The sequence below is a fragment of the Arvicola amphibius genome, chromosome 1 (assembly GCF_903992535.2).
Source record: "Arvicola amphibius chromosome 1, mArvAmp1.2, whole genome shotgun sequence".
Lineage (NCBI taxonomy): Eukaryota > Metazoa > Chordata > Mammalia > Rodentia > Cricetidae > Arvicola > Arvicola amphibius.
In genome coordinates this window covers 154,678,259-154,736,983 of record NC_052047.1, presented here as the reverse complement: position 1 = coordinate 154,736,983, position 58,725 = coordinate 154,678,259, and the positions used below count along the sequence as shown (strand labels likewise).

Below are 58,725 nucleotides of genomic sequence, written 5' to 3'. Positions count from 1 at the left end.
CCCTCAGACAAGCCCAGGCTCCTGGAAGATGCAGAGACCAGCTGAGCTGCCTGGAAGAGACTTAGAACAACTCTGCCACCTGGGAAGGACACCTACCAACTGTGTGAGCTGTGTGCAGTCTGGGCAGTGTGCTCCAGGTGCCCAGATTTGGTTATCTGTCATCCATGCCAGGATGGGTTTTAGTGATACATCTCTCTTTGAGTCATTTCTGCTTCTGTAAGTAACCCCTCCCCTATATTCTTATTAGTAACCCCAATACAACTCATTGGTTCACCAAGTTGAACTTTGGTATCAGTACTTCAGTCTGTCATTGGTTCCCTATTTGAGGTGAGTAGACATTGTTCAGGTCTCCCTAATAATGATGGCACACAACATAGTTCCAGATGTGATACCAATGACAGAAACAAAGACATGGTCCACCCAAGTGTAGTGTATTATCAATAAAATCCATTCCTTCATTCATTTGCAGGCTATTTATGTATGGTTCTGAAAATAAAAGCCTAGAAAACAAGTTCTAGAACAAACCATTACATATTTCCTTGGCAGATAATTTAGGTCAAAGTTTAGAATGACACTTTCCCCACATTCTCATCTTAATCTATTGGAACTCTCCTTATCACCTTGTCTTAGGGTTTCTATTATAATAAAACACCCTGACCACAAGTGACTTGGGGTGGAAAGGGTGTTGGACAACATGATTTTAAGATGTATTACATTTGTTTATGCCCTAGAATATTTGTTCAATGATGCAAAGATGTGTTCCATTCTTTTATGTTGCATTTGTTTAACTCTGTGAAGGTGTGTTACCTTTGCCTGTCTAAAATACCTGACTGTTTTAATAAGGAGCTAGGTGGCTAATAGCTAGGCAAGAAAAAAAAATAGGTGGGGCTTCATACAGACAGAATAAATAGGAGGAGAATTCTGGGAAGAGAAAATGGAGGAGCAAGAAAAGAAGGGGCCGGCCACCCAGTCACACAGCCAGACATGAAATAAGAAAAAAAAAGATATATGGAAATAGAGAAAGGTAAAAGTCCAGAGGCAAAAGGTAGATGGGATTATTTAAGTTAAGAAAACCATGCTAGACACAAGCTAAGCTAAGGTGGAGTATTCCTAAAAAAGACTAAGCCTCCATGTGTATTTATTTGGTAGCCGATGGAAGCCCCCCACAAAGAGTCAAAGAGTAAAAAAACAACCAACAACAAAGGGGTTTATTTCAATTTACTTCTTGTAGTCTAGCACAAAGGGAAATCAGGAAATGATCTCAAGGAATGAACCTAAAGTCAGGAACTGAAGCAGAGGTCATGGTGGAGACTCTGCTTACTGTCTTATTCCCTACCACTCATTCTCCCTTTTTCATAGAACATAAGCCCACCAACTAAGGAGTTACCATGCCTCCATGAGCTGGGCCTGCCCACACCAACCCTTAATGGAGAAAATGCCCTAAAAACTTGCCTACAGGCAATCTGATGGGTGTGTTTTCTCATTTACAGTTCCTTTCCCTGATTCACACTAGCTTGTGTTAAATTGATTAAAAAATCAATCAGGACACATCTCAGGAGTCTGAAATCTCAGACAAAGCAGTCATTGTACTACTGGAGATGTGTTGATTGAGAAGGACCATTGAACTTGTATTTGATTCTGTTTTCTTTGGTTGAGTATCTGAAGTTCTGAAAGAAAGTACAAGAGTTGAGATCTTAAGAACAAAAGACTTACCACAAAAAAGGAAGAAATGTATTAACTGCTCTGCGAGGCCATGCTGGTACAGGAGAGGAACCTCAAGGCTAAGAGGAGGCAGGACACAGGGTTCACATAGCATGTGCCAGCCTTGGAATTCAATGGAGTGACTCACTTGAAATTCCACCAGAGCATCAGGATAATATAGTCATGTTAAATATCCCTGCAGAATATAAAGGACTTTCAGTCAACAGAGTCACTAGCCTGACAGACCTTTAGCCATGACAGTGGGAAAAGCACCTCTTTTTACATCGCTTAAGAGCATCTTTGATATCCTTGTTCCTGAGACTGTAAATCAGAGGATTCAACATGGGAATCACCAGTGTATAGAAGATGGATGCCATCTTGTCATAACCCTGAGAATGGTCAGAGCTGGGTTGCATATAAACAAAGAGTCCTGATCCAAAAAAGAGACTGACTGCTGTCAGGTGAGAGGCACAGGTATTGAAAGCCTTGACCCTGCTAGCTACTGAGCTGATTTTCTGAATTGTGGTAACAATATAAGCATAGGATATCAGGATGACCAAGACAGAAGCCACCCCAAAAATCACTGCAATTACAAACTTCAGAACTTGCAGGGGAAAAGTTTCAGAGCAGGAGAGGGCCAACAACTGAGGCAGGTCACAAAAGAAGTGGTTGATAACATTTGGCCCGCAGAAATGGAGCTGAAGTATAGCACACAGTTGTATCAATGAACCAAAGAGACCAGTGATATAGGCTCCAACCACCATCTGCACGCAGAGGGAAGGGGACATGATTACCGTGTAGAGCAGAGGATTACAAATGGCAGCATAGCGGTCGTAAGCCATGGCTGCCAGAAGACAGCACTCAGCCAGACCCAGGCTTGAGAAGAAGAAGTACTGCATGGCACACCCCATAAATGAGATGGATTTAGGCTTCTGGAAGAATCCTGAGAGCATTTTAGGTGTTGTAGAGGAAATGTACCAGAAGTCTAAAAATGACAAATTGCTGAGGAAGAAGTACATAGGTGTGTGCAGGTGAGGGTCAATCCTAATCAAGACGATGAGGCCCAGGTTCCATACTACAGTGGAGAGATAAATTCCCAGAAAGACAACAAAGAGAACCAGCTTGAGCTTGGGAAAGTCTGAAAATCCCACCAGAATGAACTTGGCGATGGCTGTGTTATTCCTCCCTCCTGTCATTGTCTCAGAGCATCTTAAACCAGATGGATAGGTTTAAACCTTAGACCTGCAGATAGATACTTGGATTAAAAATGGTTGTTTAACATTACGGATCTTCCTTGTTTTGAGTACAGTACTGAATGAAAAATTATCCACAATCAAGATATAAGTATTATTCTAAAAATCACTAGAAAATCTTCTTCCTACCATTTCACAGTATGAATTACATTCCTGCAATTCTGCCTATATATACAAACAGATGTTGTCAAATTCTTGTCCAGATGCTGGTACTTATTCACGCAAGTATAAAGATTTCATGACAGTGTTCCTTGTTATTTTCTTATCAGCATTGCCTGTAATTGTTTAGAGTCCATCTTTCACAATCTTACATGGAAAACTGACTTCATTGTTTTAAATTTCTATTTACTGCCACCTTTTCTACTAGACTTTTGTATGGAGCTTTGTATAAAATAAATAGTTTTACTTCACCATCCCCCAAACTTGACAGTTATTTCCCAAGTTTACCATTCATTGTCAATATTAAGCGTATTCAGTCTTTTAGCATATCAATTAACTTTATTTTTACCTATTCAACTCCATGTGGTAATTATGGTCCTTGCTTTGGTGGTACACTGAGAAAGTATTCATTTATATAATTCAGTAAGATTCTTCTCTATGTTTTTTTTTAGTTTTAGCTTTCGTATTTACATTAATTTCTGGAAAAATAATACACTCTATGAAGTATAAGTATGAGGTTATTTTGTTTTTTTTTCTAAATTTATTGACACTCCTCCACTAAAATGAATTAAATGATTTACCTGTTGGTCAAAATTACCTTTATAACAGGATCGATTACAGAATCCCCATTTTGTTCACTTTTTAATCTTAATTTGTGTGCCACCCATACAGTTCCATGCCATTTTACAGTTATTTATGATGATATTTTATTAGTAAGTCATAAAGCACTGCAATAACTGGCAAGCATCCCTTCATTTTTGAGAGGTCACTTTGATGGTGCTCATGTTAATGCCTTCAAAAGATCTGCATAATGAATTCATCAAAGGAAATAAAATTAGGATTCACACTGCATTCCACTTTTCAGTAGTCTAGGGAGGGAAGAGGCGCTATTTAGTCTTAATAAATATTCCTTACTGCTACACCTGATGGGAGAACCTGGGTCTAGTGACACCGGCTCTGGGTTCCAAGGTCTGTCTCTGTGTCACTCTGACACCTCCGGGATTCTGGTTTCTCCGCTTCAAAATAGAATCACTGTAGCTCTTCTCTTTGCATCAAAGAGATGTTTTCTGTATAAAAATAATAATTGTGGTGGGAAATATTGCTGATAGGCTACAGCAATAGTAACATGATTTCATCAACCAAAGAAGAGGATAAATTAGCAACTTACAAAAAGAAAATTACATTGACCCATGGTGTTCATCAGTGCACACAATAAGGACACATCAAGGTTCGGGTTGTCTTCTACTGTAAAATTGACTTATGGGCTGCCTATCTTCAAAACCAAAATAGTTCAAGTGTATTATTAAAGAATTTTTACTTCAGGAAGTTAGGTGGCTCATTGAAAATACTAATTGCTATGGTGTTTCTTGGGTTTGTTTTCTTGTGACTATTCTCGGGACACATATATCCTGGACACCCTGACATTTGAATATTATGTTTAAATTATTAAGAAATACATTCAGTCAAGTTTGTATCGTCCATGTGTTTAAGTGAATAGATCTTCTTAATGAAAACATCAAAACCACAATTTTTAGCCTGTCAAACAAATGTCAAGTTACCTCTACTTCACTGAGGAGCAAGAGAAAGCTACATAAAAGGATTCAGACGGCAATGCTAAGTCTAATACTGTGCAAAAGACGACGTAATTGGAAAAACAGGAAGGCTGTTCCCACACCAATTCCTGCAGTTGCTTTTACTTCATTTCCTCTTGTCCATTTTCCATTCACAATTAAAGCTACATTCTGGAATGCCATAGTCAATGTGGCTCCTTCCCTCTACCATGAGTCAGTAACATGGATCAGCTGACCCAATAGCATGATGGTAACTTAATCACATGTAGTATCAGAGAGATGATGTCAACTGAGGTATAAACAGAGCATATTAAGGTCAGATTTGAGGAACTGGGGAAGACTCAGCAGTTAAGAGGGCTTGGTGCTCTTCTAGTGGATCCAAGTTTGGTTCCTAAGCCACAGCAGGGGGCGCCCAACTGCCTAGAAATCCAGCTTCAGGAGATGACATCTTCTGCCTTGCCTGCATGAACATGCACCTATATTCACATACACACAAGCACACACATGCACACACATACACACACACAAATAAAAATAAAAATAGATCTTTTAAAAATGATCAAATTTATTGTTCTAACTTTTCTTTTTTTGTGGAAATCCACTGCAAACACCATGTTTTCAGAGTACCATAAAAATAAAAATTATGCAAAGCAATTTTTAGGAGTTGGAGAAAGGCACACGGCTAGTTACTCAGTGCAGAAATACCATTCCTATGCTTCTGAAAAAGTAACCAGCAGCAGCAATAAATTATTCATAGAATTATAGCCCAAGGGGTCAGGCCAAGGGACTAAGGGATTTAAAAGTCAGGTGACAAAGAATCAGTCCTTTATTTTTGCTTGAAATCTTTCTCTCTTAATATAATAAAATGTCATAATCTTCTAAACAAAATTTCATATGAGCTAAATGGTTTATTTTTGTTTCTCTTTAATATTAAAACCCAAATTAAATCTTGATGTAGGAGTCACAGAAAATGTTTTCCTGTTGTGCAAATAATATGGTGTTTGTTGAAATCTAGCATATGCAAGGTACCAATAAGGTTATCCTTTGGGAAACAGCAGAAGGAAGATTAAATAAGTTCTTCAAATCACTCCAGGAACAATCCATCATTCACTCTTTAATACGTTTTCAGAAAGGAAGGCACATGAAATAGGCAATTTAATATGAACAAGAAAAAATGCAATGTGTAAACTAAAGTTTATTTTCTCACCGACTTTGGAAGCCTTTTCTATTACAAATTTGGAGTTCCTTCTAAACCCATTGTATTTGGGTCATTTTTTCATGCACTGAAAATCTCAGTACTCATGTTTAAATTTTATGAGATTATTTTTATTATACCACAGACTATTGATATAATTTTAGGTAAGAATAATTTTAAAAATATTTCAACTTGTATAACAACTAATCTGTTATACACTGCTATGTTAAAACAATGACTCAAATATATTTACTTAAAACATCAGTGAAATATTGATCAGACAGTAACAGCACCTGCTGCCAAGCCTTATGACCTGAATTTGATCCCCAAAACCCACATGTGGAGAGAGTTGACTCCTGCGAGTTGTCCTCTGATCCTCACACATGCCCTGAGGCACATGAATACATGCATATGTGCATGCACACACAATAAATACACGAGTTGCAATTTCTCATGGTCCTCCTGGCTGGCTGGATAGTTCACAAACTGGCTGCATTTAGATCTTTTCATGGTCATAGTCTACTGAGATGACTGCACAGTCTATCAAATCAACTGGATGCGTTGATGGAATCTCACTGAGATGTGTTGGCACTCACACGGGATGTGAATGGAGCAGCTGAGATTTCTCTCTGCATAGCCTTTCCATCTAAATTCTTCTAGGAATAAGCTAAGACTTCCAAAGTACAAGACTCAATATCATGTGCTAATTAAGCTATTGACTGTACAATATTCTCTGATGTTTCATTGACCAAATCAATTAAAATGGATGAAAAAGGAATCAGTAAGCAAGGGAACCCCCAAGAACATGCTCGGAAATGTGATTTTCTGATGTCCACTAGTGCATTAATGTAGCAATATGGGTTTAGCCTCAATTCAGTGAGCTCTGGGAAAATTTAAGACACTATCTTAAAAATTAAGATGGACAGTGTCCAATGAATGACAGTCAAAGTTGTCCTGTAGCACCCCCACACAGGTACACCTGAATACACATGTAAACACACACACACACACACACACACACACACACACAATTTAAAAATATTTAAAGTGAAGTCATTTAGAAAAACCCTCAAGAAATTAGTCTATGTGGGGAGAACAAGTCAGGAAAATCATAAATTTGGCATCGAATTTGGGCTAATTTTAATTGGCAAGTAATTTCATTTCTAACTAGGCTTAATAGTATGTTTTAGAGAACTATGATACATGTTGTAATTCATTTGCATACACATACATATATGCCATTATGCATTGCTGAGCTGTACATCACTTCTGTGAAGTGTGTCATTCAACAGTTCCATCCCTCTGTGAATATTGCAGTGTATGCATACAGACCTCAGTGCTAAGGGTTACTATAGAGCTAGGCTCTATGCTCTGCGGGGCCATGCGAGAAGAGCAGCACAAGACTAAGTCAAGCACTGGAGGAGACCATGCAGTGTTGGTGAATTCAAGATGTATGAGGCTGCTGCTTGGGATGCAAACTTAGCAGCAAATTGTTTTCTGTAAGTAGAAAAGTACACACTAAAATGGCAAGACATGGCATGGCGCAATCGGTGCACAATGCAACAGCATAACTGCTTATTATTATGTAGTTTGTACTCCACACATTGGCATTGACTACCCTGCTGGGTCAGTTTGCCGCAGCATCACCACAGACAAGAGTAGTATAATGTGTCTCCCTTATAATGCTCCAATGGCTCAAGGCTCTAAGCCATAAGAATTCTTAAAGTCCATTATAATATTATGGGACCACCCTTGTTAGTTGTTTTTTTTACCATCCTTGTGGGTACTGAACTATATTGTGTTCCTGCAAATTTCTGTAGTGTTCTATACATAGTCATTAAGTGTAAGTCTCTTTCTTGACTTTTTTGGAATTTATATATAAAAATTTTCCCAAGTCAAAGTTCTATCTTAAAGCAGAGATAATGTCATCAAAGCACAATCTCTCTTTCAATTCTAAAGAGTTAGAAATTGCAGATGATGGTGAGGATTGCCTTAAACACAAGAAAACAAGCATCTTGTAGCAGTGGTTGGTCAAAAAGTGTTTGGTTTTCTAAGAATGATCATTGCTTAAAGAGGAATGGCCAGCACCAAATTAAAGCTTAAAGAGATTTTTGTTCTAGTATAACAAGTACATGACTTTGAAGAAGTAAAAACTAAAAGAATGGCTAAAGATGTAAGGAGAGACTTCTTTTGGGGGAAGGGGGGGGCAAGGTCTCACTGTGTAGCCCTGGATAGCCTTGAACTCACAGATGTTTCCTCTAATTCTATCAAGTCTGATATGGAAGACCTCTTTTACATCACCTGTTTCCTCATTCAACTGACACTCTGAGCTCTGTGATGGTGGGAGCACTCAGAACAACAGTCCTGGTAGTCAGTAATAAGAAATGATCTTATACAGGAAAAGAAAAACACACATAACTAAAATGTCAAGCATTCTTTTACTTTTTCTACTACTGAGGGTCAAGCCCAGGGCTTGCACATGCAAGGCAAATGCTTACCACTGAGCTGCATGTGAGAAAGCTGGATGTCTATAAATTTTTGTTTTTAGGTTTTATATTGAAACAAGGTCTCACTAAGATGGCCAGGTTGGTCTTGAGCTTGAGATTTTCCAGAGGGATCAAATCAAAACCCTTTCTCTGAGTTATAATTGTATTCAGCTTGATGGGAAAATTATCTTTTACTAATTTCTAAATTTAGCAAATTTCTGTCTGTTGGGCCCTCATTTTGTGATGGGCATAATTCCCAATAATTTGCATATAGTATCTGACTTGTTTTTGCACAGTTCTATGAGCATTGTTTCCTGTAAGTTGTAGATGGATAAGCTCGGTGTCTAAGACAGTCTCATTGCTGCTAAACAACAGTGGTTATTTCAAAAAACTTCAATATTCTTCCTGCTAGCATTAAATTAAGCAAATAAAATTCCTAAATACTACACTTCTTTCATTCAAGTAAATAATTCTTAATCAGTGCAGCTCTTGATTAACACGGCTTTAAAAATGATACTGAGCAAAGGGGAGAAGATGATAGCAAAGGATATTATATCAAGGTTTACACAAAATAGATTTCTAGTTCCATTTTTACTTAACTAATTACATTTTTTGTTTCTCTAGTGAAGGAATACATTGTTCCCAGTAGAAAAGATTCAGTCTCTTAGTATGTCTCAGGCAGAGGAGCAGGGGATTATTTTAGAAATAAGAGGCTACTGGCAGACAAGGGTGCTATGCAAAGTGATTCTAAAACAGGGCTCAGATCATGAACACTGCCGTGACTGGGCTGCCCACGCTGACCTGTGCTGTCCCTGCTCCTGCTGACCAAAGCTCTCACCCAGATGTTTCTGAAGAAGGTGTGTTGTTGAGGACTGTTTGCTTGCTCTCCTGCAGTGTGGAAAACATAATAGCACCCACTTCTCACCTCTTAATCTGGACTCTGCTCTAATCCTGGTGAAGGTGATTGCACCATCCTGCAAAGGAGAGTTTCTACAGGAGACTCTTTCTCCTCCAAACTCTGCCTTGTCCAGCAAGTTCCTGACCATCCATGGGAAGAGAGTTGCTTCCAATGGAGGTTCACTTAAATACCTCCTTAGACGCAGAGTGTAAAAAATAGCGCTAATTAACAGTCCAAGTAATTGTTCTCCAGTGTGATGGTAATGGAAAAAGCAAGTTTTCCCCCAGTGGTTTTACTTCAACTTGTGGATTCTTCATTCAGAAAATGTTTTTAGATCAAGAGGACACTATATTAAGAACACACCTCATATATCTTTTCCAAGTTTTTAAGTAATAGATTGTCTTTTTATCTTTTCTGTTACCTATGGGGTGCTGCCTTGTGTATATTTTATTCAGAATGTTATCAGGGACATTTAAATCTTCCACAAATGTCATCATAACCATTAGTATTCATGACATAATAACATTCTACTTTTTTCTACTAGAATTTAAAATGGGATAAAAGCTTTTGCTATGAAAACTAATCCTGAAGTCAATATCTAGATATATTGATAAAGGAATATTTGATCTGTTATTACAAATCTGATTTCCTACATCTTTATTTTTACTTAATTTTATAGTTTCAAAATATTGATAAATTTTAACTTTTCACATGAATTTTACTACTTTACTTCATTAACTTTAAGCCAAATTGTTTCATGTTTAGAGGTCAGATAATTACTTAAATATTTTTTTCTTGGCTTGTCATTTTAAACTACTCAATCTACAATTTACTAACTTATGGTATAAAGAGTTTCTTATATACTTTATTATTTAATTGAAATCACAATGCTATTTCTAATGATTCATAACCATGTTAGCATACATTATATGTTGCACAGGAAGATCACCAGTCGAGTTGGATTTAATATGGTATGTTTCTATCTTGAATGTGATAGCCAGGATTCAAGACTATTGTGTAGGTTGGATGTATTTTAAATTTTTGCCTTTATTCATATTATATTGAAATTACTTCTTTCTACATTATATCTCTGTTAAACTATCAAGTTTCTAAGAAGGATAGCTACACTGTTAACCTCCCTCTCTGCCCACCAAAATGTACCCATTAATGTTATTTACTTCTTAATAATGATCTCATGTAGCCCAGGCTGACCAAAGCTTAAAATGTAGTTGAAGATGAACATGGATTTTTGATCTTCTTGCCTCCATATTTCGCATGCTAGGATCACAAACATATAACACCATGCATGCTTTATGTAATGCTGGGAGTTGAATTCAGGTTTTTGCCCATGCTAAGCAAGAACTCTACTGGATTAGCCATATCTCCAGCCCTGAATGTTGTGGTCCTGAGTTGAAAAGTATAGTCTAACATTGCTCTATTAATACTCTGTCACAGAGGCCACTGAAGTGCCTAAACAAATCAATCAAGAGACTGATTTCTGGGATGTTGAAAGTTGTGAGATACTTTTGTTGCCTCTTTTGATAGCCATGTGTAGAAGAGAATCAGTGGAATATATTTTGTGGCTGTGCAGCAACAGAGAGATCAGCACCTAGACTGTCATCAGTCTCAAGACAGTGGTACACAACACCTTCACTAAAATGTCAGCACACATAAGTAGAGATCATCTCTGCCTGGCTTTCTCCCTGCCAAAACGTTGGATGTGTTGAGACCTTTTCTCCACTGAACAAGTACCTCCCTTCACTCCTTTCTCCCCCTCTTCCTTGTCTTCTGTATGGTAACATCTCCAAGTTCAGCCACCCATTCCGCACAGTTCAATCCAGAAAATACACTACCCTAGAAATTATGATCATTCTTACTTCCACTTAACCCATTTTATTCATGGCCTGTGCATATGCTAGAAACTTAGAATTTAATATTGTTACAAATAAATCACTAGGTTTTGGCCCATTTCTGTCAAGTTAAAGTAACATAAACATTTTAAAATCACATACTGAAGAGCAAAAACTACCACTCATTTTTTTTATGTTTTGAGTCTCCATTCTGTCTGATAGTAGAAATATTACATAGTCATTATTATTTGTTAAGATTTAAGGGTAAACCCATTAGGTCAGGATTTTATTGCTTCCCCATTCTTGGATAACTAACTTCATAATTAGGACTTTTTGTTAAGGGCTTTGGTTTTTATTGAGACAGGGTCTCGTTATATAGCCATGGATTGTCTGGAACTCCCTGTAATAATAGCCCAGACTAGCCTCATATTATTGGAAATCATTCTGCCTCAGTATCAAAAGTCCTGGGGTTACAGGTGTGCACCATCACTCTCTCGTTTGCTCCTTGGTAATATTTTTAGGCTTTGGAGTTTGTCTGCAATAGTGTTGGAGAGAAACCCACTGTTCAGCTCTATATTGTCTGACACTCCGGGATGCATAGCTGTTTCAAATATCTCTTGTGCAGTATCTTTCTTTAACCTCTAACCTCAGTCCTTGGGCATCGGCTGAACTGTCCTTGGTTCTGATCATCTCATCAGCTCTCTGATTCTGCATCTTCTTTCTGAGCAGTGGTACTTTGATCTGTTTCCTCTCTCCCACCCTTCATGGTAAACTCTGATCCTCTCCCATAGTACTCCATGACACCGAAGACTCAAGGCGATTTTCTTAGGCTCTTCATTACCTAAGAACTTTTCTTGTTGCTGTGTGTACTCTCTACTGTTGTCATATTCATATGTGGCAAAAGGATAGTAGCAACTATGTGACTTTGCCACAACCCATCAATGAGTCAAGTGAGTGCCTGCTGCACTGGACTTTCTCAAGAACTTCTAAATCTCTTCTGTTGTGAGGAGGGTCTATTTGGAGGCCCAAATTTGACTCAGTTTGACACTTGATGAGACATTTTTGTCTCATACTTAAACCAAAGCATTTCAATAGCAACTACTAAAGGATGCTTCTCCTCTATTTTCTAGCCTTGTTGTGCTGACTTTCTCTATAATATGAATGACAACAAGGTATGAATATTCAGCTATACAAGAAATAAACCCAGCCGGGCGGTGGTGGTGCACACCTTTAATCCCAGCACTCGGGAGGCAGAGGCAGGCGGATCTCTGAGTTCGAGGCCAGCCTGGTCTACAAGAGCTAGTTCTAGGACAGGCTCTAGAAACTACAGGGAAACCCTGTCTCGAAAAACCAAAAAAAAAAAAAAAAGAAAAAAAAGAAATAAACCCAATAAATTAAAGTGGTAAGACATGTTTGTTGCTAGGTACTATCCTGTCACAATACAGGATATGAACATAGAAAGCTCACACAAGCAGAGGTGGAATGCCCAGGTTTGAGTAAATGTATTGGCTAGTAAACATTGACCTACTTACCTATATTCTTTTGTGTCTTACTTTAGTGTAAAAATGAGTGTCTGATAATGTGCTTCTCCAGGGATTGGAAGGTCTGAATAAGCACACACAACAGTGCTGGCATCTCACAAGGCTCTAGACACATTATCTTATTACCAACAAGCAGATCTGGGATGTCATTATTATTCACTGTCATGGCCATATGGGCAGTTTATGGATGCCTTTCTTTCTAACAAGTTAATGTGTACCTGTTGTCAAACATGGAAGCAGATTTTAAACATCTGTGCAGTGGGAGCTTCCAGATTGGCTTATTGAAAACCAATTGGTCTTGGTAATAAGAATGCAGTGAGCTATTGCACCTAGAAGATTAATCAACAGATTCACAGACAGCCCCAACCACACCTATTAGAGGAAAAGATGAGTAGAAAAGGTAAGAACACATGCAACACCACAAAGAACAACACACCACCAGTAAAACCTAAAGACCCTACAACACCAAGACTTGAATTACTAAATACAGATGAAGCAGAAGAAAATGACATAAAAAATAACTTTAGGAGAATGTTTGAAATTCTTTAAGAGGAAATGAGAAATTCCCTCAAAGAAATGCAGGAAAAGACAAACAAAAAATTGGAAGACATCAGCAAATTCCTTTAAAAAAAATCAAGAAAAAGCAATCAAACATATGAAAGAAACTATTCAAGACTTGAAAACTGAAACAGAGACAATAAAGAAAACACAGGCTGAGGGAATTATAGAAACAGAAATCATAAGAAAACAATCAGGAACCACAAACACAAGCATGAACAGCAGAATACAAGAGATGGAAGAGAGAATATCAAGTGCTGAAGATACAAAAGAGGAAATAGTTTCATCAGTCAAAGAAACATTAAATCTAACAAAAGCTTAACCCAAAATATTTAGGAAATATGGGACACCATGAAAAGACCAAACCTAAGAATAGTAGGAATAGAAGAAGGAGAAGAAGTTCAACTCAAAAGCACAGAAAATATATTTAACAAAATCATAGAAGAAAGCTTTCTCAACATAAAGAAAGATATGCCTATGAAGACATAAGAAGATTATAGAACACCAAATAGACAGGATCCAAAAAGAAGTCCCATTGCCACATAATAATCAAAACATTAAAAATACAGAATAAAGAAAGAATATTGAGATGCAAAGGAAAAAGGCCAAGTAACATATAAAGGCAGATCTATGAGAATTACATCTGACTTCTCACTAGAGACAATGAAAGACATGACCACACAACATATCCAAATTTATGGGACACAATAAAAGCGCTATTAAGAGGAAAGTTCATAGCACTAAATGCCTACATAAAGAAGCTGAAAAATCCTACACTAGTAAATTAACAGAACATTTGAAAACTTTAGAACCAAAAGAAGCAAACTCAACTAAGAGAACTAGAGGGCAGGAAATAATCAAATTGAGAGCTGAAATCAACAAAATAGAAATAAAGAAAACAATACAAAGAATCAATGAGACAAAGAGTTGTTCATTGAGAAAATCAACAAAATATACAAACCTTTATCCAAACTAACCAAAATGCAGAGAGAGAATATCCAAATTAACAAAATCAGAAATGAAAAGGGGGACATAACAACAGACATGGAGGAAATACAGAGAATCATCAGGTCATATTTTGAAAATATTTACTCCACAAAATTGGAAAACTTAAAAGAAATGGACAACTTTCTAGATAAATATCAGTTGCCAAAATTAAATCAAGACCAGATAAGCAAATTAAACAAACCTATAACGGCTGAAGAAATAGAAACAATCATCAAAAGTCTCCCAACTAAAACCAGCCCAGGACCAGATGGTTTCAGCTCAGAATTCTACACTATTTTCAAAGAACTAATACCAATACTCCTCAAATTATTCCACAAAATAGAAACAGAAGTGACATTACTAAACTCATTTTATGAGGATACAATTACCCTGATACCCAAACCACAGAATGACATTACTAAGAAAGAGAAATACAGACCAATCTTACTCATAAACATTGATGCAAAAATACTAAGTAAAATACTGGCAAATTGAATCCAAGAACACATCAGAAACATCATCCAACATGATCAAGTTGGCTTCATCCAAGAGATGCAGGGATAGTTCAACATAGAAAAATTTGTTAGTGTAATCCACCATATAAAGAAACTGAAAAATAAATATCACATGATCATCTCATTAGATGCCAAAAAAGCTTTTGACAAAAACAACATCCCTTTATAATAAAGGTCTTGGAGGGATAAGGGATACAAAAAACATACCTGAACATAATAAAGGCAATATACAGCAAGCCAACAGCCAACATCCAGCGATTCCACTGAAATCAAGAAGAAGACAAGGTTGTTCACTCTCTCCATATCTATTCAATATAGTTCTTGAGGTCCTAGCTATAGTAATAAGACAAGTCAAACTCTCACTGTTTTGCTGATGATATAAGCAATACATAAGCGATCCCAAAAATTCTATCCAGGAGCTTCTACAACTCATAAACACTTTCAGTAATATAGAAGGATACAAGATTAACTAAAAAAATCAGTAGCTCTCCTGTACACAGATGATAAAAGGGCTGAGGAAGAAATCAGAGAAATAACACCCTTCACAATAGCCACAAATAGCATAAAATATAAGTGGAGTATTTGTTTGACTTTAAATAACTTTAAATCTATGAAGAAAAATAATGAATAAGACACTAGAAAATGGAAAGATCTCCCATGCTTTTGGGTAGGCAGAATTAACCTAGCAAAAATGGCTATCTTACCAAAAGCAATCTACAGATTCAATGAAATGCCCTTCAAAAATCCCAGCAAAATTCTTTACAGACCTTGAAAGAATGGTACTCAACTTCATATGGAAAAGAAAAGAAAAAAAAGAATAGCCAAAACAATCCTGGGCAATAAAAGAACTTTTGGAGGCATCACAATCCCAGACTTCAGGCTCTACTACAGAGCTACAGTACTGAAAACAGCCTGGTATTGGCATAAGAAAAGACAGGAGGACAAACGGAACTGAATCAAAGACCCAGATATTAACCCACACACCTTAGAACACCTGATTTTTGACAAAAAGCAAAAAATATCAAATGGTAAAGAAAGTATATTTAACAAATGGTGCTGGCATAACTGGATATCAACATGTAGAAAAATAAAAATAGACCCATATCTATCACCATGCACAAAATTCAAGTCCAAAAGGATCAAAGACCTCAACATAAAGCCAGCCTATGAACTTTATAGAAGAGAAAGTGGGAAGTACACTTGAACACATTGGCACAAGAGACCATGTTCTAAATATAACCCCAGTAGCACAGACACTGAGAGGAAACAATTAATAAATGGGAACTCCTGAATCTGAAAAGCTTCTGTAAAGCAATGGATATGGTCAACAAGACAAAACAACAGCCTTCAGAATAGGAAAAGATCCTCACCTACCCTACATCAGACAGAGGTCTGATTTCCAAAATACACAAAGAACTCAAGAAAGTGGTCATCAAAAGAACAAATAATCCAATAAAAATGGAGTACAGACCTAAACAGAAAACTCTCAACAGAGGAATCTAAAATGGCTGAAAGACACTTAAGGAAATGTTCAACATCCTTAGTCATCAGAGAAATGCAAATCAAAACAATTCTGAGATTCCATCTTACATCTGTAAGAATGGCCAAGATCAAAAACATTGATAACAACTTATGTGGGAAACATTGTGGGGCAAAGGGAACACTTCTGCATTGCTGGTGGGAGTGCAAGCTGGTATAGCCTCTTTAGATATCAGTGTGGCTATTTCTCAGAAAATTAGGAAACAACCTTCCTCAAGACCCAGTAATACCACTTTTGGGTTTATATCCAAAGGATGCTCAGTTGTGTCACAAGGACATGTGCTCAACTATGTTCATAGCAGCATTGTTTGTCATAGCCAGAACCTGGAAACAACCTAAATGCCCCTCGACCGAAGAATGGATAAGGAAAATATGGCACATTTACACAATGAAGTACTACACAGTAGAAAAATAATGACATCTTGAATTTTGCAGGAAAATGGATGGAGCTAGAAAACATCATTTTGAGTGAGGTAACCCAGACACAGAAAGACAATTATCACATGTACTCACTCATAAGTCATTTTTAAATATAAAGCAAAGAAAGCCAGCCTATAAACCACAATCCCAGAGAACTTAGACAACAATGAGGACACTAAGAGAGACTTACATAGATATAATCTACATGGGAAGTAGAAAAAGACAAGATCTCCTGAGTGAATTAGGAGCATGGGGACCTTGGGGATGGTTGAGGGGTTTAGAGGCAGGGAGGGGAGCAGAGAAAAATGTTGAGCTCAATAAAAATCAATAAAAAAGAAAAAAAGAATGCAGTGAGCTAAAGGAGATTTGAAGAGATTTGCGGATTCAGTTCCTGAGGTTCCAGGATGAAATGTGGTGGTGTCTCAGGAAGGTCATGTACACACAGTTTGGGTCTTTGTCACTGAAGGTTGATGGCTGAAGATATTCCCAGATCTGACAAGGTGCTCCTGGCAGCCTGCTCACCTTCCCCTCCAGAGAGAGACATTATTATTTCAGAATACAGGCAAATGCCTTTTGTGTAGGGAAGGAGATAATTCTACTTCCATTTTACTGACTTTTTCTGACCTAGAGATTTCTGAAGCATTGCACAGTCATTTGGATATAAAGAGGAAACTGATTTTTTGAAACAATGAACTAAATGAATCTAATAAAACAACTGAATCATAATAGTTAACTTCATATCTTTGGCATCAAAAATTTAAAAATCTTTCTGATGCTAATATTCTCTTGTTTAAAAAATATGTTTAGGTGTCTTCCATAACAATTAGACCCTATTCAATATTTGAACTACTTTAAGTTATTGTTAATCCAGAAGGTATATGTGCCATTTTTAGTTGTGATTTGAACTTATTGAACTTACTTGATTACTTTGACTTTAAGTCTTTTCATTTTCTCTTTCATAATTGTTTTATGAATTTTTCAAATATCTGGTGATTTTCTAGGTAAACAGATGAAACTTCCATTAAATGTTAATCTAGAGCTGATAATGTAGATTAGGAGATCTCTTGACTGGCATCTGCAAGGCCCTGAGTTCAGTTCCCAGAAACATACACACACACACACACACACACACACACACACACACACACACACGTGCACTCACCAAGGCATACATACATGCATGTATGCCCATGCATGTACACACATGTACATACATAATACCAATGATTTCTTGCTTCATTTTCCTCAGACTGCTTCTTTGTCATGTAACTTCATTTAGGTTATCCACTGAATGTTTGAAACCACCACAGACTCAACTTACTTTTTTTATTAAATTATATAATTTTACAAATTTTCACCTCCTCCCTCCTCCCATTTCCCTTCTCATCCCCCCACCCCCTCCCCCTCCTTCTCCAGTCTAAGGAGCAGTCTAAGGATTGCCCTGTGTGAAATCCAAGTTCCTCCCCCATCCATTCAGGTCTAGGAAGGTGAGGATCCAAACAGACTAGGTTCCCACAAAGCCAATACATACAGTAGAATCAAAACCCAGTGCCATTGTCGTTGGCTTCTCAGTCAGCCCTCCTTGTCAGCCACATTCAGAGAGTCCGGTTTGATCACATGCTCCATCAGTCCCAGTCCAGTTGGCCTTGGTGAGCTCCCATTAGATCAGTCCCATTGTCTTGGTGAAGGGACACACCCCTCACGGTCCTGACTTCCTTGCTCATGTTCTCCCTCCTTCTGCTCCTCATTTGGACCTTGGGAGCTCAGTCCAGTGCTCCAATGTGGGTCTCTGTCTCTATCTCCATCCAAAATCAGATGAAGGTTCTATGGTGATATGCAAGATAATCATCAGTGTGGCTATAGTAAAGGGCCAGTTCAGGCCCCCTCTCCTCAGCTGCTCAAGAAATAAGCTGGGGACATCTCCTTGGACACCTGGGAACCCCTCTAGAGTCCAATCTCTTGCCTACCTTCAAATGGCTCCCTTAATTAAGATATATACTTCCCTGATTCCATATCCACTCTTTCTCCATCCCCCAAGCTCTCCCCATCCTCCCCTTCCCACTTCTCTCTCCCCAACTCCCCTTATGCCCATTCTACCCCATCCCCAAGCTCTCATTTTTTTGCCTGGCAATCTTGTCTACTTCCAATATCCAGGAGGATAACTACATGTTTTTCTTTGGGTTCACCTTCCTATTTAGCTTCTCTAGGATCATAAAATATAGGCTCAATTCTATGGCTAGAATCCACTAATGAGTGAGTACATACCATATTCATCTTTTTGGGTCTGAGTTACCTCACTCAGGATGGTGTTTTCTATTTCCATTCATTTGCATGCAAAATTCAAGATGTCATTGTTTTTTTTACCTCAGAGTAGTACTCTAATGCATATATATTCCACACTTTCTTTATCCATTCTTCCACTGAGGGGCATCTAGGTTGTTTCCAGGATCTGGCTATTACAAACAATGCTGCTATGAACATAGTTGAACAAAAGCTTTTGTAGTATGATAGGGCATCTCTTGGGTATATTCTCAGGAGTGGTATTGCTAGATCCTGGGGTAGGTTGATCCCGAATTTCCTGAGAAACGGCCACACTGCTTTCCAAAGTGGTTGCACAAGTGTGCATTCCCACCAGCAGTGGATAAGTGTTCCTCTTACTCCATATCCTCTCCAGCACAGGCTATCATTGGTGTTTTTGATTTTAGCCAATCTGACAGGTGTAAGATGGTATCTCAAATTTGTTTTGATTTGCATTTCCCTGATCGCTAAGGAGGTTGAGCATGACCTTAAGTGTCTTTTGGCCATTTGAACTTCTTCAGCTGAGAATTCTCTGTTCAGATAAGTACCCCATTTTTTAGTTGGGTTAATTAACATTTTAAAGTCTAGTTTCTTGAGTTCTTTATATATTTTGAAGATCAGACCTTTGTCTGTTGCGGGGTTGGTGAAAATCTTCTCCCAATCAATAGGTTGCCTTTTTGTTTTATTAACAGTGTCCTTTGCTTTACAGAAGCTTCAAAGTATACAATGGAAGAAAGAAAGCATCTTCAACAAATGGTGCTTGGAGAACTGGATGTCAACCTGTAGAAGAATGAAAATAGATCCTTATCTATCACCATGCACAAAACTCAAGTCCAGATGAATTAAAGATCTCAGTATCAATCTGAACACACTGAACCTGATAGAAGAGAAAGTGGGAAAGAGTCTACAACATATAGGCACAGGAGACTATTTCCTACGTCTAACCCCAGTAGCACAGACAATAAGGGCAACATTGAATAAATGGGACCTCCTAAAACTGAGAAGCTTCTGTAAATCAACTTACTTTCATTTGTGACTCAATCCACTGATTTCAAGATTTCTATTTCATTCTTAATTTACAAATCACATCCATTTATACTTTATGAGATTCCATGATGGTTTCCATCTTCCACAGGTTTGTGTGTTTAAACATTTTGTACCCAGATGATGGTGCTCTTTTGGGAGGCTGTGGAACTTCAGGTTGGGATCTAAATAGAGGACGTGTGTTATTGGAGGGCAAGCTTTGAGGTTCATAGCCTGCCCTTTTTGGGATAGATCCCTCTCAGCTTCTTGGCAGCATCATACCCTTGCAACTATAGTCATGAGTTGCTCCAGTTGCTCTACTGCTGTGTCTTCCCCATCACGAAGGACTATTTTCCAAAAGTAAACTTTTTCTACATTAAGCCTTTTCTCAATTATGCCACAATGACAAGAAAAGTAATACAGACATATTCGTTGACTTTATTCATATATTTTTGCTGCTGTGTACTACAGCTGAAATACATTTTGCTCATTGCTATTTGATCTCTAAGGATCAGTATTTCACTTACGTGAATCATTCACAATGTTTATATATTCTGAAGTTGTTACCCAATAATCAGGTCATGCCACATAATCTTTTTCAATTAAAAATGGAATAATAATAAATTTCCCTTACTTAAATTATTCTTATATGAACCAAATCATTTTCAGAAGTAAATTTTTGTTTCATTGTTACTTGATTCTCAACATTTGTACACTTGCATATTATTGAATTATTGAGTTGAAATTTTTGTGTTAACATTTTTCAAAATTATTCTTTCTTGTGAAGCTTTATTCTCTGATTTTAACATGAGAACATATTTATAAAGTCTTTCCCAAATGCCATGCATTCTTTTCACAAAGTCCATTTGAAATTTGGATTGGAATTAATTTTAGCAAACTGAAATTTTAAAAAAGCAAGTATTTTGCATTCTTTCAAATCAGTTTCTTAAAATTCAATGTACTGTTGCCTCCATCTGTTTAGATACGTATTCCTCACTATATTACAACATGTTGAGTCTACATAACAATTCCTAAAATCTTCCCATTGGTCCAATCCCACTCATCTCTTTATGTTCATTCATATTATTAACATATTCCAGGAACTAAAATTTAATGGTTAGTTTTACAAAATTTGTTGTTCTCTGCTTCCATGATGTAAAATTCAGGTGCCCATTTTCCTGCTCACCAACTACTAATCTCCTGAGGTATCTGTATATAATCCACATAATCCCTGGGACACCCAGAGACCCATTGAAATCTCCCACTTTTGTCTTTAATTTTCTACCTTAATAGACTAAAGATAAAACTTTAGAGTAATTATATAACACATAATATTAGACTGCATCACACAATCTTACAAATTTATAATATAAAATTAATGTTCTCTACAGAGTTGGGAATGTTTTAGCCAGGAAGGGTTCTAGAACCTACCAATTCCATCTTCTATAAAAACAAGTAAGAATATATGACTTCTGGGAATGTGAGATCATTTTCTTGTAGGCAGAGACCACGCTTTGGTTTCCTAACCTCCCAGACGTGAATAATCACACAAAAACTATATTAATTACAACACTGTTTGACAAACAGCTCAGGTGTATTCCTAGCTAGCTTTTTTTTTTATCTTAAATTGGCCATTTCTATTATTTTATATTTTACCATGTGGCTCATGGTTTGCCACCCCTTGCTTCTTAGGTGGCTACATGGTGCCTGCCTGACTCCACCTTCTTTCTCCCAGTATTCAGTTTAGTTTTTCTACCTAGTTTTTATTCCCTGTAATAGGCCAAAGCAACTTCTTTATTAACCAATGGTAATAAAACACATTCACAGCATACAGAGGAAATCCCATATCATTTTCTCCAAATTCCAGAGTCATTCTGTTCCCAGTCACAGTACAAAGTTCTAGACAAATCCTGGAAACAACAGCAACAACAAAAAGGTAATAGATTATGAGGCTTGAGAGATGACTCAGCTGTTAAGAGCACTTAGAGCTCTTTCAGAAGACCCAAGTTTAATTCCCAGCACCCAACAACCACCTGTAATTACAGCTTCAAAAATGCCAACTTTCTCTTCTGACTACACATGCACCTGTCTGTATATGTGCATACTCCCACATACACACACAAATGAACATAAATCTTTTTATTTATTCTTCTCTCATATAGTACATCCCAATTGTAATTTTCCCTCCATCCACTCCTTCCAATTACCTCCTCCCATTTTTCCTCTCCCCAACATCTATTTTTTTTTCTCCATTTGCCTTCAGAAAAGAGCAACTTCCAGGGATACCCACTGAACACAGAATAACAAGATACAATAAATTAGGACTGGAAAAGGTAACCTAGTAGAAGAAAAAGAGTCCAAACAGCAGGTGAAAAAGCCGGAAACACCCCCACTCCCACTGTTAGGAGTCCCACAAAATATCAAGCTAAGAACCATAACATATAGGCAGAGGACCTAAGATAGATCCATGCAGACTCTGTGATTGCTACTTCTGTCTCTTAAGAGTCCCTGCAAGCCCTGCTTAGTTGATTGTGTCGTGTTCTCCTGGTGATCTCATCACCTCTGGCTCCTACAATTTTTCTCTTCACTCTTCTATTGGGTTCCCCAAGCTTCAAGGAGAGGGACCCCATGGAGATCTCAAATTTTGACTCTCTTTTCACCTAATGTGTGTCTATGGGTCTCTGCATCAATTGCCAGAGAAAGCCTCTCTGATGATGATTGAACTAGGCGCCAATCTATGAGTATAGCAGAATATTATTAGGGGTGTGATGAAGAAGAACTAGGGCACATCTCAGTCTGTTATTTCCTCTCGTGTGTATAGGAAATAATATTGTTAGGGAGATTGATTTAGGTTAGGTATTTCAGGAAACAAACGCTTGCATTACTTTAGAAATGTGTGGTGAACAAGGTAGTTTAAGCAACTGCAACGGATTGTTTCAAACTTTGTAACTAGCCAACTGTGCCACCGTGAGCCAACCCTATAACATCTCTGTCTCATGATTCTAAGCTGAAAGTTGAGACTTTGGGGACTAGAATATTTCCTATGTCCTTTCTAGCACATATAGCTCTAAAGTTGGTAGAGTAACAACCCTGAGATCATTATAGGACCAGAGGAAAGTAGAGAATTGATAGAAATGACAAAGTGGGCCTTAAATCACTAGGGAAATCTCCCTGGCAACCATTGCACCAGAGAGCAAGTGTCTATAGTGTGTTCCCTGTAATTGGCCTTTTCGATCCATCTTAGTCTCAGCAGGATCTCTGCTTCTATCTCACTTACTGTGAGTGGACAGCTAAGTCCAAGGTCAAAATTATCCACTTAAGAGAGCAATCATGCTCACCTGGAAGATATAGGAAGATAAATAGACAGTTTGAACCTTCCACAAGATCCATGTCTTCTTCCAGTACTGGAGTTGGGAATAAAAGTCAGGACTTGAAAGGTGGACTCTGTGTTATCTCAAGACCCATGCAGTTTTAACAGTAGAATTTATGTGGGACTGCGTTTTTAGAAATTAATGCACCCATCCATATTTCCTCACCTTTCTCTCATTTCCTTGCCCTGAATGTCAGTCTCTCTCTCTCTTTACTCAGATTTCTGACCTTCGGTGAATAGAATTATCTCAAACGTAAATCTGGGGTGTGAGATGAGTGCTGAACTGGAAAATATCTGACTGCGGAATCCATTGCCTTCTGATTGCTCTCTGGTGTTGGGAGGATAAGGGGGTCGTCTAATGACAGATGAAACAGTGAGTGTAAATCCTGGCTGCAGTGCAAGGCAGTCATAGAGACCTGAACCAAAACAAAATACTTTCTGTCAGGAAAGTGGACTGAGATCAAAGCATGCTTGTCTGTGTTTCCCTAGTTCTCAATCTTTAGGATGTTTAGATTTCATTTTTCTTCTTCAGAATTCTGCTTTAAAAATAATAATTTGATCTCTGCTGAAATATGTGGCTTGATTAATAATTCTTGTTTAGCTAGAGACAAAGTTAAGTGTTACTGATAGGGCCCAGTCCTCATGTAATTTCTTTCCCCTTTTGAAAGGCTTCAAAAGATTTTGATTGTTCTCCTTCCATGTGCTGGCAGTCTGCAATCAACAGGATGGCAGCACAGATACTGGAATGCACACAATAGGTGCAGATTGTGTGGGTCTGAATGTCAGCCTTCTGGCTTCTCTAACTTGAACCATTTGTTATGCAGCAACATTCTCAACTTCACCTGGTTTTCTGCCTCACAGGCCCCGAACAGATCGAATCTTTATCAGGTCAGCACTGAGACACATCTTGATTAGCTCCGTGTACCTAGTTAAGTCTCCATTCAAGATTTCCATCACTCAGCTTTCCTTCTCTGTCTGGAGAAATGGTGAATACAGGGAACATGTCTATTAAAGAGAGTGAGTATATTCAAAATTCCCCTTTGCCAAATTGTAAAGTTAGCAAGAAAAATCTTACTGGGAATAATAAGAAGAATCCACATCTTCGCCGTTCCCTTCTTTAAATGGTGGGCTACACAAAATACATTGAAGTTTGTCTGCTCTTGTTACCAGAGTGCAATTAAAGAAAATGATGAAATCTATTGCAGCTGGTGGGTTTGATGGTGGACAGTTTCTTTGAATATACTCCTTTAATCCAGTGTTTGGGGATGCTCATAACCCTCCCAGTAAACTCAGGCTTCAAAGACACTGGTACTCACTTTGTTAGGAAAAGAGCAACTGTAGATTTCTTAAGCACTTTAAACAAAATTGTAGTAAAGGGGAGCATCAGACCTGACCTTCTAATTCTGAGTCTTTAACCATTTTTCTGCTATGTTGCTGTTCAAGAGACAAAACACTCTAAAATTGAGATATTCCTTCCTTGGTGAGAAGAATAAACCACTATTTCAAGATTGGGTGTTTCATATGAGGGCTTCCACAAGATTTATTCCAAAATTTTATTTGCCATGCATAACTGTATCACAATTATATTTTACTCCAGGCTACTTTCAAGATATTGTATTAAATATATTCACAAATAATTTGAAAAAACCTTATAAATAGTGTTACTTTTCCTAAAGAAAAAAGTAACAAAAATTACTAAAGTCGTAAGCTGTGATATAAAACACTTTCAGGGGGCTGGAGAGATGGCTCAGTGGTTAAGAGCATTGCTTGCTCTTCCAAAGGTCCTGAGTTCAATTCCCGGCAACCGCATGGTGGCTCACAACCATCTTTAAAGAGGTCTGGTGCCCTTTTCTGGCCTGCAGACATGCACACAGACAGAATATTGTGTACATAATAAATAAATATAAAAAAAACACTTTCAGTTTTATTCTGAAATAATGCCACCTGCACCACCACGAGTATGATGCAGCAGTTACACGTAGAAGTGTCAGTGACACCGAAACCATTTTATTACAATCAGTGACATCTGCCTTCTTTTTCATAATCTCACAAGTTCATGTGTGCTTTAACAAATATTTCCAGTCAATTTTTTAAATATATGTTTATTAATCCTCATGACATTACATGAATCAGCTAAGATCTGGAAAATACATTGTCAGCTAGAGAAGAATTGTTGGGACTTTTTCTGCAGAACAATGGAGCGTTTCATCTCCTCCAAACTCCAAACTGGAGCAAGACACAGAAAATGCTACTATTTCACTTGATCCAACCATGCGTTCTTTTTCTCTTCTCTGACACTAGGATCATGGAAGCAATGACTGGAGGAAGAAACATTACTGAGATCACCCAGTTCATCCTCCTGGGATTCTCAGATTTGCCCCGAATCACAGCCCTGCTCTTTGTTATATTTCTCACTCTTTACATTACAGCGCTGACCGGGAACTTGTCTTTTCTTGCTTTAATAAGGATGGATGCCCACCTCCACACACCCATGTATTTCTTCCTCAGTAATCTGTCCTTTATAGACCTCTGCTACATCACCTCTACAGTCCCCAAGATGCTTTCCAACTTCTTCCAGAAAAACCAAACAATCAGTTTTGTGGGCTGTGTAGTTCAATACTTCATCTTTTCCACTATGGGACTGAGCGAATCTTGCCTCATGACAGCCATGGCCTATGACAGGTATGCTGCCATTTGTAACCCACTGCTCTATTCATCAATCATGTCACCCACCCTGTGTGCTCGCATGGTGATGGGAAGCTACACAGCAGGGCTCATAGGTTCTTTATCTCAGATATATGCCTTGCTGCAGCTCCACTTCTGTGGCCCTAATGTCATCAGACATTTCTTCTGTGACATGCCCCAGCTGTTAAATCTATCCTCTACTGACACTTTCTTTGCACAGGTCCTGCTTGCCATATTGTCAATGTTGTTTGGGTTTGCAAATGTTTTAGCTATCATGATATCCTATGGCTATATCGTCTTGTCCATCATGAAGATCACTTCAGTTAAGGGCAGGTCCAAGGCATTCAATACCTGTGCTTCTCATCTGACAGTTGTTTCCCTATTCTATACCTCCAGTGTCTTTGTCTATTTGAGTTCCAGCTCTGGTGGTTCCTCCAGTTTAGATAGATTTGCATCTGTCTTCTACACTGTGGTGATTCCCATGTTGAACCCTTTGGTTTATAGTCTGAGGAACAAGGATATCAGAGATGCTGTAAAAAGGTTACAGAGGAAGATGAGATGTTTCTAACAAAAAATTCTGAGATTTCTTGCTGATCTACCCTTCAAAATGCCTACTTACACTGAACAAAGAGCCAACTTGATAAACATTATATTACAATAATAACCAATACTGATTCAATGCTACTGAAACATTATCCCTATAAGTCCTAGAGTTTATTTTTTCATGTTACATCAGAAATAGCCTCATCTTTCATTATTTATCCACAATATTTGTGAAAAATCCAAATTATAACTTTTTGCTGCTGTAGTTGAAGACTTCTGAGTCCTGGGCCCTGACCTTACAGAAGATGCCTGGATGAGGTTCCCTGGCTCCAGAACCTTTGATTGACAAGTGGGCCAACAAAGCACAATGGAGACATGGTGGGTTGTTCATATTTTTTTCTGAACAGGCAACCTACTATTTGAAGAAATAAAAGTAATATTGGCTATGCTATACTCCTGTAAACAAACTATTTCTGATAGCTACAGTGTTTGTAAGACAAATCAATGCTATTCATCTATAAAATTATGGGTCTTATGTTGACTCCACCAGCTACTGGCAAAGTGAAGAAGACGTGGTTTAAGTCTTCAGTAGTAATGAAGGCTATGCTTTTTTCCCAGCTGTATAATATGAGTGTGTTTGTTTCATTCCGGAAACCAGCATCCAGATGAGATTTCATACTTAAATTCCAAATGACCAATCTGATATTATGGTTTTTCCCCCTTTTAAAGTGTGATTATTTGGCTAACATAGACAATGATATCTTATTATTAAATTGCTTCTGATATTTCAAGTATTTGTTCTACTTTTATGGTAATACGCATATGAATACACTGTAGCAAGTTACTAAATACTCAATTTTCTAAAAACTAATAGCAAATATGGAAAATATTGTACAGGTCTCCAAAATTAAAGGAACAATACAGGTATAATCAAGAAACTCCTAAGTATCCATCAAAGGTCTTGAACCCTGAGCAGGCATGTCTGAGAGGAGCTTGGATGTCCTTTTCTTTAGAGAGCTGATGGAGGCAGGTCTTCTATCAATCTGTTGATTTCATTGGTTAATTAATAAAATTGCTTGGCCTAATAGGTTAGAACATAGGTGGGTGGAGTAGACAGAACAGGAAGAAGGAAGTGAGGTAGATGGCTCAGTCAGATGCCACGCCTCCCCTAAGTTAGTCAGACTGCCATGCCTCTCCTCAGGGAGAGAGATGCGATGAAGCCAGCCACCAGGTCAGATGTGCTGAATCTTTCCCGGTAAGACACCATTTGTGGTGTTACACAGATTATTAGATATGGGTTAAAGCAAGAGATGTGAGAATAAGCTAATAAGAGGCTGAACCTAATGGGTCAGGCAGTATTTAAAAAAATACAATTTGTGTGTTGTTATTTCGGGGCATAAGCTAGCCGGTGGCCGGGAGCCGGGCAGGATGAAAAGCAGGCCTACCCGCAGCCCCTCACTACAGAGAGCAAGGTTACTTGTCTATATATGAGCTTTAAAAATAAGTTTGTGATTCAAAGACAATGGCATTAGCTTGTTCCATACTTACTTTCATATTGTCTTTGTTTCTTAAGATTATACTTGACAAATGTTCAAAACCACTTTTAACTGTGATAGTTTTTGCTAGGGAAAGAGGAGCAGAGGTGAGGGGAAGATCTACAGGAGAAAGTCTGAAGAGATAGACCACACAGCCCTGTTTGATTTTTCTCTTTGCCAAGGGAGCCAATGTGGTAGAGAGTGACTGGGAGATGAATCAAGTTTCCTGACCTTGGCTGATCTTGAGGGAACATGAGAGAGTAAAAAATAAAGTTTAGTTATTAAGCTGTAGAATTTTTGATTGTTAGTTAAGCAAAACAAAAACAACCCCGCATGCTTATAATATTTGACTTAGTCTGATCATAAGCACTCAGTAGCCTAAAAATTTCTAGTCACTCATATTGCAGTGGCAATGGCTTTACATGAGGCCACGGGAGTACACAGCTGGCAATGACTAGTGTTCAGCAGGTCGACCCACTGGAAAAATGATTGTCTGATGGGGAGTCCCACTTGGAAAAGCCATGGAGTTACTGACTGTAAATGACTTGTTGCTTCTGTCCATAATTTCTCCCATGTGCCACTAGATTCCTTCCCTAATATCAGCTGTGGGTATATTACCACTGCTTGTGTATTTATCTCTTAAAAATATTCTATACGTTGAGGATACATAGGTATGGATTGTCAGGAAAGTGATATTCTTCTTAACCATATAATTTTGATGACTAGAGATAATACTAAGATATTTTCATTATTTAGACTGACATAGGAAAGTGATCATATTCACAGTCACAAAGCAGATAATTTTAGACTTCAGAACAAATTCAAAGCAAACTACTTGCCCTGGAGATGAATATCTGGTTGCCCCTAAAGACATGTACATGAGGACAATTTCCCAGGTGTTGATGCTGGCTTGAGGTCAGAGCTTGAAGCAACTTTAGTATACATAACTTTCTCAGCAATGGACTTTCTGCACGTACTCCCAACCCCAAGATTTAGCCAACTAGCCAAGTAAGTCTTTATGGTTTAAGTTATGAATTTCAATGTCTTTTTCTTTCTGGGAAAGAGTTATATACATGGCCAAGCATTACTCACTGGTTGGTCAATATGACATCATAGCCTAAGAAAAAGATTTTTTCTGTGTTAAGAGAATGTGTCATATCCTGAAAATGTAACATAATACTTGTCTAGCGTTTGACTGAGAGAGAAAATATGTAGAGCTATGTAGAGAAATGCTGTGTAAAGAGCTAGGCAGAGGTGTGTGTGTGTGTGTGTGTGTGTGTGTGTACACGTGCACGCACACATGCGTGCACTTAATGAGCGGTGTAGCTAATTGGGCAGAGAAAGAAATGTGAGAGATAAAGAAGCATGAGAGAAGTATGTACATGTTTGTATTTGTAGGAATAAGAAGCTCTATGTGCAGAGAAGTACAAAGAAGGAGTACGAGAGGTGAGAGAGATATGGCAGGGTAAAGAAGTGTGAAGGTATGTAGCTGTGTGGATAAATTGTAGAGAAATTTCTGGAGAAAGTAACTGTGTGAGAATAGGTGTAACTGTGTATGGTGATGTGTGACTGTGTAGAAGGTAGATGTAGCTGGGAAGAGAGATGTAACTGTGTGTAGAATGTATAGTTGTGCAGGAGAGCTATATATGTATAGAAAGAGAAATATGTAACTGTATGTAAAGAGATGTGACTGTGTAGAAAGATTGTCAAGAAGGAGAGATTGTTCAAGATAAAGCAAAAGAGAAGGTTACCAACAAGAATGTGTGTGGTTGTTCATTTGTCTTAAGTTGCCATTAGATAGCATATGGTTCCTTATTTACCCCTCAGATAGAACAAGTCTAGTCCTCAAGTAGATAATTTTTTTTCCTAAGTCCTCACTATCTGACATTTCTTTTTACTACCCTGGAGCAGTCATGGGTGCTGGCCTTCAGGCTGCATTAAAATAATTGGTTTTATTCTCTAGCTTATTATTTTTCTTTTTACCATAAACAATGCTATAGTTAATTTTGGGTACTAGGAGATAACCAAAACTTGAGGCAATTTCCTATTATAGATAAATTCCAAACAAAAAACTGAAATATGTCTCCAATAGTACTGCTTATCTGAAATATAGTAATGACCCATAAAGAATTCTCACTTGAACTCATTCAAATTCTTGAATTCAAAAGATATTTATTGTATAAATTTTGTTGCAGGCAGACTATAGAAAAGTATTGTTTTACCAAAAATTTAATAATATATATTTCCTTTCTTCTAAAGCTAAAGATGGTTATAAGCAACAAGTATGTTGAGTTAGGCTTTCCCACAGACAGTCTCTTCTCTTTCTGTTCTCCTTGATACAATCTCTCAATTTCATCCCAAATTGCTGCAAGAGGAAACCAGCTAAGCCTTTCCCCTCTACCACCACTCACATTTGTGAATCCCAAAGAATGTCCTTACATAAATCCCTTGGAAGCTAAGACTCCAATAACAGTAGGCACACCCTTCTAATCCAAGGACCTCTCCTTCTAGGGCAACAAATAGGCTAGAACCAAATTTCTCCTGTGCTCCTGAGGTCCAGTTCCCCACATTCTCATCCACAAATCTAGCAGAAAATACACTGTGGACTCTTTTTCCATTCTGACCCCATCCCCAACAGTTTATAAAGACCTTCTCCCCTAATGTTTTTTCCTTCCTTCCTTCCTTCTTTCCTTCCTTCCTTCCTTCCTTCCTTCCTTCCTTCCTTCCTTCCTTCCTTCCTTCCTTCCTTCCTTCCCAACTTATCCTTGTATCTCATCATAAAAAGACCACCAAGATTTACTGTAAAAACACCATCTGAGCAAGCAGGCAAATCATAGTCACCACACTCTCCAAAAATCCAGAGAGAAAAAAGAGAAACCAAGGAAGAACGACAAGCCCAGGAATGAGAAATCAGACCTACAGCTTCCCAAACCCAGATGCCTAGACACCAGTGTAACAATACAGTAAATATGTCTCCACTAGAACCCAGCTACCCTACAATAGCAGGTCTTGAATATTCCAACAATGTTGAAGCACAAGGAAAAGACATTAAATCTAACTATATGAAGATGGTAGCAGTCCTTAATGAGGAGATTAACAAATCCCCTAAAGAAATCTGGGAAATAAAAAAGTGTTGAAGGAAATAAATAAAACTGTTCAAGACATGAAAATGGAAATATAAGCAATAAAGAAAACACAAACTGAGAGAATTCCAGAGGCAAAAAAAATGGAAATGCAAACAGAAACTATATAAGTAAACTTTACCAACAGAATACAAGAGATGGAAAACAGAATTTCAGGCATTGAAGATATGATAGTAGAAATGGATACATCAGTTAAAGAAAAGGTTAAATCTAAAAAAATTCTGTTAGATCAGACCCATTGCCTCAGTGAATGGACACCCCCCCCCATGGTCCTGACTTCCTTGCTCATGTTCTCCCTCCTTCTGCTCCTCATTTGGACCTTGGGAGCTCAGTCCAGTGCTTCAGTGTGGGTCTCTGTCTCTATCTCCATCCAACGTCAGATGACGGTCCTATGGTGATATGCAAGATAATCATCAGTGCGGCTATAGTAAAGGGCCAATTCAGGCCCCCTCTCTTCAGCTGCTCAAGGCCCACTGGACTGGGACTGATGGAGCATGTGATCAAATCGGACTCTCTGAACGTGGCTGACGAGGAGGGCTGATTGAGAGGCCAAGGAAAATGGCACTGGGTTTTGATTCTACTGTATGTACTGGCTTTGTGGGAACCTGGTCTGTTTGGATCCTCACCTTCCTAGAGTTGGATGGATGGGGGAGGAACTTGGACTTCCCACAGGACAGGGAACCCTGACTGCTCCTTGGACTGGAGAAGGAGGGGGAGAGGAGTGGGGAGAGGAGAAGGGAAATAGGAGGAGGGGAAAAAAGATTTAAAAAAGGAAAAAAATAAAAGAATAAAAAATTTCTGACACAAACATCCAGGAAATCTGAAAAGTATGAAAAGACCAAACCTGAGAATAATAGTAATAGAAGAAGGAAAAGAATCCTAGCTTGAAGGTTCAAGAAATATTTTCAACAAAATCATAGTAGAAAATTTTCTGAACAAATGAGATGCCTATAGATATACAAGAAGCACACAGAACAACAACAGATTGAAACAAAAAAGAAAGCCCCCTTACCACAAAATAAGAAAATAAGCAAAGAATATTACAAACTTAAAGGGTAAAAGACCAAGTAACATATAAATGCAAAGGCATTAGAGTGACACCTGACTTTTCTATGGGACTCTAAAAGCCAGAAGAACCAAGACAGATGTGCTGCCGTCTCTAGCAGACCAAAGATACTAGCTCAGACTATTATACTCAGCAAAACCTTCCATCACCATATATGGAGAAAATAAGAAATTCCATGATAAAGCCAAATTTAAACAATATCTATCTAAAAGTCCAGCCCTATAGAAGGTACTAGAAGGAAAACTTTAGCCTAAGGAAGTTAACTACACCCATTAAGACACAGGAAATAGATAATCCTATATAACAAAATCAAAATCTCTCTCTCTCTCTCTCTCTCTCTCTCACACACACACACACACACACACACACACACACACGTACACGCACAGTGCTGCCATCAATGTGAACAGAATAACAGGAATAAACAATCATTACTCACTGAAATCTCTCAGTATCAATAGTTTCAAACACACCACAACATCAAGGGTACACAAGGGTATTCTCAGAGTAAAGGGTTGGAAAAGTATATTTAAAAAAAATGAACCTAAGAAGTAAACTAGTGTAGCCATTTTAATATCAGACAAAATAGAGGTCAAACCAAAACTATAAAAAGAGATGGGAAGGACACTATTTACTCATCTAAGGGAAAATTCACCAAGATTACATTTGAGTCTTAACATCTATGTCCCAAACACAAGGGCATCCAAGTTTGTAAAAGAAACACTACTCAATTTAAGTCACATACAGTATCCTACTCTCACCACAGGATAGGTCATCCAGAAAAAAACTAAGCAGATAAATGCTGTCACTAACAGACATTATAAACCAAATGGATCTAACTGATGTTTTCAGAACATTTACCCAAAAGGGCATACCTTGTTCTCTGTACCTCATGGAACAAAAATAGACTATATGCTTGAACACAAAGCAAGTCTCAAGAAATACAAATTTGAAATAACCACCTGCATCCTATCAGACCACCACTCACAGATTAAAGCTAGATATTGGAAACAACAGAAAGCTTCCATGCTCATGATTACTTAACAACCCTCTGCTGAATTACCAGTGGGTCAAGGAAGAAATTAAAGATTTTCTAAAATTCAGTGAAAATGAATTTGCTGCACACCCAAACACAATGAAAGCAGTGCTAAGAGTAAAGTTCATACTACTAAATGCCTACATTTAAAAAAATGAGAGATCTCATACTAACAACTTCTCCGCACACCTGAAAGTTCTAGAACAAAAAGAAGTAAGCACTCTCAAGCAAGAAATAATCAAACTGAGGGATGAAATAAATATGTAGCTTGGTGCTCTTTTGAGACTGCAAGCAGTAGGAGCAGGGGCTATCTCTGACTCTTTTGCCTACTCATGGAACCCTTTTCTTCCTACTGAGTTGCTTTTTTCAAACCTTAAGATAAGGGTATGTACATAGCTTTATTGTAACTTGTTATGCCCTGTTTGGTTGATATCCCTGGAAGTCCTGCACTTTTTTTTTGAATGGAAATGGAGGAGGAACAGATCTGGGAAGAGGGGTGGAAGGGAAATGGGAGGACTAGAGAGAGGGAAAACTTCAGTATAGATGTAATATATGAGAAAAATAAATATAAAATGAAAAGAAAGATGTAACCTGAACAATAAAAACCCAGAGATAGAAATTGGGGTTCAATCAAAAAACCAGAAAAACAAAGCAGCTGATTCATGAGAAAAGTCTTAACTCTACCAAGGCTGGGTGATTGCAAACTAAGTCCTAAGCCTCTTTCTCCCATTTTATAGTCTCTCTAGTGCTGGTATTAAAGTGTTGTGAACCCCTAGGACTGGGATTAAAGTTGTAAGCCACCATCACCTGGAATTGTGTCCACATTGTTCTTGTATATCCCAGGGTGGCCTTGCACTCAGAGAGATCCACCTGCCTGTCTTCCAAATCCTGGGATTGAATGTGTTTGTCACTATTGCCTGACTTTTAGTGGCTTTAGCTTTGCCTCTAGTCTCCAGGCAAGATTTATTTATCAAAATATAAATAATATATCATTATAGAAAGAGAACAGTACCAAGAATCAATGAAACAAAGAGTTGGTTCTTTGAGAATCAAATAAGATAGACAAACTCTTATCCAAGCTAACAGAGAGAGAATACCCAAATTAGCACAATCAGTAATGAAAAGGGAACAAAACAACAGACACCTAGGACAACGAGGGCTGTTGGGAAGCCAAGGACAATGGCACTGGGTTTTGAAGCTACTGCATGTACTGGCTTTGGAGGGGCCTAGCCTGTGTGGATGCTCACCTTCCTAGACCTGGATGGGTGGGAGAGGACCGTGGACTTCCCACAGGGCAGGGAACCCTTACTGCTCTTTGGGTTGGAGAGGGAGGGGGAGGGGAGGGGGGCAGAGGGAGAGAAATGGGAGGCGAGGAGGAGGCAGAAATTTTTAATTAAAAAAATAAAAAAAGCTGTACTCCACCAAACTGGAAAATCCAAAAGAAATGGATAATCTCAATAGTGCTAATTACCAAAGCTAAATCAAGACCAGATAACCCTTACTGAGTTAGAAGCAGCTATTAAGAGTCTTCTAATCAAAATAAAAAGCCTGGTTTTATTGCAACTTCATTACAAAAGATTTCTCCCCCTCTCTCTAATATACTTCCTTCCTTTCTTCAATTCTTTCTTTCTTTCTTTCTTTCTTCCTTCCTTCCTTCCTTTTTTCCTTTCTTATCCCATTTCCTCCTGTCCATCTGCCCCTCCCTTCCAGCATCTACTCCTCCTCTGACTCCATTAAGAAAGGAGAAGGCCTCCCATGGATGTCAACAAAGCAAGGCACTTCAAGTTGACACAGGGCCATGCTCCTCACCCTACTTCAAGGTTGGGCAAGGCAACCCAACATGGGGAATACATTACCAAAGTGTATCTCAAGTGCCAGGGTCATGTCTTGATCTACTCCCAGAAGCCCCACAAACAGATCAAGCTACACAACTCTCACACATATGGGGAGGGCCTAAGTTGGTTCCATGCTGGCTCCCTAGGTCCAGAGCCTTTGAGTTACCATGAGTTCAGGTCAGCTGTCACTGTGGGTTTCCCTCTCATGATCTTGACCTTCCCCCAGGTTAATACAATTTCTATTCCCTCTACTCAACAGTACTCCCAGAGCTCAGTCCAGCATTGCCTGTGAATCTCTTTGTCTGTTTCCATCAGTTATTTGATGAAAGATCTATGACGACAGTTAGAGTAGTCACCAATCTGACTACAGGAGATGACCAGTTCAGGTACCCTCTCTGCTATTGCTAGGAGTCTTAGTTGAGCTCAACCTTGTGTATTCTTTGGAATTTTCTTAGATTCAGGTTTTTCCCTAACCCTGAAGTGCCATCTATCAAGACATCTCTTCATTACTCTCCGCCTCCATTCTGCCCCCAACCCTCTCAACCAAATCCCTCATGTTCTCACCTTCCCAACCCTGCCCCCACTGCCAGTTTACCCTTCAATATACATAGATGAACAAGTTTCCTTGAGGCATGATTATGCATCATTTGGGCATAAGCCCAAGATATATCTTGGTATAGTTGGGTTTTCCCAATTTTCTGAGAAAATGCCATATTGATTTTCAAAGTGGTTATACAAGTTTACACTCCCACCAGCATTGGAGGAGTGTTCCCCTTACTTCATATTCTCTACAACATAAACTGTCATTAGCGTTTCTTATCTTAATAATTCTGACAAGTGTAAGATGGTATCTCAGAGTTCTTTTGATTTTCATTTCCCTGAAGACTAAGGATGTAGAGCAATTCCTTTAATGTCTTTAGCCATTTGAGATTATTTTATTGAGAATTCTCTGTTTAGATCTGTACCCCAATTTTTAATTGGATTATTTGGTATTTTGATGTCTAGTTTTTGAGTACTTTATATATTTTGAATATCAGCCCCTTGTCCTATGCGAAGTATGTGAAAAATTGCTGTTTGGTTTTATTGACAATATCCTTTGCCTTACAGAAGCTTTTCAGTTTTAGGAACTCCCAATTATTAATTGTTGATCTCACTGTCTATGATACTGGTGTTATATTCAGGAGTAGTATCCTGTGTCAATGCAGTCAAGGCTAATTTCCACTTTCTTTTCTATCAATTTCAGTGTAACTGGATTTATGTTAAGATTTTGATCCACTTAGAATTGAGTTTTTGCAAGGCAGTAGATATGAATCTATTTGCATTCTTTTACATGTCAACATTCAGTTATTCTAGCACCATTTGTTGAAGATGCTTTTTTTTCCCACTGTACAATTTTGGCTTCTTTATCAAGTATCAGGTATTCATAGGTGTGGGAATTTATATCAGAGTCTTTGATTTGTTTCCATTAATCCATGTGTCTATATTTATGCAAATACCAAGTTGTTTTTATTACTATACCTCAAAGAGTAGATCTGGAAGTCAGGGATGACAATGTCTCTGGAAGTTTCTTTGTGGTACAGGATTGCTTTAGCTAGCCTGGGTTTTTTGTTTTTCCATATGAAGTTGAGTATTGTTCTTTCAAGGACTGTGAAGAATCGTTTTGGAATTTCAATAGGGATTGCATTGAATCTGTAGATTGCTTTTGGTGTAATTGCCATTTTTACTATGTTAATTCTACTTATGCAAGAGCATGGGAGATCTTTCTATTTTCTTTCTTCAAAGGCTTCAACTTCTTGTCATATAGGTCATTCACATCTTTGGTTAGAGTTACCCCAAGATAATTTATATTATCTGTGGCTATTGTAAAGATTAATGTTTCTGATTTCTTTCTCAGCCCACTTATCATTTGGATACAAGAGGGCTACTTTTTTAAAAATTAATCTTGTACCCTGCCACATTACTGAAGGTGTTTATCAGCTATAGGAGTTCCCTGGAAGAATTTTTGGGGTCATTTATGTACACCATTATATCATCAGCAAATAAGAAAACTTTAGTTTCTTCCTTTCCAATTTTTATCCCCTTGATCTCCTTTGTTATCTTATTGCTCTGGCTAGAATTTCAAGTATTATATTGAATAGATATGGAGAGAGTGGACAGCCTTGTCTTGTTCCAGATTTTAGTGGAATTGCATTATGTTTCTCCCCATTTAATTTGATGTTGGCTGTCAACTTCCTGTATATTGCTTTTATTATGTTTAGGTATGTTCTTTGTATCCCTGATCTCCCCAAGAACTTTATAATGAAGATGTGTTGGAGTTTGTCAAAGGCTTTTTCAACCTCTAATGAGATGATCATGTGATTTGTTTCTTTCAGTTTCTTTATATGGTAGATTACACTTACAGAATTTCATATTTGAAACATCACTGCATCTATGGTATAACTGGAGACTGCTTGTTTGTTTTCCAGCCACCCAGACCTGAATAATCATGCAGGAACTTTATTAATTACAAGACTGTTTAGCCTATTGCTCAGGCTTCTTATTAACTAACACTTGTATCTTAAATTAACCAATTTCTATTAATTTGTGTATCACCATGAGGTTGTGGCATACCAGTATTGTTCAAGGGCATCTGTATTCTTTAGCAGCTACATGATGTCTCCCTGATTCTACCTACTCTTGCTCTATCTATCCCTTACAGGCTGTCTATATTTTGTCCTGCCATGGACCAAAGCAGATTTATTATTTAACCAAATGGGGCAAAACTTATACATAAGGACATACCACATCATTCTTGGATAAAATCTTCTTGATCATAGTGGACAACTTTTTTGATATGCCCTTGAATTCAGTTTGCCCATATTTTGTTGAGTATTTTTGCATCAATGTTCATGAGGGAGACTAGTCTGTAATTCTGTTTCTTTGTTGCATCTTTGTGTGGTTTGGTATCACTAAATAAGTGTTCCACAAGATAAACAAATGTAATACATCTTAAAATAACATTTTCTAATATTTCCCTCTTTTTGTCTAAATAAAATGAAAAGTTTGACTTAAGCATAGTAAGACTATATACCATAACAATTATCAAGTAAGAATTATATTTAAAATTTACAATAGTCTGTTCATTTCTATTTAGCTTATTCAGAGAAAATAAAGCATTATCTATCCTATCTTAGTGAATCCAAAGTTTTACACCTAACTTACTTTCTAGCATAACTAAGGAAAACTGCAGTTTTAACTATCAGGTCTTTAACTCCATCAAGGACTCAGAAGAATGCAATATTTTCTAAAACAGAGACATATTGGCTGCTGGACAGTCACCCAAGTTACTCTGCAAGATTGGGGCATTCATACTCAGCCTACAGACCCAGAATATCTGGCACACCTTTCAATGAAGCTTGCCTCATTTGACATAGTTCATCATTCCCTTTCCTCTTAGTCCTGCAAAAATCTCACACTCTTCTGTGAAGCAGGAATTTTGAAGGACTGTCCTACCTTGTTTTGGCAAAGTTCAACAGTCTTTGTCCTATATGTCCTGCATGTCCAATCTACATCACACATTGTCAGCAATCAAAGGCAAAAGTAGTTTCTTTGTCCTGTAGCTAGCCTCTCCACAATGATATCAAACTCTTTAAAGTATTTCTTCAATGTCCTTCATCTCTGAAGTAAATTGGTGCTGCCAGAACAGACATGTATTATTGTCATGAAAAGTCCTGTGTTGACAAATGTCATTGATGTAGGTGTGTCTTCTATCTATCTGATGATTTCATTGGTTAATTAATAAAGAAACTGCTTGGCCTGATAGGTTAGAACACAGGTGGGTGGAGTAGACAGAACAGGATGCTGGGAGTGAGGCAAGATGCTTCAGGCAATCGTCATGCCTCTCCTCTCTGGGCAGTCACCATGATTGTCTGACCTGAGACATGCCTCTCCTCTCCGAGACGGACGCAGGTTAAGATCTCTCCTGGTAAGCCACCCCTTGTGGTGCTACACAGATTATTAGAAATGGGGTAAGCAAGATGTGAGAAGTTATCCAGTAAGAGGCTAGAGCTAATGGGCCAGGCAGTGTTTAAATGAATACAGTTTGTGTGTTGTTATTTCGGGTGTAAAGCTAACCATGTGGGAGCCGGGCGGGATGAAAAGCAGGCCTGTTGGGGAGGCTGACCAATCCCTTGTCTGAAAGGCGTGGCCACTCCAGGGCATAAAATACCTTTAAAAAGAACCAGGTTTTGGTAAGCCCCTCCTTCTGGTTTCCCTGCTCTTTGCTGGAACCTTGGCTCTGTAAGCTTACCCCATTCCCTTCCTTTATTAAAGCTGATTAATTAAGGCTGGTTTTGATTATTTCCCATTGCCGACCAACCGCCACGCTTCACAGGCCTGTCCGCAGCTCCTCACTACATGTCATATTCTATAGGTCTCTGAAGTATTTGAAGACCATTTATCTATCTAAAATATACTTATTTAACCTAGAAAACATAGCTAATATATCTCCAAGTTTGATTGTTATAAATGACTAACTACTGACCTGTTTCTTGATTTTCCTATGTAGTTTACAATAATAACATTCAAAAACTATTATAATTTTATCTTACATTTTTAAATGAACTACATAAGTACATTACCTTAAACAAGAGTAGGAACAAATACAGTGTAACAAAAATGACTTTAAATTGTATCAATACACTATTTTCCCCTAAATGATAACAAACATCCTTAGCCCACCATATAACCAAAAGCCTTCCACACCCTTATTGGGAATTTGGTCAATGTATCCTCCAAACTGCTTCCTGATATTTGTGGCAAAGTATCTTTAGGGTTCCTGAGGAAATCTGAGATAATGACTAAGTCCTGGGAAGACCATCTATAACCTTTGTTGATATATGTAACCTGTCAAGATTAAAGAGGTCTCCCTTGATCAAATCTGATCCATGTTAACCTGAAAGGAATCCACACCCTCTTGTCTCCTGTAGCAATAAAAGCAAAAATTCTTCGACAAAGCATTTTTGATTATCATTTGACAGACATTTGTACCTTCCTTTTTAAAGCTAAAGCATTCCTAGAGGATCTAAAATAGTTCAATTAATAGTCCAATTCATAATCCCACATTTCTTAATAGCTACTGTTTGCTTGAAAGCATTCAAAACACTTAAAATCAACACAATAATCTACAGGAACCGGACTCCCAGTATATTTCCTGTCTCTATGTAGCTTATTCTCTTTTAGTACTTTTACTGTCTCTTAAAAGTCTTTACTTTTTCTGATTCACAGGAAGAATTTAATAATATAAGAAAATACAGAAAATACAGAAAAGTAAACAATATATCATGACAGAAAATACAGATTTCTAACACACATCCATTCAAATAGGATAAATGATTTATATTAAAGGGGTACATAATCAGCTTCAATTTTTATTATTGGGCATAGAAAATAAGATAATTTCTATAGTTTTTGATATTAGATTCTTTAAATTTATAAGATATTAACTCTTTTGTTTTGCCCATTTTTTGAAGGGAATAGGCATTTATTGAGGAATCAAAGGCTTAATTAAATGAATGAAAATATGGTAATGCAATGTGGGTAATGTCAATTTAACACAGAATAAAAATAAGAGCCACATTTTCTGAAGCTTCAAAATATGTATGTGATCCTTACATTAACATGTAGGATTATCACAGCCTATTAGGATGAGAGTACACTAACCTTCCTCCTAGATGTGCCATTCTTCAGTCTTCACTTTGAAAAAGAAGTGCTATGGTCACCTTTCTCTTTACCTACTCGTGAATATTTTCACAATCATTAGGGACATACACGGCCTTGGACATTGATGCAAGCTTCCTTTCAAGAAACCCCAGTGAATAAAATGCACCAAAGAAGCAGTTTCAGGATGTGAGGCCACACAAACAGCTTGGCATCTGAAGCTGGGCCTCATCAGAACCAAAGCTCCATTCCCTATCCACCCTAAAACGTTCTGTGAGTTTGGATCCAGCCCTCTCAAAGTACTTCCATGCTGTTGCATGGTATTGCATCCAGTTACTCTGGGGTTGGAAAATGGAATTTTCCAAGAGCATAAAAGCCATATGAAAATGGTGGCTGATGAGTTCTTGACTTAAAAAAGTGGAGGTTCTTTTTTACTGAGCTTTTCTTTTTCTTCTTATTTACTCCTTTGTATGAGGCAGGAAACACCAGTTTTGAAATTTGGAGGCTGCACATCAGTCATTTTACTGTTCTGAAGAATATTTAAATTTTCTCTTTCCATTTTACTTTAGGTGGCGATGAAAGTGTAACCCTTTCTGTGACTTCGCTGCTCACTATTTACTTCTTTAGCAGAGCAATTCCCTCTGTAGTATCTTCAGCACCTGAGATTCTTTCTTCTATCTCTTGTATTCTGTAGGTTATACTTGTCTCTATAGTTCCTGTTCATTTATCCAGATTTTCCATATCCAGCCATCCCTTGTTTTGTGTTTTCTTTATTACCTCCATTTCGGTCTACAAGTCTTGAACTGTTTCCTTTTCCTGTTTGATTGATTTTTGTTAGTTTTCTTAGGTATCTTTGAGGGATTTATTAATTTCTTCTAACTTTTTGCTTTTCTTCTCTTCCATTTCTTTACAGGACTTTTTCACTTCCTGTTTAAGGGTCTCCATCATTTTCATAAAATTACATTTAAAGTCAATTTTATCTACTTCTTCTGGGTTAGGATGTTCAAGTCTTCCTGTTGCGTGTTTGCTGGATTCTGGTGTTACTATGTTGCTTTTCAGGATGTTGGAGGAATTCTTGCATTGGCGCTTGCCCATCTCTTCCTTCAAATGATGCCAGCGGAGTCTTCGTGTCTTGGTCTAATCTTTGCTATGGCTGACTGTGTACTTTGGAGTTTTTCTTGGTCTGCCCTCTCTTAGGTCCTCTCAGCACTGTAGGAGGCTCTCAGATCCCCTCTGTCCTGAAGCAGGTTGTGATGGGGGATCCAAGGCCCTTGCAGATGAAAATGAGAGCTTGGGGGCAGGGTGGAATGAGGTAAAGAAAGCCAGCTGCAAGGAACTCACCTGACTGGATGGCCAGAAAAGCTTAGGAAATTGGAGGGGGCCTGGATTCAGTCCTCCCGTACTGTCCAGCAGTGTGGCCACTTATTCACCTCTCCCAATCTCCTCCCCTTATTTGAAATCTTAAGAGGTAACTCAAACCCCATGTCTCCCAGGCTACTGACAACTGAAGGCTGTGATTAGTCTTATGTCTCAGATTAGTTGAACAGCAGTTAGCAGAAGCCTATCTAAATTACATTGATTATTGTCAGCCTTTGCTTCTGCTGGTCTTTTGCACAGCCTTGCAGCCCGCTGCAGTCTTTTGCCAGGAGGGACCTATTCTCTGGGTACACAGATGAGCCTCTCCCAAAAAGGTTGTGTAGCCCTATCATTTGGCTGTCCTGGAGGTGTCGCACACAGCCTACCTGGAAAGTCTTAGGACGTTTGCCAAAATCCCTGATAAAGTGATTATTCCATACAATAACTGGCTCCAGTTATTTAGTCCAGAATAAACCATCTTTTTAATCACTTAGTCTGCTAAATTTGGCAATGACTAACCCACTAATAAATTAGTAAATTTTTTTGAGGAATATTCGGTTTGCTTTCCTAAAATTATTTTGCGAGCTCACCTAGATTGTGCCATTAATGTATTTACTACAGATGGATCCTCTAATGACACAGCTGCTGTAGTCAGAGCCCAGAAGACTGTTAAATTAAAAGTACCCTACAAGTCTGCACAAAAAGCAGAATTGGCTGCCATTCATTTACTCTAATTACTTTTCCAGCTGAACCTATTAATCTTTTTATTGATAGCATATATGTTGCTAAGGTTTCCCTCCAACCCCCACTTGGAAATGGCAGGAAATATAGCCACTATCTCTGGAGTTCATGAGTTGTTGACTAACATTCAATTACTTTTATGGAAAATATCTCATAAGATTTATATTGGCCACCTTTGGGCACATTCTGGCTTACCTGGCCCTCTTAGTGAAGGCAATGCACAGGTTAATGCATGCTCAAACATTGGCTGCTCAGAGGCACTGGCAGCCCCATGGCTCTACTCATCCAATGGTACAGTGAAAGATGTTGACTGGAGCATGGAAGGGGCCGGATCCAGGCCTTATTTGGGGGTGTGGAAGGGTATGTGTGTTTCCGCAGGATATTGAAAGCTCCATTTGGATTCCTGAGTGGCTTGTGTGTCCTATGGATGGGTCTCCTGGCCATCAGCCATGGCCAACAGGCACGAGGGGCCCTGGTCAGGAATCTCCTGGTACTGATGCCGGTAGACCTGGATAATCTGTGTGGCTGTGCTTCCTTTCCATTGAATGGGCTACAGAACAGCCAGCCACTTCTGTTGATTGGAGACATAATAATGTTATTGGAACTTGGAAACTGACAGTTTGTGTTTTATTTTTGCTGAATTTTCTTTCTCTTTGTGCTAAACGTTGGCCCGGTACTATGATTCATGGCCAGAGCATATTATTCATTGTAGTGATGGGGACAGGGGTCACTCTACAAGAATGTTAGCAAGGATTCTCAGAAGTTTTATTTTCAGAATCCAACACAATGTGGTATAGGGTCTACCTTCACAGGATGGTATCTCTGTGGACTTCATGCCTGTTTACGAGCCAAAATAAAGCTTCTCATGTGACTTTCTGTGGCTAATTATGATTCTGCCCTTAACTATTTTCTAGTTTCGTGTCTTTTGAACAGCTGTTGGGCTAACAAAATGACTGCTGCTGTGGCCCAGGTTCCGGGCTTAGTGCCTGTTCCAGTGAGACTTGAGGATCAGCACAGGTGGCTGCTATTGTTACCACTGTGACCGCCAAGACAACCAGAATTTCCACTAGTCAGACGAATGTTATGATTAGCACTGTTGATCCCCTAGCGTTAGAGATCAAGAATTCCCTACATAATTTTCGCCAGGATATTTTTTGGTTTGACCTATAGACCTCCTTTTATAAGAACAGTTGGAACATGCAGTTGGCTGCTCCCTTTCCTTTCATTATATTTGTGCCACACCCATGCCAGTCCAGCCACTCCCATACGGCCTAGGCTTGCTGAACAGCTGGCCCTAGGAACTCCTGTAGCTGGAGGGTTGCTGTTGCTCTGCCTCTACGACAGGTGTCAGCAGCAGTGATGTAAATTGCTATGTGCCCAAGAAAGTGGGCTTCCTTCAAGAGCAGCATGCATTAGCAGGCTATGAAAAGACCAGTGAGCCAAAGATGGGTAAGATAGGAGCCTATCACAATCAACCAAGACAGAGGCCTTGCGTGCTGAGGCAAGAGTTCTTTATGACAGGTAAGACGTGAATATGTGCTTCTGCAACCCAAGACAGGCCTGGTCTAATTATATAGAAAAGAGAGAGCTGTTGGGGGGCTGCAGACCCCTGGCCCCTTGACTTTGTTTGCCTGCCTCAGACTCTTTGGCTGCTGGAGTGAACTGAGCAAAATACCTGTGCCTGCAGCTGCTCTGAGCACAAGACCTTGTTGGCAGGGGAGTGAGTCCTGCAGCTGAAAGATCCTGAGAGCTGCGGTGTGACTATCAGTTAAGTATCCCTATATAAGCTTCCCCAGTGCACGATAAAGTTGGAACTCTTGTGTCAAGGATGACCGTGTCCGTGTGTGTGTATGTGTGTGTGTGTGGGTGTGGGTGTGTGTGTGTGCGTATGTTTAAGTCTCTAGCTTAGATCCTGGCCCGTGTACTGTCCCGTAGTGCAGGCACTACAATCAGAGAAATGCAAATCAAACAACACGGAAATTCCATCTTACACCTGTAAGAATGGCCATATCAAAACAACCAATGGCGACTTATGCTGGCCAGAATTTGGGGTAAAATAAATAAATAAATAAATAAACAAACACTCCTGCATTGCTGATTGGATGGCAAACTGGCACAGCTGCTTTGGTTATTACTATGGTGATTTCTCAAGAAATTAGGAAACAACCTAACTAAATACCACATTTAGGTATATATCCAATGAATGCTCAATTGTACCAAAAGAACATGTGCTCAACTATGTTCATAGCAATATTGTTTGCAATTTCCAGAACATGAAAACAACTTAATATCCCTCAGCTGAAGAGTGGATAAAGAAAATATGGTATATCTACAGAATAGAGTACTACACAGCAGAAAAAAAAAATGACATCTTGAAATTTATGGGCAAATGGTTGGATCTAGAAAACTTCATATCAAGTGAGATAACCCAGACCCAGAAAAACAAATATCGTATATATTCCCTCATAAGTGGCTTTTAGACATAAAGAAAAGAAAAACCAGCCTACTATTTGCAACTTGAAAGAACCTGGAGAACAATGAGAACCCTAAGAGAGACATACATGGAACTAATCTACATTAGAAGCAGAGAAAGACGAGATCTGAGTAATTGGGAGCATGGGGACCATGGGAGAAGGTAGAAGAGGAGGGAAGAGAGAGCTAAGGAGGGGAGCAGAGAAAAAAATATATAGTTCAATAAAAACAAATAAATAAAGGAGACTAGAGGAAAGTGGAAAATTGCTACAAATGGCAAAGTGGGCCTGAATTAATTAGGGAAATCTCTCCAGCGACCATTACACCAGAGAGCACGTGTCTATAGTGTGTTCCCTATAATTGGCTTTTCCCCTTCCACCTTAGGTCTCAACAGGATCCCAGAGCTTCTGTCAAACTTGCTGTCAGTGATCACCTAACAGCTATGTCTTTGGCCGAAAGCACACACTTAGAAGAGAAACCAAGCTCAGCTGGAAAATATATAGGAAGATAAATAGGCGTAAGAACCTTGTCTTCTTCCAATATTGCAGTTGGGACTAAAACTTAAGGTTTGGAAGGTAGAATCTGTGTTATCTCAAGACCCATGTGTTTTTTTAAAAGTAAGACTTAAGTGGAATTATGTTTTTAGAAATTGACCTCACCTACCCATCCCCCCTCACCTCTCCACTTCCCAACCCTGAATGTAGTTTTCTCTCTCTTTACTCAGATTTCTGACCTTAGGTGAATAGAATTATCTCAAATGTAAATCTGGGGTGTGAGATGAGTGCTGAACTGGAAAATATCTGACTGCGGAATCCATTGCCTTCTGATTGCTCTCTGGTGTTGGGAGGATAAGGGGGTCGTCTAATGACAGATGAAACAGTGAGTGTAAATCCTGGCTGCAGTGCAAGGCAGTCATAGAGACCTGAACCAAAACAAAATACTTTCTGTCAGGAAAGTGGACTGAGATCAAAGCATGCTTGTCTGTGTTTCCCTATTTCTCAATCTTTAGGATGTTTAGATTTCATTTATCTTCTTCAGAATTCTGCTTTTAAAATAATGATTTGATCTCTCTTGAAATACATGGATTGACAATGTGCCTTTCCCTTTCTGGGATTGGGTGGAGGTGGAGTGGGATGGTGTTGGAGGAAATGGAAAAGGAGAGAGAGTGGGAATTTGGGATTGGTATGTATAATGAAAATGTTTTTAAAAATAAGTAGAGGAAAGGAAAAAGAATACATGACTTGAGTAATAATTTTTGTTTAGCAAGAGATAAAGTAAGTGTTAATGATAGGACACAGTCCTTATGTAATTTCCTTTTCCCTTCAAAAGGCTTCAAACAGATTTTGGCTCTTCTCCTTCATTGTGCTGGCAGTCTGCAATCTACAGGATGGCAAAGCAGATGCTGGAATGCACACAATAGGTGCAGATAGTGAGGGTCTGAACCATTTGTTATGCGGCAACATTCCCACCTTCACCTGCTTTTCTGCCTCACAGGCCTGAAACTGATAGAATCTTTATCAGCTCAGTACAGGAAAACGTCTTGATTGGCTCCGTGTTCCTAATTAAATAAATAAATTAATTAATTAATTAAATTAATTAATTAAATCTATTCAAGATTTCCATCAGTCTGCTTTTCTACCCTAGCTGTCCAGAGAGATGGTGAATACAGAGAACATATCCATTAAAGAGAGTGAGTATATTCAGAATTCTCCTTTGCCAAATTGTAAAACTATAAAGAAAAGTCTTACTTGGAATAAAAATAGGAATCCACATCTCCCCAGTCCCTTCTGTACATGGTGGGCTACATAGAATATACTGAAGATTGCCTCTCCATGTTACAAGATGCAATTAAAGAAAATAATGAAACCTCTTGCAGCCGGTGACTCAAAAGTTTCTCTGAATTTAAGCCTTTATGTCAGTGTTTTGGGGATGCTCATAACCCTCCTAGTAAACTCAGGGTTCAAAGGCACTTTGTTAAGAAAAGAGCTTTAGTTTCCTTAAGCACTTTAGACAAAATCATAACGAAAGGAAGCATCAAACCTGATGCCCTTATTTTAAACCTTTAACCATATTCCTGCTATATTGTTGTCCAAGAATCAAAAACACTCTAAAACTGAGATAATCCTCCCTTAGTGCCAAGCATGAACCACCACTTCCAGAGTGGGTGTTTCCCTAAGGGCTTCCAAAAGACTTATTTGAAAATTTGATTGATCATATATGCATCATTCTATCACAATGACATTATACTCAAGGTCACTTTGAAAATGTTGTCTTAAATATATTAGCAAATAATTGAAAAAATTGTGTAAATAGGGTAAATTTTCCTAAAGGAAAAATTACAATAGTTACTAAAGTCATAAGCTGTGATATAAAACAATTTCAGTTTTATTCTGAAATAATGCCACCTACACCATCACAAGTATGATGCAGCAGTTACACCTAGAAGTATCATTGGACACTGAAACAATTTTATTGCAATCAATAACATCTGCCTTCTTTTTCATAATCTCAACAGTTCATGGGTGCTTTAATAAATATTTCCAGTCAATCTTTTAAACATACTTTTAGTAATCCTCATGACATTACATGAAATAGCTAAGATATGGAACATACATTGTCAGCTAGAGAAGAATTGCTGGGATTTTTTTCTGCAGAAGGACAATGGAGCTTTTCATCTCCTCTAAACTCATTGGAGAAAGACAGAAAATGCTACAATTCTTGACCCAACCATGTGTTCTTTTTCTCCTCTCTGATACTAGGATCATAGAAGCAATGACTGAAAGAAGAAATATTACTGAGATCACCAAATTCATCCTCCTAGGATTCTCAGATTTCCCGCAAATCACAGCCCTGCTCTTTGTTATATTCCTCACAATTTACATTGCAACGCTCACCTGGAACCTGTCTCTCTTTGTTTTAATAAGGTTGGATGCACACCTCCACACACCCATGTATTTCTTCCTCAGTAATCTGTCCTTTATAGACATCTGCTACATAACCACAACGATCCCCAATATGCTTTCCAACTTCTTCCAGAAAGAGCAATATATCAGCTTTGTGGGCTGCGTCGTTCAGTACTTTATCTTTTCCACTATGGGACTGAGCGAATCTTGCCTCATGACAGCCATGGCCTATGACAGGTATGCTGCCATTTGTAACCCGCTGCTCTATTCATCAATCATGTCACCCACCCTGTGTGCTCGCATGGTGATGGGAAGCTACACAGCAGGGATCATAGGTTCTTTATCTCAGGTTTGTGCCTTGCTGCAGCTCCACTTTTGTGGAACCAATGTCATCAGACATTTCTTCTGTGACATGCCCCAGCTATTAAATCTATCCTGCACTGACACTTCCTATGCACAGGTCGTACTTGCCATAGCAACAATATTATTTGGGCCTACAAATGGCTTAGCCATCATGGTATCTTATGGCTATATTTTCTTGTCCATCATGAAAATTACTTCAGCAAAGGGCAGGTCCAAGGCATTCAACACCTGTGCTTCTCATCTGACAGCTGTTTTCTTGTTCTATACCTCCAGTGCCTTTGTCTATTTGAGTTCCAGCTCTGGTGGCTCCTCCAGCTTAGATCGATTTGCATCTGTCTTCTACACTGTGATGACGCCATTGCTGAACCCTTTGGTCTACAGTCTGAGGAACAAGGATATCAGAGATGCTATAAAGAGGTTACAGAGGAAGATGAGATGCTTCTAACAAAAGTTTCTGAGATTTATCACTGATTGGCATTTCAGTGAGAAAATTTCAACATACATTGAAGAAAAGCTCAACTTGACACAGATTATGCAGCAATATAGACCATAACTGATTTGATACTTCTGAAACATTATCCTTATAAATCGTGGAGGCTTATATTTTTCTTTTTCCATCACAAATAGCCTCCTCTTTCACTATTTATTCACAGTATTCGTGAAACATCTGGATTTATAACTTTTTGCTGTTGCCGTTGAAGACTTCAGGCTTGGGTCTCTCCTTTCAGAAGCTCCCTGGCTCCAGAAGCCTTGTCTGACAAATGGACCAGTGCAGCATAATAAAGACCTGGTGGGTTGTTCTTTGTTTCTGAGCAAGGAACCTTCTGTTTGAAGCAATGAAAGTAATGTTTGTTTGACTATACTTCCTGGAAGCAAAGTACTTCTTCTAGTTACAGTGTTCCTAAGAAATATCAGTCCTAATCATCTGTCAAGTTTTGGTTAAAATGCTTGTCACCGCTGACTACTACCTAAGTTAAGAAGACGTTGTTTAAGTCTTAAGTAGTAATGAAAGATATGATTTGTTCTGAGCTATTTAATATGAGTGTGTTATTTTCATTCTTGAAACAGAGTCCAGAGGATATTTCATATTTAAATTTCAAATGATCAATAGTAGTATCTGATACTGTGGTTTATTTTGGTATATTAAAGCATTATTATTTATCATTAGTTAACAAAGATAGTGGTATCTTATATCAATTTGTTCCTGATATTTAAAATATTTGTTCTATTTCTTATGTAAATACACCTATGAATTCACTGTACTAAGTTAGTGAATACTCAGTCTTCGAAAGACTAATAAGAATTATGAAAAACAATACATAGGCCTTCAAAATTTAAAAAAAAACAGTATAGTTATAATCAAGAAACTACCAAGTGTCCATCGAAGATCCTGAACCCTGATCAGGAGTGTCTGAGTTGATCTTGAATGGACTTTTTTTTTTTTTTTTTTTTTTTTTTTTTTTTTTATTTTTTTTTTTTCCTCATGGTTTATTTTTTTTTTATATTTAAAAATTTCCATCTCCTTCCCTCCTCCTCCCCCCTCCCTCCCCTCCTTCTCCCCTTTCTCTCCCCTCCTTCTCCCCCTTCCCTCCCCTCCCCTCCACCCATACCTCCCCTCCCTCCCTCTCAAGGCCAAGGAGCCATCAGGGTTCCCCACTCTATGCTAAGACCAAGGTCCTCCCAACTCCCCCCAGGTCCAGGAAGGTGATCGACCAAGCTGAGAAGGCTCCCACAGAGCCCGTCCATGAAGAAGAATCAGAGCCCAGAGCCATTGTCCTTTGCTTCTCAGTCAGCCCCCGCTGTTGGCCACACTCAGAGAGACGGGTTTGGTCGCATGATCCATCAGTCCCATTCCAACTGGAGTTGGTGATCTCCCATTAATTCTGTCCCACCTTCTCCATGAGTGAACGCACCCCTCTCGTTCCTGACTTTCTCCCTCATGTTCTCGCTCCTTCTGCTCCTCATCGGGACCTTGGGAGCTCAGTCCAGTGCTCCAATGTGGGGCTCAGTCACCTTCCCCATCTGTCGCCAGCTGGAGGTTCCCTCACGGTCCTGACTTTCTTTCTCATGTTCTCTCTCCTTCTGTTCCTCATCAGGACCTTGGGAGCTCAGTCCGGTGCTCCAAGGTGGGGCTCTGTCATTTTCTTCATCTATCGTCAGGTGGAGGTTCTATGGTGATATGCAAGAAATTCATCAGTATGGCTATAGGAACTGGCCTTTTCAGGCTCCCTCTCCTCAGCTGCCCAAGGAACTAACTGGGGGCGTCTCCCTGGAAACCTGGGAACCCCTCTAGGGTCAAGTCTCTTGACAACCCTCAGGTAGCTCCTTAAATTCAGATATATGCTTCACTGCTCTCATATCCACCCTTCCTATATCCCAAGCACCCCATTCCTCCGAGCTCCCCCCGCTCTCCCCTTCACACTTTTCTCTCCCCATCTTCCCTTGGCCCAGTCTTGCCCAAACAACTTTGAGATATCATCTCACACCTGTCAGATTGGCTAAAATCCAAAACACCAATAATAACCTTTGCTGGAGAGGTTGTGGGGTAAGGGGCACACTCATCCATTGCTGGTGGGAATGCAAACTTGTGCAACCACTTTGGAAAGCAGTGTGGCGGTTTCTCAGGAAATTCGGGATCAACCTACCCCAGGACCCAGCAATTCCACTATTGGGAATCTACCCAAGAGATGCCCAATCATACAACAAAAGCATATGCTCATCTATGTTCATAGCAGCATTATTTGTAATAGCCAGATCCTGGAGACAGCCTAGATGCCCTTCAGTGGAAGAATGGATGAAGAAACTGTGGAATATATACATGCTAGAATACTACTCAGCGGTAAAAAACAATGACATCTTGAATTTTGCAGGCAAATGGATGGAAATAGAAAACACTATTCTGAGTGAGGTAACCCAGACCCATAAAGATGAACATGGGATGTACTCACTCATATTCGGTTTCTAGCCATGATCATAGGACATCGAGCCTATAAGTTTGGGATCCTTGAGAAGATAATAAGAAGGTGAACTCCCAAAAAAGATATAGTAATCCTCCTGGATATTGGAAGTAGACACGATCGCCAGGCAAAATTGGGAACTTGAATGGACTTTTCTGTAGAGATCAAGGGAGCCGGGCGGTGGTGGCGCACGCCTTTAATCCCAGCACTCGGGAGGCAGAGGCAGGCGGATCTCTGTGAGTTCGAGACCAGCCTGGTCTACAAGAGCTAGTTCCAGGACAGGCTCCAAAGCCACAGAGAAACCCTGACTCGAAAAACCAAAAAAAAAAAAAAAAAAAAAAAAAAAAAAAACTGTAGAGATCAAGGTTACTCATCTATATTTAGGTTGTAAAAACCAGTTGGTGATTAAAAGACAATCACTTTAGCTTGGTCCATACTTACTTTCTTCTAGTTTCTTTATCACTTAAGATCGAGCATGAAAAATGCTTAAAATCACATTTAACTGTGATAGATTTTGTTAGTAAAAGAGGAGCAGAAGTGATGTGAAGATCTGCAGGAGGTAGTCTGAAGAGAACAGCCATACTTAGCCCTGTGTGCTTACTACTCTGTCCCTAGAAGCCAATGTGACAGACAGTGATTGCTCTATTAGTAGGATATGAGATATGGTTCAGGTTGGCTGACCTTATCTGACTTTGAGGGACTATGGGATATTAAAAAGTAAATAAATCTCGGTTATTAATCTATTGAATTTTTGATTGTTTGTTCAGCAGACCTGAATCTCATGGTTATAACATTTGACTTAGTAAGATCATAAAAATTTCAGGTCACTCTGTTATTTCAGCATATCCAAGTAATTTGTTTTATTATCTTGCTTTTTTGGCTATAAACTATGATATAGTTTGTTTTGGGTACTTACAGAACCTAAAACTTCATGCAGTCTCCAATTACTCTAAGCCTGGTTTTAGTTAACAAACAATAACAAAAAGTAAGATAAATACATTCCACACAAATAAACTGAAATATGTCTACAATAATACTGCTTATCTGAAATATAGTAATGACTCATAAAGGGTTCTCACTTGAAGTCATTCAAATTCTTGAATTTAAAGGGTATTTGCTGCATGAATTTTATGGCAGAAAGACTATAAGAAATTGTTGGTTGCCATGAATTTAATGATATATATTTTCTTTCTTCTGCAGTAAAAGAAGGTTATAAGTAACAAGTATGAATATTTTTTTAAAAAAACATATTGAATTAAGCTTCCCACAGATAGTCTCTTCTCTCTCTGTTCTCCCAGATACAATCTCCCAGTCATATCCCAAAGTGCTGCTATACAAAACCAGCTACCTCCTTCCTTCCCTCTGGTCACATCTCTGAATCCTACAAATTCAAAAACCTCAAACACAGGAGGTATCCCCTGCCAATCCAAGGGCCTCTCCTTCTAGGGTAACAAGATAGAGCCACTCCTCTCCTACTGCTCATGAGATCCAATCCCCCATTCTCATCCATAGCTCTGACAGTTATTTCATCGTGGGCTCCCTTTTCTCTCTGCCCCATCCCCAGCAGTTCACAAGGAACTTCCCCCTTCTTCTTCCTTCATTCATTCCTCCCTTTCTTTCTTTTTCCTTCCTTTCTTATTTCTTTCTACCTTCAATCTTTTATACCTTCCTTCCCAACTCATCCCAATATACCAACCACCAAGACTATGAGGCATTCAGTGTGAACAGGCAGCTGAGCAAGCCTGTAAAACAGGCTATCCACAGCCTTTACACTCTCCAAAAATCCAGAGAGGAAACAGAAACCAAGGAGCAAAGACAAGCTCAGAAATCACAACCTAGAATTATAACCATCCCCAACTCAGATGCCTCAATATCAGCCTAACAACACAATCAATATGTCTCCACTAGAGACAAGGTACGCTACCGCAGCAAGTCCTGAATATTCCAAAAGAGTCACAGCACAAGAAAAAAAACCTTAAAACAAACTATATGAAGGTGATAGAGAGGTGCTTAAAAAGGAAATGAATAAATCCCTTAAAGAAATCCAAGAAAGCACAAACAAGCAGTTGAAGGAAATGAATAAAACTGATCCAGACATGAAAATGGAAATAGAAGCAATAAAGAAATCACAAACTGGGGGAATTCTGGAAATTAAAATTTAGGAATGCAAACAGGAAATACAGAGGCAAGCTTCACCATTAGAATACAAAAGATGGAAGACAGAATTTCAAGTATTGAAGATATGATCGAAGAAATGGATACATCAGTCAAAAAAAGGTTAAATCTAAAAAATTCCTGACACAAACATCCATGAAATCTGGGACAGTAAAAAAAAAAAAAAAAAAAAAAAAAAAAAAAAAAAAAAAAAAAAAAAAAAAAAAAATCTAAAAATAATAGAAATTGAAGGAGAAGAATTCTAGCTCAAAGGCCCAGAAAATATTTTCAAAATAATCATAGAGGAAAATTTTTCCTAACCTAAAGAAAAAGATGCCTATACATGTACAAGAAGAAGCATAAAGAAGCCAGGTAGTGGTGGCACAGACCTTTAAACCCAGTACTCTGAAGGCAGAGGCAGGTGGATCTCTGTGAGTTCAAGACTAGTCTGCTCTACAAGAGCTAGTTCCAGCACAGACTACAAAGCTACAGAGAAACCCTGTCTGAAAAAAACAAAAAAACAAAAGAGAGAGAGAAAATCCATAAATAACACCAACAGATTGTACCAGAAAAGAAGGACCTCTTATCACATAATAATCAAAGACTTAAACATGTAGAACAAAGAATATTAAAAATTGCAAAAGAAGAAGAGTTATTAGAATTATACCTAAATTTTCTATGAGGATGTTAAAAGCCAGAACTTGTACAGATGTGCTGCAGACTCTAGGAGACCACATATATCAGATCAGATTACTATACCTGGTAAAACCTTTCCATTACCATAGATGATGAAATTAAGATATCCCATGATAAAATAAAATATAAACATTATCTATCTGCAAATACAGCCCTACTAATGTACTAGAAGGAAAACTTTAACTGAAGAGTTTAACTACACCCATGAAAACACAGGAATAAATAACCTCACACAACAAAATCAAAATCACACACACACGCACACACACACACACACACACACACAGAGTTCTGCCACCACCACCAAAAACAAAATAATAGGAACAAACAATAATTAGTCACTGATATGTCAGTGGTCTCAATGTTTTCAATAAAAAGACATGGACTAACAAAATGAATAAGAAATCAGGATCCATCCTTCTGATGTGCACATGAAAAACATCTCAACACAAGGGTACACAGAGTAAAGTTTGGGAAAATACATTCCAGAAAATGAACCTAAGAAGCAAACTAGTATTTTGCTATCTAACAAAGTGGGCTTCCAATCCCAACTAATCAAAAGAGATGGGGAAAGACATGACATACGTATAAAAGAAAAGACCCACCAAAACTACATTTCAGTTCTTAACATGTATCTCCCAAGGCACAGAAGTTTATAAGAGAAACACTACTCAGCTTAAATCACATATTGACCCTCACACACTGACAGTAAAAGACTTCAATATACCTCTATCAATAAAGGACAGGGCTACCAGACAAAAACTAAGCAGATAAGTACTGTCACTAATAGACATTATAAACCAATTGAACCTATCAGATATTTATAGAACATTTTACCCAAACACAGAAGGATATACCTTCATATCAGTAATTTATGGAACTCTCTCTAAAATTGATCACATACTTGAACATAAAGCAAGTTTCAAAAAATACAAGAAATTTGAAGTAACCTTCTACATCCTATTAGACTAGCACACACAGATTAAAATTGGGTGTCAGAAATGACAGATAGTTCATATACTCATTGAAACTGAATAATTCTCTACTGGATTACCACTGGCTCAAGGAAGAAATTAAAGGCTTTCTAGAATTAAATGAAAATGAATACACAGCATACCCAAACTTATAAGTCATAATGAAAGCAGAAAGCAGTGCTAAGAGAAAAGTTCATAGCACTAAGTGCCAAATAAAGGAAATTTGGGAGCTCTTCTATTAGCAGCTTAAGAGCACACTTGAAAGCTCTAGAAAAAAAAGAAGTAAGAGCACTCAAGTGGAGTAAACATCAAGAAATAATCAAACTGAGGGCTGAAATCATTATGTAGCTTGATGCTCTTTTGGGACTCAAAGCAGTAGCAGCAGGAACTGTCTCTGACTCTTTTGCCTGCTCTTGGAACCCTTTTCTTCCTATTGGGTTGACTTTCCCAGCCTTGATATCAGGGTATGTGCCTAGTATTATTGTAATTTTTTTATGGCTTCTTCGGTTGATATCTCCAGAAATCCTGCACTTTTCTAAATGGAAATGGAGGAAAAATGGATCTAGGGAGAGGGGCGGGAGGATAATGGGATTTGTGGAGAGAGGGGAAACTCTAGAGGAGAGAAAAATAAATATAAAATTGAAAAAAGAAAACATTACAAAAAATCAATGAAACATAGATTTGATTATTGAGAATCAAAGAAGATAGACTCTTATCAAAACTAACTGAAAGACAGAGACAGAATATCCAAATTAGCACAATCAGAAATGAGATGTGGAATGTAACTACAGATACCTAGGAAATCCAAGGAATCATTAGATCATAGTTTAAAAACTTGTACTCCATCAACTTGGAAAATCCAAAATAAACAAATAACTTTCTCGATAGGTACTACTTACCAAATTTAAATCAAGATCAGATCAATGATTTAACCCTTACTGAATTAGAAGCAGCCACTAAGAGCCTCCCATTTGAAGAAAAACCCAGGATCAAATGGGTTTGGTGTAATTTTAGTACACCAGACATCTTTATTTTCTTATCCCATTTTCCCCTCTACATCTTTTATTCCTCCCATTCACTACTGTAGAAGGTGCTGTGGGCAGGTCTGCTTTTTGTCCCGCCCAGCTTCTGCACAGCTAGCTTAGTCACAGAATAATTACATGGAAACTGTATTCATTTAAACACTGCCTGGCCCATTAGTTTCAGCCTCTTATTGGCTAATTCTCACATTTTGCTTTAACCCATATTTAGTAATCTGTGTAGCACCACAAGGTGGTGGCTTACCAGGAAAGATCTTAACCTGTGTCCATCTCAGAGAGGAGAGGCATGGCATCTGACTCACTTCCCTTCTTCCCAAAATTCTGTTCTGTCTACTCCGCCTACCTAATTTTCTGTTTTATCAAAGGGCCAAGGCAGTTTCTTTATTAACCAATGAAAGTAACACATACACAGATGACCCTCCTCCATCACACTCCTTTTTCATCTCCATTAAGAAAAGAATAGACCTCCCATTCATGTCAACAATGCATGGCACATCACGTTGAAGCTCCTTCTCCTACATCAAAGTTTAGTAAGGCAAACCCAGCATGAGGAATAAGTTCCTAAAAAGTAGCTCAAGTGTAAGGGACAAGTCCTGAACCCACTGCTAAGACCCAGCTACACAACTGTCATACACATTCAGACTTCTTAGGTTACTGCCATGAATAACAAGCTGTTTTCATTACTATAGCTTTATAATAGAGCTGGATTTCAGGGATGGTGATGCTTCCATAAGGTCCTTTATTGTACAGGATTCTTTTGGTGATTCTGGGTTTTTTGTTTTTCCATATGAAGTTGATTATTGTTTTTGCAAGGTCTGTGAGGAATTGTGTTTGGATTTTGATGGGGATTGCATTGAATCTATAGATTGCTTTTGGCAGAATTGCCAATTTTATTATGTTGACCCTACCTATCTAAGAACATTGAAAAACTTTCCATTTTCTGGTATCTTCTTCAATTTCTTTCTTCAAAAATTGAAAGTTCTTGCCATACAGGTTTTCCACTTGTTTATTGATTTGGGCTCTCAATTTGATTATTTCCTGTCTTCTACTACTCCTGGGTGAGTCTTCTTGAGCTTTCAGGTAAGCTGAGTCACTAATGTGAGCTTTCTCTACTTTTTTTTTTATGTAAGCCCTTAGCGCTATGAACTTTCCTCTTAGCACCGCTTTCATAGTGTCCCATATGTTTGGTTATATTGTGCCTTCATATTTGCTGAATTCTATGAAGTTTAATTTCTTTCTTTATTTATTCCTTGACCCAGGGGTGGTTCAATAGAGCACTGTTTAATTTCCATGAATTTGGGGCTTTCTTAAATTAGTGTTGCTGTTGAATTCTAATTCTAAGTCATGGTGATCCAGTAAGATAAAGGGGGTTACTCCAATTTTTGTATCTCTTGAAGTTTGCTTTGTTACCAAGTATGTGGTCAGTTTTAGAGAAGGTTCCATGAGGTGCTGAGAAGAAGGTATATTCATTTGTGTTTGAGTGAAATGTACTGTAGATATCTGTTAATTCCATTTGATTCATGATATCTGTTAGTTTTCTTATTTCTCTGTGGGCTAGGTTTCTGTCTAGTTGACCTGTCGATTGGTGAGAGTGGGGTGTTGAAGTCTCCTACTATTAGTGTGTGGGGTTTGATGTGCAATTTAAGCTTTGCTTATGGAAATATGTGGGTGATCTGTATTTGGGGCATAGATGTTTAGGATTGAGACTCACCCCTGTAGTCTGAAGTTTGCTGGAGACAGATACAGTCTGGAGATGCAGTCTAAGGACAAGATTGCCCCATCAGTCTGAGAAATAAGGAGAGGTAGAAGGTCACTCTTGTGGCTGTCTGCTCTGCTTCTCTTCTTCAGGCAAGCTTTATTTGTTGAAACACAAACAAAATATTGAGGTGTGTGTGTGTGTGTGTGTGTGTGTGTGTGTGTGTGTTTTGACACGTATGTGCAAGGATCACAGTCTGTTTTTTACAGTATTATTCATGTTATGTGCATTCCAACCACCATTCTATAACCACTGCCCCATGTTGGATGAGTTTTAAATTGTAGTTTGTCTTCTGTCTTAATAGTTCTGAATGTTGTCCTCAAAGTGCATATATAGTTTCTCATATGAACCAAGACCATTTCCACAATACAATAAACAGATCTATTCATACTTTTTGTTATTTTATAAA

At 38.4% G+C, this 58,725-nt stretch overlaps 3 protein-coding genes across 3 annotated transcripts; 2 read left to right on the top strand and 1 right to left on the bottom strand.

Annotated features, from left to right (window-relative positions):
* Nucleotides 1-1,949: 1,949 nt before the first annotated feature.
* LOC119805203 (olfactory receptor 1440) lies at nucleotides 1,950-2,897 on the bottom strand. Its single transcript, XM_038317141.1, has one exon. It carries the CDS (start codon nucleotides 2,895-2,897, stop codon nucleotides 1,950-1,952), a length of 948 nt encoding a protein of 315 aa, XP_038173069.1.
* Nucleotides 2,898-25,669: 22,772 nt separating this feature from the next.
* On the top strand, nucleotides 25,670-26,617 carry LOC119805133 (olfactory receptor 5AN1-like). The gene has a single exon (XM_038317028.1). It carries the CDS (start codon nucleotides 25,670-25,672, stop codon nucleotides 26,615-26,617), a length of 948 nt encoding a protein of 315 aa, XP_038172956.1.
* Nucleotides 26,618-48,242: 21,625 nt separating this feature from the next.
* LOC119805067 (olfactory receptor 5AN1-like) lies at nucleotides 48,243-49,184 on the top strand. Its single transcript, XM_038316908.1, has one exon. It carries the CDS (start codon nucleotides 48,246-48,248, stop codon nucleotides 49,182-49,184), a length of 939 nt encoding a protein of 312 aa, XP_038172836.1. The 5' UTR covers nucleotides 48,243-48,245.
* Nucleotides 49,185-58,725: the final 9,541 nt, after the last annotated feature.

Bases quoted from the DNA above. Each gene is read 5' to 3' on its own strand.
- LOC119805133 (XM_038317028.1), top strand. From the start codon at position 25,670: ATGGAAGCAATGACTGGAGGAAGAAACATTACTGAGATCACCCAGTTC.
- LOC119805067 (XM_038316908.1), top strand. From the start codon at position 48,246: ATGACTGAAAGAAGAAATATTACTGAGATCACCAAATTCATCCTCCTA.
- LOC119805203 (XM_038317141.1), bottom strand. From the start codon at position 2,897: ATGACAGGAGGGAGGAATAACACAGCCATCGCCAAGTTCATTCTGGTG.